The following is a 71,095-nucleotide window of genomic DNA, read 5'->3' on the forward strand; positions in this document are numbered from 1 at the left end:
TTAAGGATAAACACAAGGATTAAAAAATGGGAATCACACTGACCCTCCAACTTGTCACCAGCAGGATTCAGATCTTTCATACAAGAAAACTCCTGTTTCTTCTAGATACAGATTAATGCTAGTACCTCAATGTGGACAGAGGGGAACACCAGAGGGTGAAAAACAAAATGTCTTCCGAGTTACTCATATATTAGCCAGGAGCACAACCGTCCAAGACTCACATCACATATTCTAGGTAAGGGTTTACGGTCTCTAACACAAAGCTGCTACAGCTCCTGGTTCCCAGGCAACAAATATCCCTCTTACACCCACCTCCTTCCTCTCTGTTTCTCACTATTTTTAGATTCTCCTGAACGTCTCAAGGAACACACACCCATCTCTGCAAAAACCAACAAATACATTTTCCTTACTAGTATCATTCTAAGATACAACTAAACTGTATTCACTGAACTTTTTCAAAATACCTCAACAGGAGACTACTGCATATTAGAGGAACTTAAAGTTAAAAACTATCAATCCAAGTCAGAAGCATCTGAAAACATGTCTAAATGAAAGCTGTCAACCAACCTCAGTCTAAGTGAGTAGGCAAGCTCTTAACATGGCTTCCTTTTCTCTCCTCCCCTTGAACTGCTATAAAGGTCACTTGGAAAGACTCTTCTATTAACTTCTACTACTCACCTATGACTCTTAAAATGTTAAACTTGAGTGTAAGGAGGTCAGTGATTTCAGGTGTGTTAGGCCAATTGGAGCATGGCTGCTTTGCACTCACCTCAAAGGTCAGCCTATTTTTAAGTGCCTGACACCAACAAAACCCTTTTCTCTAAACCAGGTAATTTCTGAGAGACTTTTGAACCACATTAATCTTAATCCAAACCTATGTTCAAGTAAGCAGATGCTTTCTACAAAATCCTAGCTTTTGTAGAAGTTTGATCAGCTATGCCTTTGAAGTGCTACTTCCATTAGATAATTAAGTCTTCTAATATTATTCTAACAGATAATGAAATAGTTCTAATCCCATTAAAAAAATTAAGTATTCTAATAATTCCATAAATAGAAGCATGAAACATCAGGCTCTATTTGCCTCTTGGAAGAAAATTAGAATGTTCTCAAAAATACATGAAATTATGTATGCTTCAATCACAAGATTTTATTACAGGAGATGAAAGAAACCTCAAATTCTTAGTATAATCTCCCCACAGACTTTTAAGGAATATCAGTGATGCAGATATTTTTGCAGCATTTTGTTTTACCACATCAGGCTGTGAAGCATTGAAATAAAATATTTCACCCAGGGATCACTGTATCCATCCTACAGATGTAAGCAACTGAAACAAGCAGATGAAAGTTAACAATAGAGTGATGAGCAAAGCTAAAAGATGTTTTCAATTCTAACTTCTTATCCAGTACTGTATTTATCTGGTCATACCAATTCAAAGCTACAGACATGGTTTGCTCCATATTTATGTAATTCCGTTTTTTTTTCCTAAACTGCTCTAGCTTTTAGTCAATGGATTCTTGCATTTGACAGAGAAGCATGCATAAAAAGAAAAAAAAACAAACCTTGGGACTGTCACACAAGATTGTGTACTTCACACAGAGGTCTATATTATAGGTTTTGAATTTCACATGTAACACCAAAATTTCTCTCAAATTAACACTACCGTTAAACTATGGAAGACTAAACTCAAGGTCTTCAACCAGCAAGGGGTATTTTCCAGACACAACTGACTTCCTTCTGTTTTTAAGCAGAGTCTGAGGTCCATGTGTATATCTCATGTCATTAAGCCTGATAGTTTAAAATACTTGATACCATTCACTGTTAACAGCAGCATGCTTTAGGCCATGAAAAAAATATATGGGAAGTTAATTATGCTGTTCAGTACATCAGCATACCACTCTTACCCTTTAAAAGGATAAAAAGTCTCAAGAAGCTGAAGTAAGACAGTCATTATGGTTTATATGAAAATAGTCTTTTAAGGATTAACAATGTATATGGTATAAAAAGCTAGTGAAACATCTCCTGATTTTGTGATTAACATCTGTATTTTCATTACTGTAATATGTACGTGCTTAGATGCACAGAATATTACATTCTGCTGTCTCATGATGTCATTGTAACATCAGCCACTGGCCCAGTATTGTTGTTTCCAGGGAGAAGTGATGAAGGAAATAAGCAACCCCATTTTAATTTAACAGGGCAACTAGCACCAACAGCCTTGCGTGTTTCTTACCTAACCCTAACAACTGCAGAAAACAGCTGTACTCTGAAAAGAGTAAGAATCAAAAAGCTGGAATGAAGACTGCATACCACCAAGCTAATATGTAATGTATACGCTCATAGGAAAGATCTGAACATTAGCTTGTTAACATTTACAAAGAACTCTTCCAAGTAGATTTTATACTTTGACATGTTTATTTTAGTTGGATGAACAGATTCAATGAACAAACTGAAACAGTATTCCTCAGCCTCACATTTGCCTCCCCGTAGACTTCTGTAACCAAATGTTTTAAAATATCAGAAATATGTGGCTATTTGCATGAAGTAGTTCAATAGTTATTTCTTGTTCCATGCTTCTCTTTCAAGTCTTTCACGGATTACTTCTTTTAAGTACGGTTCAAGATAATGCTTATCCTGAAAAAGAAGAGAATATATTTAAACTTATAGGGAGGTCCAGAAACATCTCAAGCCATTCCTACAGATTACTTGTCTCTCATTCTGCCTCAGGTTTGACTAAAACCCAACCTAACAAGAAAAAAAACAACCAACAAACCCCAAACATGACTTACTCTAAAAAGGTAAACTTTGCATCTGCCAAGTCTGCAATGACAAGTTCTTTACTGCAGCAACCACTAATTCCTAATGCCTCGCCAACATTAACAAGCAAAGTGATACTTCCAGCTATACCTTTAGAAAAAAATGTACATTTGGGTATCTGCCAAAAGAACAAGATCCACTTTAATTAGTTCAAAGTCCAACTGTAATACTCTGGAGAATCTCATTTTGAGCTTAACTTCTAAACAGCACTGTAAACTTGGATTTGATGGAACACCTTGACTGTGTTTAACACTTACAAACCAAACTGCTGCTTAAGGAACCATGCAACCAATTATTCAGTGCAGTGATTACCTAATATGACCAATACGACCACAAGAAACAGCCTCTGCCTATATAGAGAAACATAATACCCTTATAATACTATCCTATAGTCAAAAGTTTAGTGGCAAGATTCCTCTCTGCCTGGTAATTTGGCAGAAGCTGAGATGGACAGTAATGCAAAGCCTGTGAATCAATCCGCTACAAAAATAAAATTTAGTTACATCTAAAATGAAGTTGTAGTTTGCTTTTCAGGTTACAAGATTACACTTATTTTAATGCAAGATTTCCCTTTAAATTGTTCTTCCTTGGCATCTTCATGAATAAGAGCTTTGGCTCAAGATTTTCTATAAAATTAAAGAAATTCATCAGAAAAGAAAGAGACCTTTTATAAGAATTTCCAAGCTAGTTACAGTGTATTTCTTTATCTGATAGCTTAGAAGAAATATTTTGTCTGAATACAAACAACATGCTATGGCTCTGAGCTGTGGCTGAATACAAACAACATGCTATGGCTCTGAGCTGTGGTTTAAGCTTTTGTCACTTTGAGAAAAAATTTGTAATTTCCACTGAAAAATAGAAATTTTTAAACAGCAATCAAAAGCCATGTTTCCCACAGGTATCCTACGAGATACACACTCATTTACTCATTTTAAAGAACATGTAAGTATGTATCTCTTCAGAGACTGAAAATCCCAAAGACCAGTCATACAGTGCCATTTAAGAACTCCACCTTGGAAACACTCTGTACATACCTCTTCATACTTCACCCACTGGTCTTTTGGAAGGATCTGATGTTTCAGGCTTAAGTCGAGTGCTCGCTTTATGCGAAATATTCTTTCATTGTAAAGATGTTCTGGAAGTCTCTTCAGTGCTTCTTTTACATCATCATCTTCATATAACGTATCATCTCTCATTAATCCTGTACCAAGAAGATTTTACAATATCACTGAAAGTTAAGTAAGATTTAGGATTGACACAGGTGTTTCTACATAACATGGGCAAAACGCTTCCAATGCAAAATTATGAAGAAAACCCAAACCAATCCAGAAGAGAACCACTAACTGCTCACAGAGAACAAACTCTAAACACTGGCTTTCATATACTCTATTTACTTGTTTTTACTCATTTTCTTAAGGAGGAATACGGAAAATGGGTATTTAATTCAATGTGTTTCGTAAGCATATATATATACACAGAACAATAACTATTCTGGATCTGAGGGGTGGACTTACACTCACCTAGTTTTCTATCTGTATTTAAGATGATTGTCTAGTTAAAGGGTTTAAGAGCTCTGCATCCATTAGAGTCAGTCAACCACAGATGTGACTACTTCAGTACTGAAGAATTATCCTCTAAACTCCACTATACATAATGACTAGATAGATCTCCATTGACTATATTAAGCCATGGAAACCTGAAGCTAGATGCTTGTGTGCAAGTTGCTTCCCTCCCACATTGCCCCAAATCAGAAGTTAAATCAGGGAGAAGTATCTAGTCTTCTCATAGACAAGAACACCCCTACACTATTTGTGGGACAAAAGATTCCTGAAACTCAACCAACCCCACTTTAAGTTTCAGTATTAACAAATAAGAGAAAATGTTACTTCTGTAACATTCCCAGATTAATGAAAATCACAAGAGGATACCAACTGACTTGTGTTAAAGGTTTTGATCTCATGTGACTGAGCTGGCAGTAGTCTCCCAATAAAACAGAAATTTCTTTTGAGCCACATATTCTTGAATTCAGTTTTGTAATTTATTTCAAAGGCACAGGGAGCACGGCTGCTAGTTTAATCACTAGATTAAATTCAGTGTTTCTCCTCAGTTTTAAGTCGCATTCCCAGAAAAGCAGCAAAAAGTATTAACGCCTTCAAGAATTTCAGCAGACAGATATAAAAAGAATGGCTAAGCACTGTACCCCTGGAGGAAAGACCTATGCTTATTCCTCTACAATTGTCTTGCAATTTTTTTCTAACTTATCCAGGGCAGGTATGTTAACTTCCTTTAAATGATTTGCTCATATTGTAGTCAGCAGTAAACTACAGCCTCTGAATATTCAGATTCCCTTGTCATTCAAGAACAGTTCTGCCATCTAAATAGTTAAAACAAATTTGGTAACAACTCTGAACAAATTGAAGACAATACCATCAAGGCACCTCCTCTCCCTAAGGAAACACTATTTTTACACCTACTTCACCATTGTGCAGGCCTGAGACACACCAAGTGAAGTTACAGTGATACAAAGGGCAGAACTAACTACATCCTTTTTTGTACTTTGGATACCTTGCATAAACATCACAGACAGACTGACTGCTATAGTGGGAACCTCTCCAGCTTCAAGGGCAGCCTTTGGGTTAGAAGATACTGGCCACCGAAAGTGACTTGGTGGGAAAAGATAAATAATCAAGCTTTCAAGACTGGATTGTTAAAGTTTTTTCAATTGTTCCAGCTCAACCTTAGCCGTCATAACTTATTTCACTGAAAACAAGAGCAAACACAGAAATAACAGAAAAGTCACTGATTCATTACTAGGTAGCAATCATGAAGACTGAGGCCACTGCTAACTTTTTCCCACCGAAGCAGTAGCTAATTTTGATCAAAAACACTTAGGCCAAACTGCACGTACATACATCCGCTATGAACCATAATTAGCTTGAGGACTGTTACATTTGCAAAGTTTTTAAAACTCAGCGAAACACTTACCGAGTTTGTTGAATCCAGCTGCATTATAATACCACTTGCGAATCCTGTCTAACAGGCGACCTCCTCCTGCAACTGAATGTGACCATTATCAGTTGCAGAGCAAGATAAAATTGAACATTTACACACTACTATGACAGTACACAAATATTTGCTGGCCTCCTTCACATGCAGTAATGCAACACTACATCAAGTTTGAACTTGAACATATGTGACTCGGCCTCTCTGCTTTTCAGTATCCATTAACTGACACTGAACAGGTAGAATGACTGCTTGTTATGTACAATAATTTGACCTCTGTTTCACTAAATTTGAATATTAGACTGCTTTAAGACTTGGAACAATGCTAACAGTTCATTGTCAAAGACAGCAGCAACACTTTTAAGGCTCCATAACTCTTACTTGAACTAAAAACATAATGTTCTACACAAAGCAAACCCATTGTGCTTTTCAAACCATTTGTCTAAGTTCCACAGCTCTCACTATGGGTTAATGCGATTTCAAGGCCTGCATATTATTTTGTTGTTAACCTTCTGCTCTCCTCTCCAGTTACTTAAATACTATTCCAGAGACTCCTTTTTTCCAAGAGCTGCCAAAGTCAACTGGAAAGTCAACACGGAAACCTCAAAAAAAAAAAAAAATCATTGATTTTAAAAAGAAAAAATAAAACACATCACTTGTAGAATGTTCATCTTTCCCTAAATGTGATTTTGGATAGCAAAGGTGTTTTTACATGTACTCAAGCACAATGCAATACCAAATACCATTGAAGCAATTCAACAAGGGGTCTAGAAGCCCAGAAACAGCACGACAGGGGCAAGGCAGCCAGGGCAAGCTATCCTTCATGACTTTAAGTCAGTTGTCTTACTAGGTCACCCCATAAACCCAGCACTACGTGCGATACCAGCATGCCATTAGCACACTACCTCATCAGGCCTTATTCCTTCGGACTTTAGGACTTGAGAACGAGTAACGCCAAACCAGCTAAGCCTGGCGTCAGTATCCGGGCAGGACAGCGATCCCCGACTTCCCTCCGGAGCAGCCCAAGGGCTCCTCCGCTGCTCCCGAGCACCCTCTGCCCCACTGCTCCCAGAAAACCTCAGCATCGGAGCCAGGCTCCCTCCGCTGAGGCCCAGACCGAGGGGCCGCCGCTCGGGAGGGACGGCGAGGAGACCCGCCCGCCGGGGCCGTACCGAGCTGCGGGCGCTGCCCCCGTCAAGGGCACAGGGCTCACACCGCCCACCGGCTCCCCATCTCCCCGTCACGGCCCGCCTCGCCTCCCGGCGCGGGACAGAGCGAGCCCAGCACCACAAGCGCGACGGGCGCGGACGGGCGCGGCCCCGCACGACCACCCCCGGCCGCCCACCGCCGCCTCACCGGACGCCCTCGCCGCCATCTTGACCTCGGCGCGGCGCGCTGCCTTCTGGGTAACCCGCCCGTCCCGGGGGGCGGGCCCGCCAATGCCGCCTCAGCCCTGGCGCATGCGCCCCGGCGGGGCGGGGGAAGAGGCGCCGCGGCCCGGTGCCGGTAGCGCCCGACCTCCTCGTCAGCCGCTTTATCCCGGTGGGGGGCGAGCAGCTGTCCCCAAGGACGGAGACTGCCCCATCGGCCTCCGCCGTGACGGCCTGTCCCCGCTAGGCCGCCTTCTGGCGCGGGAGCTCTGCCGTAGCCGCCGCGGGGCGCCGGGCTGCTCTGAGGCACCTGCCCGCCGGCGACAGAGAGGAGGCCCAGGCGGGCACGGTCAAGGCCGTGACCCCGACGATGGGTTTAAATAACGCTCACGGTGTTGGAGAATCGGTAATTAAGCCAAGATTAATCAGCGCTTGCTGAGAACGAGGAACGTAATGCGGTCTCCTCCCAGCGCGCGTGCACCGCAGCGCCTCTGCAAACCGGCCGCGACTCGAGCCCCAAAATATTTTGCAGCCGTAGTCCGAGCCGTCGCCTCCGCTGGCCGCTGCCCGTGCTCTCACCCGCAGGGCCGGGGCTGCAGCTCAGAGCCTGGAGGGGTGAGGTAAACGAGCACCGGCGTCGGTGCAAGGTAATCCAGCTGCCAGTCGAAGCAGGCGAAATGGTGTAACTGGGTGCTGTGAACTCTTTAGACCAACGACTGCTAACTGAGGGGTAAAGGTGAGTATAAGCTGAAAGTAAGTTTATGTTTGTAAACGCAGTAAGCAAAGCACCGCAGCAGTCACGGAAAGAAGCAGAAGCCTTTCTCTGCTCAGGTATCGCAGCTGCCAGGGGAGTGGGTCTGTTCTCTGAGGCACCGATCACTGCCTCTCCCCAGCAATGCCTTCAGAAATGGACCACTGCATTTTTAAAGAAATAAAGTAAATATGTGGAATTATTCTGGAAATATTGCTACAGCAGGCAATTTCAGTCAGAAAAGCCTCCAGCTGAATGCGATAGGCGAGCAAACAGCACAGCTCACGCAGTGTGTCAACAGACCACAAAGGGTCTTTGCCATATTGTACCCAGCAAGCCTCGATTAACCAATATGCTCAATCAAAGGCTACTAGCCCTTATCAAGAACAGCAGACTACAATAAGTTTGGTAATTCTAGGCCAAACATTTCTTTTCAAGATTTTTTTCCATCTTAAAGCCAAAAAGCATTTGGCACAATCCTCAAAAAGTTCTATCCTCTCTCCTCTTTGCTTTTAGCACTCCCATAAAATCTTTTGCTTCCTTTCTTCATGGTATTTCTGGGAAGCTATTTTGGCATAAGCTCATGCATTTAGCATTTCAAAGAAACTGGTTTAGCTCTGGCAGCAATCATTTTTACATTTAAAAATACTAAAGGAATTAAAAGCTGAGTTTGAGACATTCAAAATATACACATTCTATAATAATTTATATTAGAATGGTTTATCACATGGTAATATAGATCATGATAAGAACAGCGGAGTAAATCTGCAAAAGCAGTCTTTGGCATTATGAACCCACATACTTTCTATTAACAATTTTTACTACAAACATCAATTTTTACTAGCTGGTTTGAAGATTATATTTGTTATTAGCATTTTAATACAGTCAAAATCTAAGTAAGCATACTGAATTAGATATTTTTATTTAAAAGGAGGGAACGGGGAAAGTGTTTAGCCACCACTTTAGATGAAATTTGTTATGCATCTCCACCAAGAAGTCTACTTAATAGAAGATTTCAAGTTATCTTCCCAGGCCAATGGAGTGGGAAACAAGAGAACAAAAGACAAAAGAGAGCATTTCAGATATATATTGCAGTCAATGAATGTGGCTTTTTACTGTGTTTCAAGCAAATATGCCCCAGTAAATCATTTTGCACCCTGCTTGTTCTGACAACACTCCTTTTCTTGAGTGTTGTAATTCAAATTCCAAATTTTTATTTTGGATAAAAGACCCAAGCTGTAATCCAGAGATCACTACTATTCTCATTCTTTATATGTCTCTTTAACCTTACTTTGTTTCCCACCTATTACGGGAATTTAACCTTTTGAATTTTATTCTGCTATCTGCATACAAATTGGTATTTTAAGCTCCAACACTGAGCTTTTAAAACATTGAGGCTTTTTCATTAAATAAGCTTAAATCCAAATGAAAACATCTGGATTTCAGTTTTCTGAACTGTTTTAACAGAAAGAATGGAAACTTCTAAACAATAAACTATCAGACAGTTTGCATTTGGGTTTAGTCAGTTTCTTCTCTTTGCCCAAATACACAATGAAGCATTTGATAATTCTGTATTAATGCAATTTGTCTACTGATAGGATTAAGTACTTTTAATACTCCTGCAATTCCGATCAGTTGTTATAACCGAGCAAGATAACTCGTCAACTAAGTATATACTACAGCCTCTTTTTGTGTGGTTACTTGTATGCTAAAGCCATACAAATCTCATTGGGGTGCGGAAAAACTGTTTCCCCCATCAACAATGGGAAGAGAAAAGTGACTTAAAATAAGCTCCTTCTAGATTTCAGGGATGGGTATTGTTTTATTTTCTTTCTGTAATTTGCCTAGATTCAATTTGCTGATTTTCTTTGATATTTCAAACCAAGTTTCACTGCACAGCTTTTAGGGTATTAACTTCAGCAGGCAGCTTCACAAAGAAACACCTTTGTAACCTGTTGAAAAATGCCTTTTTGTATGAGGAGCTTCACATATGTAATGGTGTACTTGTTTCTACCATACAAGGAAAAGAAGAACACTATTAGCTCTTAAGATAAAAGCAGGTAAACACATCACTTCTTCACTACTGCATTACCTTGTTATTCTAACTTTTGGGAGGGAGGGTGAGGGGAGAAGACAGAGGGCAAGACAGGGAATAAGTCACTAGCCAGTTTTTCCAGCTCCCAAAACTCTGAAATTATTGAAAGAAAAAAGAAGAATCCACTTTGATTTACTTTTCTGTTAGTGTGCTGCATCATTCACTCTGAATTGTTAGCAATTAATTACATGGATTGCATCAGTAGCAATAAACATATATTCACTCAATCCTTCTGAAATATATTTTTAAGTCACCATAATGACTATTACTGTGAGCCTTTAAATCCTACAAATGTTTCATAAGCAACAACTTCTTAAACCAGTAATTAAGAAGTTAAGAGACCATAAAGGGGAGTAGTTTTATAAAATATGTTTATTTCATAACTTTATTCTATTCCTTTTTACATGTGTTACTAATTAAAGTGTTTTTAAGAATTTTTCAAAGTCCTGTATAGAAGCTTTGGCAATCTCTGTACAAAACACCTCATCGGGCAAGGATACTAGCTGGTCCAGAGAGATGTAGCTGGGTTGCGCTGGGTCATACTGGGCTCTTCCCAAGAACGTAAGAAACATATGTCTCTCTTTCATTCGTAATAGCTTTGAGTTGAAAACCTAAGAAAGAAAGGGAAGAATCTTTTAGGTTGTCTAAATTTCAGACTCTGATGAATCTGTAACGAGCATTTTTTTGATGCTAACTGAAGATCTAGGAAGAAAACAAATAATTTGCATCTTTTCTTCTCATTTATGTCAAACACCAGGTAGGTTACATTTATATACAAATTATCTGAATTCTAAATAAATGCTTCAATACAATACGCCAACATACACACACAAGGGAAATCAGGGAGTGATACAACTCTCAAGCATGTTAGTTTTTTGTTTGTATAACTATATTACTTTTGTGTAATCACAGGCAAGAAAGCGGAGAGGAGACATTCAGGAACAGGGAGCAAGAATACTTAAGCATTTTCCCTATACTGTCAGAAGCATTTATTTATACAGCTAGATTCAGATGAGCATTGTTATATGGAAGTAATGACCAAGTGACCATGTGGGTGCAATACAAATGAGTGAATTGCACAGTGGCAACGGAAAAGGTGAGTGGCTGCGCCTCCAGTCATAACACAGCCAAAAGGCACAGTGCAGTGGTTTAAAACAACCACTTGTCTTCTGCTGTAGAGCCATGCCTACCTTTGAAGATTCTTGTCACAAAAACAGTTCTAGACAGTCAAAGGCGAGAACAATGGTAAGAGAAACATGAAATAAATCAGTGGAACATCTAAAAAGAGGGAGAAGTGGGGAAGATAAGAGATGCACACACAGTTAAGTCTTAAAAGCAGAGATCTAACTCTGCATTTCTGAGCAGTACAACTGAAGAGAGATGCTGCTTTAGAGAAGATGACGGTGAAAACATGAATGCTAGAACAATGAAAGCAAGCAGAGTTTTTACTAAAAAGGAGAGACTGCACTACTGAAGGATTTCATGAGGATGGAAACCAATTTGAACTAGGACAGAAAGCAAAACTACTGTTCCTCCTCTGCCTTCCTTGAATTTTAAGAGGGAGTCAGAAAATGGGAAAAAACCTTAACCACCAGTTATGGAGCTAGCTGACAGAAAGGATGGTTAAAACAGCACCTGTAATATAAGAGAGGATTTGACAAAAAAATCCTGTATACCTCTTATTTTCAGCATTACTGTCATTCAGGATAGAAGCAAGAACAGATGGAGACAAGTATGCATTTGTGAATGCACGAGTTAATGTCCAGAATATATACAGACAGAGTTGTATTAGCCACATCCTGGAACTCACAGTTTTGAGGATAGAGGGGAAGAACAGGGAAGAGAGAGGGTAACTGCGCCAAGAACAAGGAATAGAAGAAACTCTCCATTTACCCTTCCAAACAAAGGGAAGGGACATAATAAGGTGAACCACCATGAAGCCAACAATAAGACAACTGAGAAGGAAGTGAGCAAGACTTGTGGTCACTTACAGGTCAAGGAGGGCAAAGTGACACATGGATTGGAGTTATAGCAAGCATCCTTGTTAAATAAAGCTATATTAAATAACAAGATAAGTAATCAAAATCCTGGGGAGTAGTTTTATTTGCCCATATAATTTTGGCTTTTTAGCCAGTTAGGTTAGACAGTTAGATGCCCTACTACACTTGCTTTAGGAAGAAAATTATTGCAGTTAAGAAGCTGTAATTTGTGCTTTCTTTTTAGCTTTTGAGAAGCTAGTGTGACTGCATGTTGGCATTGGATGAAGTGACTAATGCTTTCAACTTTTAATTTGTGAGGAAATAACTTTAGTGAGGAGATAGAAAAAAACAAAAATAATCATCAAGAAAATAATCAATTTTCACTGTGATTTTTTAGCTATTGTTGCAGCAATAGGAAGATCAATGAGAATCCGATTGCCTAATGGGCAGAACTTCTCTTACCTTTAAACTATATTTTCAGATCCTAGAATCCATAAAAGTTATTCTTTAACTAGACAAATCTGAAAGAAATGCTTTTATATATATATGCTACCTAATGAACAGATCTTCTGCATGATCCATCTTCCCTTGTGTCTCACTAGGTAAGATTTCAGGAAAAGGAATCCCTAAGCTGGGAGTAATGTCTCTTGCATGGATCCAGAAGAGATGAGCATGACTACTTCTATTTAAAACTTAAAAACTCACAAGACTGGGGGTGGTGGTGTCACATGTGCCAGAGGGAGAAGAAAGGCACTTTCACACTGGAATTCTCAATGGTTGGTGAATTGCTAATAAAAGTTTTCCCAATTAGAGTAAAAGCCACAGACAAGTTGAAGAATTCACATGTGTCCTGGATATGGTGAGGCTTCACCTTCAGCACCAAACTAGAGAAGTAGTTGTGCAAAGAGCACCTACGCTTTATTCCCAGATTAACAGCTCACCTGAGGAAAGCGAGTAAGCATGTGGTGGGGAATGCCCATTATGTTGTGCAAGTAGTCAAATGTCTGTCTGAGTCTCTTTTTACTTGCAGTTAAAATCTTGGGGATTTTAAACACAATCTCTTGAATTTCATTACGTTGAAAACCAAGTTCAATCTGACAGACCTGAAAAAGAGCACAATTTTAGCTTCAAAAGTCAGCTATAGCAAACTTAGCTTATTTTAACATGCCACTGAAATAAAATAATGCAAAATTTTTCTACCTTTTGTCACACAGCAACAAGAATGCAGCCCACAATAATATCTGCCACTCCAGTTCTTCTCAAGTCAGACAGTGCAAATTTTTTATCATTCTGGATTAAAGTGTAATTTGTTTATAGAGTATCCCTGAACTAAAGATGACTTCTGTGAATGCTATGTATTTTTCAGCTTGTCTGAGATATGAACAAAAAAGCTGTGTTTCAGTATACATGGCAGTTACAAGCATAAAAAGTCTCCCCTAAGAGTCTTTCATCAGTTTCAATACCAGGCTGTCAAAAGAGAATGACTTTCTAGTTGTGGAGCTGTTGAGCTCTGTAAAACACAGCAATCAAATAGCTAGTGACTACTTTTGTTAATGTGTTATTTCTTCTGCTAATGTATCCAAGTTATATTTTTATATTAGGGAGTATAATTTTAGTCCTGTAGTCTTCAACTGAAGTCTGTTGAACCCGAAAGAGATGTGTACAATATGCGGTGTATTCAATTTATTTTACAGTTGGTTAATGTCTAAAGAAAAATGTCTTTTTTCGGAGACTGCCTTGACTTCACTTATGGTTTCCGAAAAGGAAAACAAAACACATTTTTTCAATAAAATCATGAGCACTCCTCCCAAAGTGCAGAATGGCAAGCAGTTCATTGAGTTGTTGAGAAAGGAATTCAGCATACAAGAGTGACTGGTAACTCAGCCATTTCTTCTATCCTCCAGTGACATTTACAAGCAGCTTGTTTTCAGCCATGAAGTGGGTGTGCTTGCCAGTCAACATAACCAGACTTTCAAATCCAACTCAGGTACGTCTTCAGTTGGCAAAAAGATGGTGCTTTTTGTTTTTCCAGTTTGATGTGCCAAGACTGCAGCTCTTTTACAAAACTGCCTGGCAAATACAAAGGGAAGGGCTTAGAATCTGGGTTTTGAAGCTACCTTAGGACTTCCAGACCCTTACAGGGAATTGTTTCTAGAGGTGACTATAATCAGGTCTTTCAACTCCTGGTTCTTCCTTATCTGCTTTATAAGTATTCGCAAGACAGCATTCAAGTATGAAGAGATGTGTTTGCAGTCTTCCACGGATCTGAGTTGGCAGGGGTAACTTACTGCATTAAGATACACAACCAAGAGTAAGACCTGATGTTGAATCAGTGGAGATGTATAGATTGCCCTGCTGTAGAGGTAATTGTGCAAGAATCTTGAGCTGTTCTTTTCTACTCTGTGAAATGGAACAGCTCTCTCTTGACATGAACAGTGAGCTCAAGTGTAAGTTGCTTTGACTGCACTCAGTTTGACAGCAAACATTTAACATTCAGTAACTCTCTAAACCACATATGCTAATATCCTTACTGTGTAAGCCCCAACAATAGTCAACATACTCTGTATGATTCCCACAACAGGTAGTGGTAATGCAAGCTTTCCAGTTTTACCCTGTCAATGAACCTGTAATTGTGCTTGATGAAACCTTCAGAGGATGGAATAAGCCATCCTTCAGCTCATTTAGTCCATGACGGGTGTCTTTTGACAACCAGTATCAGCTGCTGCAGTTGTTTCTGAATAACAGCCCACTCAGATCGCTTCTGAACTGCTGGTACATGGTTTTACTTCCTGAGTACTGCCTGCCCACCGCCAGCTTAGGACATACAGGTCTGAACCCAGATTCTGAATCTGAGACATCCAACCTCCTGAAAGCCTGGAGCTTCTAAGTATTAGTAGATTCCAATAGTGAGGACCTAAAAATCCTTCCTCTCCCTCTAGAACATGTTAAAAATAAGGATGCTACACTATACACTTTTTGGTAGATAGACAAGATAGTCACATAGAACTGAGGATCTTAAAAAATACATTCATTATAATATACTGAATCCCTAGCCTGTGGAAACAATGTTCATTAAAAAGAAAGCACTATTAATTGGAACAGTCTGTTACTTTCCAGTCTCCTCCCTTACCACACACACATTTCAGACTGCAAGATTCCCAGTGTTTAATAGTTTCAGAGCAGTGAGTCTGTCTGAAAATTATATATTTTAATTCATAGTTATGCATTATAGGATAATGGGATTTCTCAAATTGTTACACTACATCATGCTGTTTGGCCTAGATGGCTTTACAGCACAATAATTAAACCAATACATAGTTACATTTTCAAAAAGGAAAGGAGTCCCTGTGGGTTTAAAGTTATTTACCCAACAGTTGTTAATAACGACCATCTGTTATCAGACAATAGGTGTCAAATGCACATTTTGGCAGACTAGCTACCTGCCAAGAGGAAAATAATCAACTGCACATTTCTTGCTCCTAAATCCTCATGAGCAATCCAAGTTAGCAAAAAAACATAATAATTAAGGAAAAAGAAAAAAAAAAGAGGGAGCAAGCCCTATTTTTCACTCCTTGTAAAGAAATGGGTAACAATTTGTGTCAACAGATAGCAACTTTTGGCAGGAAGGGACCCAGATGAAGTTTGTAACCTACATCAGAGCAGAAGACAGAATAAGAAACTGCTCCACGTATGCTGTAAGCTTGCAAGCTATAGAGGAAAAGAAATTGTTTAACAAAATCCTCAGCTATTTTGTATCTCCACTAAAATTATTTCATTAAATTCTTTCTGTGCAGGACTCTCCTCCAGGAATCTTATGTTCTGACAACTCTTAAACTATGTGGATACACAATACGCTTTTAATATCTACTAAAAAACTCACCTGAAGATTTTCTTTTACAGGCTCCAATTTGCCAGTCAGTAGCCTTGGAAGACGAATTACCAGATCCTTTGTCTATGATTAGGCAAAACACACAAAGGAAAGATTATTATTGAAAGCTTTTTGTGAATCCATCTGTGAAAGAAAGAGATCTCGTATAAACTTTTTTTTCCAGTTGGAAGAGGGATGCTCTTTTACTTGCATTGCATTTTATCTCTACCCCAAATATGCGTTTGCATGAAGCAGCAGTATATTAAGATGCAAAAAGTTACTCAAATTGTTCCTCTGGAAAACAAAAAATAACATAGCTGTTGTAAAACAGACAGGAAAAGGGAGTAAAAGCATACCCCGAAAGCAGAAAGCATGGTCAAGTGCCCAATCTCTCTCAGTGCTCATGTTGTTTCTTCCCACCTTTTTAAAAAAAACAAACAAAACACTACCTGATAGAAGCTATAAAAGGATTTTTCAGCTGCAGTGTAATTTGTCTACCTCAGGATCTGGTTAGACCCTAGTATGACGGCAATACAAGAAATTACTCCACATCCCCTAAGACATGTGATTACTTGTAATCCACCGTGAGTACAAGGCAGTGACTAAACCCTTTTCCAGAGAGATCTCTTACCTCAAACGTGGAAAGGCCAGCAACAGGCACTGTGACAGCTCTGACTGTTCAGCTAATAGAAGCCAATACAAGAACACCAGATTCCACTTGGAACTTCACATTTATTGTAATCCCCAGCTACTGCAGGAAACAACTAACACTGCCCACTTAAAGTCCAGCTGCTACCTCTGAAGATCCCAAAGCATGGTGCTAAATACCTGCTAAGCATGTAATGTGGTAAGCACTCACAAGTGAACCCAGGGGTTACTCTCTGTGAGCTCAGCATATGATTTGGCATTTAGTTTGATACGATATTCGCAGATTAAGACTATTTTTCACTGATGAGTTAAGTATGTTACAGTATCTTGACAAGGTGAAGAGAGCCAATTAATTTTCTAGAAGTTAAAAAAGCTGCTTCCTGTTTCAGCAATGGATTCAGTCCTCTGACCCACTTCAGATAATAAAACTGGACACGCACATGCTTGTTTGACAATAACCTGCAGCAGATCATCCTCAAGAACTGTACTTCAGGACCTTTGAACGTTAGGTGTCCATATTACTTCTATAGACAGTTAAAATCATGTTATCCCCCTGTAACCCTCTATGTATTACCATCAGTAATGTCACTAATGTTTGTGGATAACCTCCAAACACTTGAAGTATTCATGTTCCAAGGCCTTGCAGCTGTCACTAGCAAAGTACCTAAAGACTTCAGTGTGTAGTCTTTACCTTTTTTACACTGAGACCAAGTTCATTTTTGAAGAAACCCAGTCTGTTATCCAGTCTTTCCACTGAAAACAACAGCAAATATGGAGCTCTTGAGACCATCTGAGCAATTTCTGCCTTACCAAATTTTTTTGATTTTAGGTAAGCCACTCTAGAAAGAGAACAAAAACAAAATAAAATCCAGTGATGAAAATTTTATTGCCTCCATTTATTCAGTACTTGCTTAAATTCCTCAGTGATATCTTATAAACGGACAGATGTTCTAGCATTAACATGCAACCCTGCCAAAAATAATTAGGGTGAAATCTGCAGTTATCGTAAAAGCAAAATACCATCCCTTCCAATTAATTAGAAGTAAAATAAACCTCAGAGCAGAATGTCAATACTGAAGACAGATTTTAATTCCTTCCAGCTGTACTTAAGCAGATAACTATGTTAACCTACGTTTAACTACCAGCCTGTCTCCTAGATTGCAAACACATTAATAGATCATCATAGGGTATGGACAAGAAGATATATACAGCCTTTTGCTATTTTAATGAATTCCATTTCTACTGCTGAAAGAACAGAGTACTATACCTCATACATCCCTGTTTTGCCAATAGCATTGGAGTAGAAATATCATACAACAATGCTATCTGTAGAGACTGTCCAAAAAGACATTTCTAAATCAGCTGAAGTTACTTTTGTTACAATAGGTCTCTACTTTTAGTCACTGGTCCAAGGATTTAGTTACAAAACATCTGGTTGTCAGAAAGGAGAAGGAGCTGACTAAAGTTTTTATGTTTAACAGAGCTTGCTTTCTTTCTTTCCAACTCAAAACTTTTTCCAAACTTTGTTGAATTCAGTGAAAGTTAAATCCTACTTCAAGTACTACTTGCAGTAGATTATTGCCACAGCTCCCAGAAAAGGGAATGGGGTGGGGGGGAATACAGCACACAAAATAAAGAGAGACATGATTAACCCACATGCCACCATTTACAAAAAAACTAAACTACAATTTGAAGAGGTTTCCTTTGGTTACAGATGAGCATATACAGAAGTATTCACTGTCAGATGAACTTAGAGCATACAAGAACTGACTTTATCTGGCAGTAATTAAGATACTAAATAGATTGCAGAATATTCTGCAGAAGCACATATTCAGCAAAAGATGGGCTGTGTGTTAAATCATGTCTTGTGGAGAGAAAAAAATAAAAATACCTTTCACTCACTACAACCTCCCTCTCTTTCCACAAACCTTCGAAAATTAAGTCATCACAAGCCAAAAACATCTAGACAGAAGATCCAAGAACAAGCTCTAGAGGACCAATTCCTAACTGAGCAGGCACCCCAACACAGAAGGTAGCAGCCCAGGCTCCAGACAACGCTGACGGAACTAGCTGCAGGAGGCTGAGAGACAAGGAGAGGTTAGGAGGAAGAGAAATGCAGAACACAACAATAAACAATTGGCCCTTCAAAAATTATCCCATTATGTTTTGAATGCTGCACCTTGGCTACACTATACTTCTTCCATTCAATTTTTCAAGGGCACAACTGCCAAGCATCCTAGAAACATAGCTAAATGAGGAAATTAAAAATAAAACCTTTTGGTTGTCCTGACTCCCCTCCACTTGTTTTCTGTTAAAAAGTCATTAAGATTCACACCTGAAACATTTCTTCGCATCCTGGAAAGGCAAGAAGCTTAAAAGAGGGATGGCAAGATGGTAATAACCTGACTCCAGAAACTGGTATATTAAAGAAGCAAAATCATCCAACCTGACCAAAGTTTGAGATAAATTTCTGAGTGATGGCACCAAGATTAGCTCTCGTTCTACTACAGGGGTCAGCAGTTCTATGTAGCATGTTAACAGTTTTAAGTCATCATTAACAATACCATAAAACAAAGCATCTGGTGCAGCTGCAGTACAGACACTGATTTGCAACTGTCAGAATTGTTATGAATTATGGAATGTTTTGACTTTTACAGTGTTTATCTGAAGTCAAATGCCAAATCTATTGAAATTTGTGTTTTGTTTCCTGGCAACGTGGAATCCATAGCAATAAAACATTCCAGAGTGATGTAACCAATACCATGTCCATCTGCACCGAAGTGTTTATGCAAAGGTGATACTCAGCTTTCAAAAGACAGCTATCTGAGACACATTCACTTCACGGCCTGCCATACACCCTCTGCAGCACACTTACTTTAAAGCTTGCAGGATAGCATTCAGCAGTGCCAGATAAACTCACTGAAAAATCAAGCTGCAGAAAAGAAGAAATTGGATTGCCTTGTTCAGTCCCTACTTCACTAACCAGGCAGTGCCACAGGACAGTCACTGAAAAGCAAATCTGACTTCACAGGAGAGTTAGAATGTTTATCACAGCAAAAAATACTCTCTTCAGAAGAATATAAGCAACTCCAACATCCAGAGTCAGAACTAATGCTGAAAAACAACACAGGTTCTTTTTGGATACGGGTTCTGAAAGGCCATTTACTGAAGAGGAAGATGGAAGAACAGAGGAGAAAGTAGAAAAGTCAAGTCTATGTTAGACATGAGTCTACTAATGTGCCTGTTTCCAAAAAGCCGTACCTTCAGATTTCTGTCTTGGACAGCTACTACGTGCAAAGGCCAAGCAGACAGACTCTTTTCTGGAGTTTTTAAATACCAAGATGTTTTGAGTTCATTACAAAGTGCGCACGCACGCACGAGTTGTTCTGTAAAAGAACTGTTGCATTAATGCAAGCCTGTCAAGTAATTTTAAGAATAAAAGTCCATTTTATGGACTGAGGAACAGTGTAGGGCCGTACAAGTGCGAACACACACAAAAAGTTCATTGTAGTCTTGTGCTCAGTTTAAGCTGGACAACGGGGCAGGGGGTGTGTGGGGGAGTGGAATCACCAGAACCTTCTGCTGCTATTAGATGTAAACACAGAAGAGATCTGGTCTCCTTCTTTTTCTGCAGAATTCACAAGGTATGAGTAGACATATCTAGAAGAGTGGTTTCAAAGCATGACTGAAGAGGTTAATATTGTTTTACAAATTTAGGTAAAGCCTCAGGGACTAACATTTTGGAATCTAAGCTGACATGGGTAAAGCAATTGGCCTAGGAGGGCAAGCTGCTTCCTCTGTGGCAGAGAGACAGGGATGAGCAGTAAAATTTGTTAATGGTCAGTTTTCAGGTGGATCAGGGTGTTGACTCAACTTATGATACCACCACATTTTAATGCTGACTGATGGGAAGGCACAGGAACACCAAGCCAGGGATCGAGTGAGAAAGGAAGCAGCAGCAACACAGGTCCAGTCAAGGTTAAGCCAACTGGGAAACCAGATCGTCAAGCCAAGGGGCTTGACACCCTGCTGCTATTTAAAAGGCTTACCTGCTTTCTAAAGCTTCCAGATCTTCAGCAAGGATGTATGGATTTTTGGTCAGGAATGGTCCCAGCTGATTGTCTTCTACACCCACATCCTTAAGAAACAGAAGTATTTTTCTTATATCTTTTTCAAAGTCCAAGGTCAGTAAGAGCTGACCTGCCTTTTGACGTTTCTCCACTTGGGATAAGTCAACTCCTACAACAAACAAAATTAGAAATTGCTTTAATTAAACACAGACCCTACTTCCTATAAATGTTTCATGACGACATGTTGAAATTTATAGAACTACTCCTTTTTTTCACTGATTTAGCATACTTTAATTGCTCAACACAGCAAGGTCACAACACCTTGTATGTTGTGGAAAGATTCCAGATAAAACAAGCAGTCATTTTAGACGCTTTCGCTGAGTTTATTTTCTGAAGGAAGACATTTGCACTGAATCCTGCATGTGAGGAATCAAGTACACTAGCACATGCCACGTGTAGAGACCTACTCTTGTTGCACGGAAGTACATGTGCAAGGAATTCCCAACTCCATTATAGAAAGGAAGGGGACAATTTTGCAGTGAAGTGCCTTTGGATACTGGCTCACACATAGCAATTTTTTACTACATGGGGTCAGATCTCCCCCTCTCAAGTATTTATTTCTCCAACCTTCTTCTAGTGTTCCTTGCATTTTTGGGAAACAAGGAGGTGGCCAGCAACCTTGAACTCAGCTATCCCTACACAGTCCAAGTGCTTTCTGGTGAGAAGCAAGGTTTTCTTCCATCCCTTCCTTCTTGCCTCTCCAGTTTACTGTGCCCCACTTCTAAGGTTCTGCACAGCAACTGCTCTCCGTCCTTCCTTCCAAGGATGGAGAGATGCAATTTCTCATGCAGCAAATTAAAGCATCCTTAACCATCCCAAAAGAAGACCAATCAAGTTACACAAAGTGCTCCCCACCTCCGGAAGCTGTGGGAGATGCCTCCTTTTAGCATCCACAGCACTAAGGGACTAAAACTAGCCAGCTCTGTCTTCAAGTAATATGGCATTGCTAGTGAGTCATGCAGTCCCCTCTCTTTTTCTGGATAACATTCTGCTGCTTTTAGCCATTGGTTACTGTTCCTATTTTCAAGTTTGCAAGGCAACCAGTAAGATCAAAATGTAAATTATAGAATCTCCAAAGCTCCAGACATAGGCAAACCACATTAAAACAAACAAACAAAACAAAACAAAAACCCTCAAAACACACATACCTAGGTGGACAAGTTTCGCCAGGGTTTCTGAGTGATCAACATAATCTCGGAGTGTGGAAGACTGAAGAGGAAGAAGCGGTTCTGCAATGATCTGTACAGCTTCTTCCTCAGAAATCTCCTCCAAAGCACATGAAGGTGGGATGTCATCCCAGTCTAAGAAACAAATACAGGAGACCCAAATGCATTTTGTGAAAGACAAAGCTGCTCCCACCAAACACTATACAGCTCTCTAAAAATCCATTTCAAAATGCAAGAATACTGTGCATGAGATGAACAGGCAATCCGTTATTATTTGAAAGCATATGAGAACATAGACTCTGCTCCCAGTTTTTGTCTCTGTTCCAACTCCTTGTCACTGCCCATCAACTCTTGCTCATGTGGCCAAATCTGAGCATAGTACCCAGAGAGCCTGCCTTCAGTCTGCTGCCTTGATCACTGCAGACAACAGATCACATCACCTTCTTGAAAAAGAATCTTCTTTTATGTCTTCGCAAATGCATTCCTGCCTCATCATATCCAGATCAAAGGCTACTGCAAAGATTATTTTTCATAACCTGACAAGCCCACTACTTTGTGCCTCTTCTGAATCTGATGCCTGAACTGCAGTTGTTTTAACTTTCAAGGTATTTCACAGCCAACTGCAACCAAGCTATCAAGTCTTATCTATTACAGAATGGCTGCTGACTGCCATGACCTCTAACAGCTAAAGAAATCAAGGTCCATTTCCTACTCAGTCAGGTTTCCAAGTGAACATCATTATGCTTGTTTCCCCTTAAGTGCTCCAAGTCACAGAGCTCAGTGTCTTTTAAAAAAAATATTTCTCTACACTGATCTATTTTTGCATTGACAGGAGCTCACAGCAGCTAGATCAAGATTACTGTTTGCAGACTGCCTGCTAGCATCCACCTCAATATCAGACTGATTACTGATCAACAGCCCTAATTATAAACTCCTCAGGATGAGGATTTGCTGTGCCCTGTACCTTTTCACAATGACTTCCTAGAGACTAGAGTAACACTCTTCCACGTCAAGAAAACAAAGCCACACCAGAACTACCAAGACAGGTCCCAAAGTAAGTAGGATAATTCTAACGTTCCAGGAAGAGTTGCATAGACTAGCTCAATAGCTGTTGAAGGTCTTGCCACTTCTTTTTCTCAAAGCCTCAGAAACGAAAGCACAGTAAAATGTTTCTAGCAACATTTAAACCTTAAACAGTAATAAGAACTGTCTAGGAATCTATATGGATATAAAGTATTTTCTTTCAACTTGTTGAGGACTGAACCAATATACATTAAGTTCCATTCTGGAAGCATAGATGCCTTCTTTTTGCCACTTCAAGCTCTTTAGACCTCCTATCAGGAAACACACCTCAAGTTACAAAAAAAAAAAAGTTAGCAATTATGTTTATTCCATTATATACACTGCCAACTGGGCAAAATGCTCCACACACACATACACAACAGTAAGTCTGCTGGCAGATAAAAATCTGGCACGTAGATAAACTGCACCGCAGGTGCAGACACATACGAGCTGGCTGACCTGTCAGTTCTGGTGCAGCACTGTTTCCAGAACCAGCTGCACAAACACACAGATCTCAGTTGCAGCTCTGAGCCACCCCAAAAATAAGCTCTGTAGGATCCAAATTGGCTGGTCTCAAAGCAGAATCTGAACATACGAGACTGCTTAGTAATCCAGAGAAAGTTTCCTCAGCATACTAGAATTATTTTCAGAGGGTGGTATTTTTTTTATCCTCACTTAGATATAAAAGTAGAGAAAAGTGAGGCAATTTCCCCAGGGCAATAACACCAAGGCGATCTTGTATCTATGTCCTTTCCTCAGGAGGCAGTTGGACAAGCATTTCTCATCAGGGCAGTGCTTAAGCAGGCTTTCACACTCTGCTGCCTCCTGTTGTTCATCCATGATCATTCGAATGGCTGTGTTGTGCGAGCTGCTTCAGGGGTGGGCTCCCCCACCCTTAATAAAAAAAAACAAACCCAAACAACCAAAACCAACAAACAAACCCCTTTATTTTGTACCAGCACAACTATGAGGGAAAGGCAAATGCTCAGCTGCTGCAGGTAGACTTATGAAAATAAAAGCCCTTCAAACAGCAGCTCCAGACTGACATTTCTACCCAAAGCATTTTACCTTTATCTCGGCTTAAAGGTATTCTTTGTATGCTAGAGTGACCGCAGGAATTCCACGTTAGCTATGGGGCTAAAACCAAGTGAAAGTCAGGAACTTCAGGTAAGTATTTTGGATAAACAGGCCAAAAAAGGAGAACCAAGGGTAATGCTGAAAGCATGATTTAGAGATTTGGGAGAAATTATATCCCTAAGGCCTCTTACCTTCATACGGTATTTTTGCATTCAGATCAGGTAATGTTTCTGCTTTTGCTTGTTCCTGTTTTACTGGTGAAGGCAAGTTACTTTCAGGAGAAGAAAAGGATCCATCCTTGGCACTGCCAGGTGGAGAACAGCTCTCTACACATGCATGCCTGTATGCCTGCAATCTCCACGGAAGAACGTCATTTCTAGAGGGCAGCAGAGCCAGAGGGGCGAACCCCCGACATCCCTGTGCCGTGCTGCTGCAGCCGCTCAGACCGCGATGACCTTCAGCAGCACGGCCCGTTCGCAGCAGGCAACGCCAGCGGAACGCCAGCCGAGCCCACGAAGCCATCTTTCAGCTCAGCGCAGTATCCTGCTGGGAGAGAAAGGGCTGAGGAGTAACTCGGGCGCTGCCTCACCTGGCCCGCAGGGCTGGGAGTGTGAGCCTTAATTCCCTGAGCATTAATGCAGAAATTACTCCCTGCAAAGCATCAAGTAGCTGCTTTGAGGCTTTAAACGCGTGACAAACGGAGGAGGCATCACTGAGGAGAGGAGCCGGCTCTGAACGCCACAGCTCGCTGCCCCGTACGACTGCCGTGCCGTCGGGAGCACGGGGGAGGCCCAGCCGGGACCTAAACCCTCCCCGAGGGAAGGGGCCCTCCGCGCAGAGCCGTCACCTCACACCCCGCCGCAGGGCTGGGGGGGTGGAGGGGGAGCCGGGCCGGGCCTCGCCGCGCTCGCCGCCCTTTGCAGGCCTCCCCAGCCCGGCAGCCTCTGCCTACAGCCTGCGTGAGGGCGTGCCGCTCCGCACACAGCGAGCCCGGCCGGCGGGAGGGAGGGCGAGGGCGAGCGCGGCCGCCCCGCCGCGCCGCACCGCGCCGCGCAGCCCCGGCCCGGCCCTTGGGACCCGCCAACGCCTCACCTGCCCCTCACGCCGCTCCCGCGCGCGGCCCAGCCCACGTGCATGCCCGTCCCAACTCGGGTGAGACCATTCGGCAGCTGGGGGGGGGGGGGGGGAGGGGGAGGGCGGCGGGTCAGGCAGAAAAGGAGCCTTCCCACCGCTTGCTCGAAGGGGGGCGGTGTAGCTCCGCCTCCCCTCCTGCTCCCTCCCTCCCTCACTCGCGTGGGCGCGGCGGGGCGAGCTCCGCCCCTCGGCGAGGCGGGCGTGGCGCGTCTCTTCTCAGCGGCGTCGCCTCAGCGGGAGGCGGCGCGGGCGGCCGGGCTGGTTCGGGCCGCGCCGGTTCGGGCCGCGCCGCCCCGCGCCAAGGAGAACCCGAGCCGCGCTGAGGCGAGGGGAAGGGGGCGAGATGGCGTCGTGCGTGGGGAGCCGGACCCTGAGCAAGGACGACGTGAACTACCGCCTGCACTTCCGCATGATCAACGAGCAGCAGGTGGAGGACATCACGCTGGAGTTCTTCTACCGGCCGCACACCATCACCCTCCTCAGCTTCACCATCCTCAGCCTCATGGCCTTCGCCTTCACCAGGTGCGCGGCCCCCGGCGCCGCCGCGGGGGTCCCCCACCCCACCCCACCCCGCCCTGCCCTGCCCTGCCCCCTGGGTGCCGGCAGCGCCGCGGCCGCTCGTACCCGGCCCCGGGCCGGAGGGGGTTCCCGGGCCGGGAAGGGGGCCGGGGCCGGCGCCCCGGGGGCGAGGACGGGCAGCGCGGCTCCGGCGGGCGGCGGTTCCTCCTGGGGGCGGGTTAGCGGGAGACCTGGTGTCGGGCCGTGACTTGCTGTATGCTCTGCAGGCAGGGGTGTTGCATCGCTAGCTGGCTGGAGAGCACCCTGCTCGGGAGGCCCTCCGTTTGGAGAGCGGTTATCCTCCTCTGCTACGTTTCCTGGGAACTTGTTGATCGTTTTGAGGATGTCTGTTAAAGTCTTTACCAAAATGTATGTTTCAAGCAGTTGCCGAAAATGGCTTTTATTAGATATCAAGAAGCCCAGCAATGACATCACACAAGCAGATAATTTACCAAGCCTTCAGTGGATGGGAGTGACTGTTTTGTGTCACTGTTTTTATACAACACACTTTGTGGCCAGTCACACGTTGGCTTAGGCCCTGGTGCTGATATGCTTAGCCACATCCTTTCCCCACCACGGGAACAGCTCTGCGGACTTCGCCACTTCCAGTCATTCATGGTAATACAGCTAAGAATGGACGCAATTATTTTCAGGAGCCTTATTTGTAAATAAAGGGTATAGCAGTGCAGTCTGAAGGGTATCTTGCAGTAGTTTTTAAGTTGTGCGTACTTTTTTTTGCCTCCTACTGAATAGGACTATGAAGATGATAACATAATCCTCCTTTAGGCTAAATCGTGCAGTCTCTGGGCAAAAAGTGAGTCCTGAGAGGTTTTGGCTGAGTTGTGCATCATTTTTTGGGCTCACCTATACTTTTGTGGCATTGTATGTATGCAATCACAGATTTCAACGGCCTTGTTGATTAAACTCTGCATTTGACAGAACATCATCGTTGTTTGTCCCTAGGCTTGATATACAATTCAGTGTGTAATCTTCTATCTTATTCTACGAATGCCAATGTATAGTTTTTATCAGCTGTGAAAATAATGGTCAAGCCTGGGTTGAGCTGAGAAAGGAGCATAAGGAAACGTAAAATAGCGTAGCTGCAAATGGTTTGAGGTGTGCCTTTTCTTGTTTCAACTTGTGTATGGCCTCAAGGAAGATATTTTTGGTGAACAGATCCCTTGTTCTACTTAGGTAACAAGATCTAAGCTGAGGTAGAATATCCCAGGGATCCCTTCTTAACTCTAAAATTGGAGACATGTTTCTGTGCTTTGATACAATGTTCAATTAGAGACCTTTGCTACAAGTTCTTGTCTTGTCCTGTTTCCTCCCTGACCAGATCGCTTTTCTCACTATAGGGCTAATTTAGGCAAACTTGTGAGTTACTAAGGGATTCTCATCCAGACATTGTTCTGAAGGATTAATGGAATTGATCACTCACCTTTGGGGGAGGACGGGAATTTTGCCATTAATGCTTTCAAGCAGAGGATGAGCCAAATAGCAATTTCAGAACTATGGAGTCTTCTGGGCCCAAAGAATATTGCTTCACTTCTGGGATGTTTGCGTTTTTCCAAGAGGATTGCTAGCTTTTCTTTCCATTTGTCTTGTTAGCTTTTGAACTCCAACTTCTTCAGTTTCATTTTCTTCCCCCTGTCTGTCTCTGCTCTGCCTTACTTCCTGTGTTTAAACATCCACTGACTCCTCTTTAACTCTTCTCTGTTTCTCCTCTTCAGGTTGTGGAAACTACTCTGATTTTTTTTCTCCCCCACCCCTCCTGCTATTTCCAACTATTGCAGGAGTTTCCTAAATGTCCCGGGTGATACCAGAGTGCTGCCTCTGTTGCCTTATTTGGGACACTACCCAAACCATAAGTACTCTGCGAAACTGGGATAGAGGAGATAGTTCCCCATATGGTTACAGTATGTGCTCCCAGGTCTGGTCTTTCTATTCCCATCAGTTTACTGTGTTGAGTCTCCAGTGACTGTGTTTGTGTTTCTACCTCCTGGGCGCAAAGCACTGTAGACTTCCCAGTAAGCTGTGACAAGTGATTCTTTGCTTCCCCTGTGCTGTCAATTCTTCCATAGCTCTCCGGGTCAATTTATTAAGCAGGGGATTTTCTATGATACATTCATACTGTTGTTGTTAAGTAAAATTTATTTTTTCAGCAACTTCAGCATAGGCAGAGGAAATTCTGCTTCCCTTAAAGTCTTTCTTGTCTCTTCTATAATTGTTTTATGTCAGAAATATGTGGGGGTTCAGATAAACCTAGAAAATGCTTTTCCCTTGGATGTACCAAGCCATAATGTGGGTTCTCCCTTGGGATCACTGAAAGCAGCTGATACTGTCTTTAAGCTGACAGATAAGGGTGAAGCTGAACTTCAAATAGCAGTAATCTTCAGGTAGCTATAATAATACTAATAATCCAGAAAAAGAAATGTGAGTGTGTTTAACTTTTCCATGTTAAAGTGAGGAGTAGAGGGTGTTCTGTTTTTTGAAGCACATCCTTATAGTGCTTCTGACAATGGCTGCAGCTGCCTTGGTTATTTCCTGCTGAATGAGCCAGACACTGGCTCCTCCACTTCCAGGCTGCTCCCTGGAGTGGAGGCATGGAGTGGCTCTAGCTTTCCCTGTCCTCTTCCTCCCTGGAGAGAGGGATGTGACCTTCTCTGAGCCCGGAGCCAACCAGCAGGAGGGCAGGTGGGTGCTGGAGGGGATATTTTGGGGGCGCAACAACAGGACTGAGGAAGGTGACAGATTAGTATCTTCTGGTGTGAAGTTTCAGGGCTTTATGGAAGCAAGAGTAAGACCTATGATGGTGTTGTCTTTCGCATCCCTTGATTAATGGAGTTGATTAGACTGGATTATTGTGCATTTAGGTTTGATTTGGGGAGTTTATGGAAGTTTTTTTTTTTCCCCAAACACACTCTAAATTTAGTGTCCTAACTATTTTTTCCCCAGTTGAGTATCTTTTTTTTTTTTTTTATTCATGATATAGTAACTTACAGTGGCACATTACAAAAATGTAAACTAGTAAGATAGTGCTTTAGAGCAAGGAGAAGAGCAGGAGAGAGAGAAAGGTTATGTGGTTGTTATATGCTTTGGGGTTTTTTTTTATTATTTCTTCTCCAACAAGCCACAGAATTGAAAAATGTGCTGGTAAAGTGGGTTTAAATTGAGAGAATTTTCATCTGTCCTCCCACGCAAGCATTAGAAATCTTGTTTTTGCTGCATGAATGCTTATATTTCAAAGTTAGCATCAAAGTTCCTAAGGCTGAGTGAGGAGATGATTTAGCATGTTTTCCTGATTGCAGCTTGTTGTGATTGTGTCTTTCCTCCAACAGTTGTTTTGCTTCCCTGTCTCTTTTGGCGTTCCCCAAAATAGTTTTTCCAGGCAAACACTATAATTCTTATCCTAACTAGTGCACAGTAGCAAGTCTCTCGCTCCCACCTGTTTTTACCTGCTTCTGGCAAGAAGATTAGATACCTATCCCTTTTGAAAGGTATCTGCAAGTCAAAATGAAATGCCTCTACCACTCACTTGGAATGAAATGCAGTTTAACACCGCATACAACATCTTTGTTGATTTTGGGGGGAAGTGGTGTCAATGTGAGTAGGACAGCTCCTGAAGCTGAGTAGTACTCAGAATCCTGATATGCAAAGGTGAGGACCCTTCAGCCCAGCTGGTGTGACAGTTAAGTGATGTGATCACAGTGTCTTTCACTTCTTTTTTGGCTGAATTGTACAGTGTTGTCATTCTAGTAATCTGTTCTCTCTTCAAAAAAAGAAGAAATTTCCCCACTTGGTGGCACCCGTGACAGCATGTGTGTGTGTTATTTGCATATGTTAAAACAGGAATATGGCTTTGCTGTCTGAACCATCAGAGCCTGAGGCACTGGCTGGGAAGTGCACTGGATGGCGTGAGGCTCTTGAGATTGCCGGGGAGCCAGAGTTAAGCTCTGGAACTTGGGGTTCATAGCTGGTATAAAGTGTCAGCCTGTGCAGCATGCCTGCTGGAAAATGACTGGTAATTCTGGACTGAGCTGCTTTAAAAAAAATAAATGCTGTGGGGAGTCCCTGAGGCCTGCATAGAAACCATTGATGTTTAATGTACTTTTTCCTACAGTTAAACTAACACAGTGCTTAAATGCCTCACAATGATGAAAGTCTGCTGTGGAGCTGTTAAGGTTCAATTTTGAGGGAAAGGGAAATGATGTGGCAAAGTGAGAAATATTTTATAACTGCAGCAAATAGCTAATGTGGAGCGCATTTACACTGCCACAGATTCTTTACTGAACCATCCAGAAATGTGACAGACACTCTGCCAGGAAGACCTTTATCCCTCTGAAGTTTGCTGGGAATTTTTTGGTATCATGGGTTAGGAATAAATAAAGGAATATATTTAAATAGATAAACTGATCCTAAGTACATGAAAATTACCCAGATAGTGAAACTTTAATTTGAATTGTAGTAGGTGATACATTATGAAATACTAGCTGTGCATATTATGATGGTCTGAAGTTTGTTTCCATTTGTATTACTGAAGTACCTTAGAAGCTGACTGCTGGTTAGAAGACCTGGGTGGGCTTTTTTTTGTTTGTTAATCTTGCTGCTGTACACTATATTCTACCTACCCGAAAAGAAAAGAAAGAAGAGCTCAGTCAAGTTTGCCTTGGCATTCCAAACTGAATTCTTAGATGTGTCTTCTGGACATAATATGACAGCAGCATAAATAATACCTGGTATTTTATTCAGAGCTTTGGCTTAATAGATCTAAAAGCAAGTTGATATTTTTCCTTGGTTTTTTTTTTTTAAGTTTTGCCATCTCTCTGTTATACGTGGATTCTAAGCTGTGTAATCATGATTTCCAAAGGCTGATTGTAGTCATTATTTCCGCCCTCTCTGCACTCACCTCAGGCATTTGGCATTGGGAACAGGCCAAGGGAAGTGAAGGGGATTGCAACCAGCACCGAAACAGCAGAGGGAAACCAAGGAATTGCATCTAGGCCTCTAGAGTTTTTTGGTCTAGGTCTCTGCTGTGTAAAAGTACTTTTGATGATGTTTCTGTGAACATTAAAGCAGGAACATATTTTTACCTTGTGTTAAACTTATTCATTGCTTCTGCATTGACTTCTAACAATGCTTATGGCTCACATGTATTGATTATATGTTTAACTCTCTTGAGAGAAAGGGATCCCCAGAAGTGCAGAGTGAAAATCTTTCAGTGCAGTTACTATCTTGACTTGTTATATAACCAGCATGCTTATTTTATACTTAATTTCCATGTAGTCTTTATTTAAATAATATGATATCTTCAGAGGCTTTCGACTTCATCCTTATAATGTACGTTAACACTTTGATGTTGTCTGTCTCTTCAGGGATGATTCTGTCCCAGAGGATAACATTTGGAGGGGTATCCTCTCTGTGATTTTCTTCTTTCTAATCATCAGTGTTCTAGCTTTTCCTAATGGTGAGTAAAGTTTATACTTTTATACTTCACTTTGTAACATGTGACTTCCGCTTCATTGCCACTATATTTTGATTTTTATTAAAGTACCATTTTTTACATTTTTTTTTCTTTACTCTTTTGTCATTCCTTTATGTTAAGAAGCAGTCTAAAAATGGGTTGCAATCACACTGAGAGGAGATAATGGTAAAATGCAAGTTATTTATAGCTTGTCTGTATCTAACAAGGAAGTCAGGTTCTCAAAATCAGTGTCTCTATTTGCAGGTGCACAGTTGCAGCTCAGATTGCTAAGTAATGACGCTGCCAGATTTTTAAATAATGTTTAAAAGGAGTCTGCCTCAGTGTGTTTTAAGAGAAGTGTCATTCTACAAATTCTCAGAGACATAACACCTTACGTAAATCACCTTACTGGAAGCTAGTGATAGTTAGAAATGGTCTGAGTTACATTACAATGTAAAAGCACAGTTGCTCAGTAGAAGGTTAAGTTGGACAAAAGTTTTGGTAATTGTGTGAGGAGCAGAAAGTGCAAAAATGTAAAAACCCTTGCATGACACTTAATTCTGTGGAGGAAATGCTGTCTTCCTGTTATGTTTGGGTTTGTTTATTATTTATTTCTTTTTAATTTTTACTTACAGCTGTCAGCAAAAGCATAATTCTTCAAGTCTAAACTGTCTCTGGATTGGCAGTGTTCAGGAAGAAACAGTGATTGTGCTCAGGGCAGCTTTGTATTTCAGAGTTGGGATGTGTTTTTCTCACATTTTAAAAATCATTAATCCATGCTTTTCACAAAGTCCTCCCTGAAAAACTGAATGCCAGAGGAAAATGAGCTTTATGTGTACAGTGGTGAAAGAGCAGTCTGCAGCGTGTGCTGAAAATATTTGTTCAGCCACTTCTTGCTACCTAAATGTATGATTCGTGTTTAGAGGTTTTCCAGTTTCACCAGACTTACCTTCTCTCCTCTTCACATTAACTGAGAGGTTTTTAATCTAATAAAGTCAGTTTAATCACTGGCTCTAAAGTAAATAATATTGACACTAGTAAAGAGCATAGGTATCTTACTTCTTGCCAGATATACGATACTCAGTTTGGAAGTTTTAGGAGGCCTGTTTGCTAACATTTCATGGTAGTCTGAAGGCTAAGCACCATGTTTCTTTGTTGACACACAGAAATTTGTATTTGATGACTTCATTGGGAGCAAGCCATGTGTGAGCTGTGGTCTAGAAACCAGATTGAGATCCTCAGGTGACACCTGAGATATGGTGTCTGCTGATTAAACAGCATACTACTGTTCTGGAAAAAAACTCCATAAAAATAACGAAAAATTTTGTCTGCACCCTACTAATTGGCAGTCTCCTTTTCCTCTCTGAAATCTGTTGTTACCATTTATTTTAATTTTTTTTTTTTTACATAGAGCCTCAACTTTTGGCTATATTTGATGGAGAAATGATCTGTGCTTATGCCAAATCCTCATATGCAATATACTCAAAAATAGATTATGTGGTTCTTATTGACTGTCTTCTAATAAGCTTTTTGTTTACTGTCCACAGGACCCTTTACTCGTCCCCACCCTGCAATATGGAGAATGGTTTTTGGTAAGTTTAAGTTGTGTTTCTGACTTTTTTCAGTGCTTCTGCAGGACTGGCCATTTTAACTTTCAGATGAATGGAATTGTCCTGAAACATAACTGTGGATCAAACTTGCGTGAATGTCACTTCCCTCCCACTTCTGAGCAGTTGCTTATGTAATCTGTTCTTAGTTATGTTTGGGAATGTCATTGTAGTTACTCTGTGTCAGGATGGTGTAAATTAAATCACCAGAAAGAGATCATTCATCCTGATACTCTGTTTTAACCTGTTTTGTGTTTGTGCTTCCTAATCTCCTTCCCCCACACCCTTCCTACTGCCATCTCTTCCCACCCCAAAAGTTTGGGTTTTTTATAGCTACTGCATATACTATCTGACTTCTACCAAAATGCGGTCTAGTAGGGTGCTTCTCTTCATTATTGGCAAAATGTGCTATTACTTTATATGTTTATTAAATTATATCATTCTATAGCTTAACATACGTTTATTAATATTCTTAACATGTATATATTCATGTTCTTAACTTATAATTTCAGCAAGAATACCTGTAAATATTAGTTGCATTCATAGTTTGGAAAATAATTCTATTAACTACAGAACTGAGTGAAATCCTGCTCCTTAAACATCTGAATTACATGGCAAAAACAGAATGAATTTTATTTTGAAAAAATTCAGAGTTCACAGAGCCTATCCTAGACTTTAAGCATATTTGCAGAGAATTAGGCATATTTGATTTAAAAGCTGATCTGTTTCTTTTTGAGGGGACTGAATGTTTCTCTCTCCCGTCACCTTATATAGCTAAAAATAAGTAGCCTCCCAAAGTAGCTGATTACTCATCTGTTGACATTGAGAGGATACTGCTGATTAGATAGTACTCGTTAAAGAATCCTACTTCTTGTGAAGTTCGGGAAACACAGGTCCTACTGCTCATTTCAGTTTTCAGCAAATGTTAAAGTAAAAGGTCATTCGCAATGTTGATACTGTCAGGGCTTGACCCCTTGTACTTCCAGGAAAAGGCTGCATGGAAAATCAAGAGCAACATTTTTCCCCGTGTAATTCTGCTGCTTCTGGCATGGTTTGTTTAGCCACGCTTGAGTTTCTCAGACCTGTTCAGTAGATGAAAGGCAGGAGTAGTGTGTCCTCAGCATTTCAGGATGTACCCTTGCCTGCAGCCTGTACTTCTTGTAGTAGTGTGGCATCTGTTTACTTGATGTGTTTTTAGGATGTACTACAGAGGACAGTATATATACTTTCTGTTCATGTGTGTACTTGAATGGCAGTTGTTCTCTAGCATACATGGGGGATTAATAACATGCGAGTTCTGGTTATAGTTTAAAATATCTTTTTAGAATTTCTATAGTTTATTTTGTATGGTAGATACTAAGTTTATTCACATTAATCTTTCTGCCTTCCATGACATTGCTGCAGGATACAAGTAAGTTTGAGTGCTAGACTATGGAAATGGTGTTAGTGTTTATATACCTCTTCCAAATGTGGTCTTAGATATCTGTAAACTTGTGAATAATGTAGAGATATACTCCCAGCAGCAGCTTCATCTACCCACAGATCTGCTCTTAGGACTCTTAACTTCTTACAAGTTTTTCTTTTTTATAAAGATCCATATTCAGATGTTGGGAGGAGAGAGGTGGTAGTCCCAAATGCAATAATAGTGTTTCATAATTTATAATGGTGTGACAACAAATCATAATCATTTTTATCTTTAAAAGCTTCAAGCAGCAAATTTTCCGGCTCACAAAAGTAACTCAAACATACATTATTTTATATTTATAACTACTCTTTATTGCCAGCATGGCTCAGAATTGCCAGGTGGGTTTATTAAATTGTTCTTTGTGTTGAAATCTGCATAAAGGCTTAGGGACCTGCATTATTGAGACCAAGAATACTTAAAGCAAAGGGACAGAGCTAATCCAATCCTGGGGTCCTAATGTATCTCTTACTAAAGAGCTTCCTGATCACAGCCTTGTACTACTCATGTCTAAACTGATTAGACTGATTTTGTTTTGATTGGGTTCATGCAGTCAAGCCTATATTATATCACTTGAAACAGGAGGTGATATGAAGAGCTGAGTGCTCAGAGATTACCATCTGACTTGGGTCTGTTAAGCTTTTTTGCACGTAGCCACTGTATGTAGAAAACTCAATTTGTGCAAACGGGGCATGTATAGAGTAACAGTTTGGAAGTAGCTTTTTGGACTCTCTGTGTCTCAAGGAGTTTTGTGAGTGAACGTGATTCTAAAGCTAAGTCTTTTTGCAGGTCTCAGTGTGCTCTATTTTCTGTTCCTGGTGTTCGTGCTCTTCCTTAATTTTGAGCAGGTAAAAGCAGTGATGTACTGGCTGGATCCTAATCTTCGATATGCCACAAGGGAAGCAGATATTATGGTATGTCTCCATGGCACTTTATTGGACATTTTGACTGCTTCAGATATGTTTTACGTGGGTGGGAAGGGATAAACCTGAATTTGCTGGCATGAGCAGTGCAAGTTTGTGCCTATACTTGACAGAGTCAATGAGCCTTTTGTGTCAACTGCTGATTCTTTACATTGAAATCAATTGTTGTGAATTGTGGGTATGAGTAGTAGGGCACCAAGCAGAAGGGGGTTACTGCATGGAGAGGCAAGAGTTGCCACTCTTGTCCTCTTCATTGTTGCATCAAATTATTGCCCACCACCTGACCAGTGTGCTTCCTTGCCCTTGGGTTTGTGCATCTGTGCAGCATGGTCACCTGCTGTATAGTGGGTGCTGTTACTGGGCTTATGCCTCAAGAGTAAGGAAATACACTGACTGTCTTTGGTCATAGCAATTATTGTACATGCAAAGTACTGCACCACACCTAATCAGCAGTGGCTGCAAACTCCTGCCCTGTAGCATGTAAGAGGGAATAGAAAACTTTACAGTACAGTAAGCTTACATTAGTTGATTGATAGTGAGGGCTGCATACAGGCTCCTTAGCTGGAAAGCTCTGGATGCTTCAGGTGTTGCTGATCAGCAGTATGTGTTGTGCAACTCCAGCATCTAGAGCAGGGCTATGACTTTCTGTTCTGCAGGAGATGTGTGGTGGTGGCAAGGCATGGGCAGCCTGCTGTTAGGGTGATGGGAGGACATGTTGCTAAATGGAGCATGAGCATGGGGGTTAGTGATGTTGCTGAGCAACAAAAGGGAGCTGAGATGAGGGGTCTGTTGGTAAGTCAGATTCACCTGGCTCTCCTGTCATTTAAATTAGAAATAAATAGATTCAAGTCAGGGGAGGACTAGTATTACTACTGGCACAGAACCATAGTGCAGCAGTTTCCCTGACTCTAGCAGTCAGTGGAAACTTAGTCTATACTTCTTTGCAATCTTGATACTGTCACTTAAAGTTGGAGTAAATTTTGAAAGTGCAACTGTAATGAAGGCTGCAGCTTGGTTTCTTGCACAGGGGTGACTAAGTTGCTTGAGTATAAAAGAAAGTTCAACATATTTCACTGTATGATTGGCAGAGCTGCAGCTGGAAAGATGATATGGGGGGAGGGAAAGCCACAGTAAAAATAACAGCAATAAAGCAAAAGCCCTGAAAAAAAGCTTACTTTTGGAGTAACCTCATTGTGTTCACTCATCATAGAGTTTCAGATATCATGGTGTAGCTAGGAGCCTGCAGCTTCCATTGTGCATTCCATGCTTCTCATGCTGACAAATGAGCCAGTTTCAGATCTCTTTGGGTACCTGCACTAAACCTGTTGCTTTGCCATCCTTAGGACAGGTGGTGCACCTTTGTCTGAATGACCGGCAGCACTGGCTTGTGCTAGAAGGAATACCATGTTTTCACTTCAGGGAGCACCAGCAGTAAGGGTTACTTACAGTTTCGTAGTGGGACTTAACTGCCTGCTGATAGAAGTATTTGTGTGAAATTGTATATTCTTCTCTTTATGGAGACCAGGATTTAAATCTTTCTCTGCGATCCCCTTTTCAACTTGATCATGGTTCATTTGTGCAGGATTAGTAATAGTTCTGGCCTGAAAGAGAATCCTTTCTTAATTCAACAGCACTGAGCAGTGCTGTGTTGTCACCTGCAGGTGGCAATGTATATTTTAGGAGGGTTGGAGAGCAGAGATTTTTTTAAATGTGTGTTTCCAGTTGGGAATAGTTCAGTTTGTGCCCAGTGACAAGACAGAACCCCACAGATGCAGCCTCCTGATGGCATACAGATTTTTTTTTTTTGTTGGGCAGTGATTTCTAGCACTTGCTGTACAACATGATGAGAGAACACATTTCCTTTGTTATCGATGACTAGAATATTAATTAATGTTTGTAAGGAATCTGCCACTCATCTGTGACAAAACAGTTGCAATTTCCCTTTGATTTTTTTTAAATTCAGCCCTGTGACTGAACTTTCTCAATATGAATGTGGTCTGGGAAATTGCTTTTGTGAGGAAAATAAGACACAAGACACTCAAATGAACATTGAGATGAGTAACATAACATCACAAACTGGTGAGGATTAGCCACTGATGAGCACATTTGAACACTAGACAGCATGAAAATGGGGAAAGGTGGTTATTTCAAATCAAGAACCCAAAGAAAAGCAAATAACTATTTTCTGGAGTATTGTTTGCTGATTTTATTATTATTGATTTTATTGCTCTTGCTGTTCCTCTGTCACATAAGAAGTACGTGCTCTTTCAGGCACCAAGGTCTATTCTATCTCCCTTTAAATTAGAGCTGTACTGTGATGACACTGAGTCTTAATACTGATTGTTTTCCTGCAGAGTTTAGAAGGACAAGAAAACGACATAATGCTTATTTTAATATCCTCATAATTTCAGGCTTATTGCACTGGATAGAAAGAAGTTTCTTCATTCTAGTGTTTCTGAAGTTGCTTGTTGATTGAGGTTTTTTGTTGTTTTTGTTTGTGGTTTTTTTCATTAACAGGAGTATGCTGTGAACTGTCATGTTATCACGTGGGAGAGAATCCTTAGCCACTTTGATATATTTGCTTTTGGGCATTTCTGGGGCTGGGCTATGAAGGCTTTGCTGATCCGGAGCTATGGGCTATGCTGGACTATTAGCATCACCTGGGAGCTCACTGAAGTAGGCCACCCATTTATCTTAATTATAAGCAAATGTATGAGGCTTGAATTGTTCTTGAGGGGCTGGAGGGGGGGTAGTGTGAATGTTATGTGAATGATGACTCGCTAGTTCTCAGTATAGATTTACATTTTAAGCCTTATAACTCAGATGCTGAGCAATTGATGCATTTGCATTAGTGGACAACAGCAAACTGGGATTTTAGGTAAGTGACTTCCTACTACTTGAGCAGGAGGAAAGTCTAGGCCAGCCTATTGATACCATCCATAATTTGTTTTTCTGCTGTTCTGGGAGTCAACACTCATGCTGCTTCAGATGTTGACTAATATTCTGTGATTCAGAGCAATTGTTCTCCTTTTTCACCTTGCAATATCTGTGATCTACTGTCATGATCCCCTCAACCCAAATACAACAGTATTACACATTGTGTATAGTTGTGCATACTGTACAGTGAAATGGAGTTGAGGGATCCCTGAGGAAGGTGTGAGGACCCATGAGAAGAAGTCTATATGTGATGGCAAGACACCATTTGGTGTGTTGTTTTCTGTCATAATGCCTGAGTGCATAGACCTTCTTCTGTTAAATTGTACCCCACAAGCCTAATTTATTCATGTTCAGTGACATTAAAATGTGATTTTTATTAGGCCTGCACCATGGTTTGGAGGACCACTGACTTATTTTTGTTACCTAGTTTTACCACAGTTCTCCCAAGCACATGCTTAAGTCATTTGACTCTTGGCACTTTCAAATCATATTTTGGATTAAAAAAAAAATACAGATACTTGACTTGATTCAGTCAATTGACTGTTACTTGGACTGCTGGTTCTTATCGTTCAATCTGTTTTAAGAATTCAAGCTGATTAATTGCTACTCTAAATATTTTCATTTGCATGTAATCTAGAGCTTGATTAGTAGAATATGTGTCACCTAAAATCCAAGGATGCGTTTCTATAAAAATAAGTTTAATTCCATTGTATTCTTTGATTGGACAATTTAGAGGAAAAAAATATCCAATTTTTATCACCTTTTGGGACAGTATAGTCTAATGTGTCACACTTCAAATAGTGTGGATGTAAACACCTGAATTTAGTCTTTAAAATCATAGTTTTCTCTAGAGCTTGCTGTCTTGAGAATGCTTGAGTCATCTGACAAGGCATTTATAATTCAGAAACATAGGTAAGGATTTAGTTGTCTGAAATTAAACTTCTGGGTTTGAAAATACTGGTGCCATGAGTTCCTTTTCAAAACATGTTTTTGTTCTGTGGCATTGAAGGATATGCTGTTTGAAATTGCTTAAGATTAGGATTTCACAAGTACCCATTCACAAAAAGCAACTCTGCTAGTTATTGTTTTCAGTTTTTTCCTCCAGAAAACAATAAATTTGCATTTGTTTCACATGCATTCTTATCGTTCGGTTGATCATTACACAGCCATCATCGTCAATTTGACACCACATAGGGTGTCTAGTATTCCCTGTTGTTGAAAGGCAGATTATTGGAACAGACAATGTGTTGGGTAAGGTTCAATATATAGAGAGGTTATCACCACTCAAAGGGATTTTTAATGAATTAGTTAATTTAGGAGAGTCATTAGAAACCTATAGAAGTTATCAAGGCAGTTACACAAGGATTTAGCTGTGCATCTTCTATTAACACTAATGGATTTCAGCTGGTTCCCTGTTTTGAAATGGGACACTTGGCTTATGCTCCTTACTATTGGATTAAAGTTGGGATGCAAGCAGACCTCATTCTCTCATTCTGAGAAGACAGCTAGCACCTTAGAGATGGTCTGCCTAACACCTGTGCTCTGGTTTTTGCTGCCTTATTATCTGTAACTTCTGGTGTCTTTGGCTGGATTACTGCAGATTGAGATTCATAGCCCAGTGCCCTTTTCAGGTTAAAATAATTTAAAATGTGAAAAGGAAACTGTAGCAGGATAATGAGCAACATTGTATAGCTTGGGTCCTGAAGAGAAATTCAAATTTTCTTTTCTACAGGTTGAAATTCCCATAGCCTTGTCAAAGAAAAACTAGTTGCTTTGATATACTTTTGCAAGAGTTTTCAAAGGAACTGTCGTTATCAATATCACTGTAACTTATTATAAATGGACCAGCATTCATTCTTGCTGTATACAGAGAACATTCTTCTTGTTCCTTTTCCCACATCTGATTTTTTTCCCAATATTTTATTTATACATCTGTTAACAAAAGATACTTAATTACAAAATCAAACCATTAATCTTCCACAGACACAGTGTATGTACATTAACTGACAAAAATTGTACTGTTTTTGTAGAGCTAAGAATTTTCTTTACTTTGCTGTGTGTTCTGTTGAGCATCTCCTTGAGTATTCCAAAGGGACTGCTTAACACATAGCTGTCTTGATTTCCAGTCCACAGCTAACTTTTTCAGTTTATTTTTTGGGTTGCTGGGATTTTTTTCTTGTAGAATAGAGAATACAATTATTTTCTCTTAAGGGAGAACTAGAGGCGCTGAATCCATTTCTAGCTCTCAGTAAATTGTATCTTGCCTTAACTCTGGCCAGTTGCTCTCCTTCACTCTATCAAAAGTGTAGAGTCACCAAATGTATCTGTAAATACATTTAATTGCCTTGCTAATGTCTCATAGTGGTCTTCAGTTAATTTCAGTATTCAGAAAGGAACAGCTTGCTTCAGAGGTAAATGATTTGTGTACTTTCCAGGGGAAGTCTTTAAGGGACTGAATATGTTTTTGTGTATCCAGATGGTGTCAGCTTTTCAGTCTGATGTTGGTTTCTTTCTGGCCTATTTTCCAGTATCTTCATCATAAAAGTACCTTCATCATTAGTGCTTAGCAGAGACCAAGCAGGAAGGGCGAGTTGGAATATCCTCTTAACTTCTTGAACCATTCTGGATCAAGTATAGCAGCAAAGCTTGTAGTGTCTGAAATATTGGTGAACTCTTAATCTTTTTTACAGTTATTAAATTTCTTAAAAATAGTAAATGAAAGAAAGTTTTGAAACAGAACAAGTCTTAAGTTCTGAACTCCAGCATGCTTTAGTACTGACAGATGTTACAAATGCATCCATTCTACTTACTGCATCTTGTTGCTGGTTTAGAAAACATACTTCTTAAAACTATTTAGCAAAAAGAAAACAAAGATTCTCCTCAATTTATTTTTTTTAAAGCACAAAACACTTTCTTTCCTCCAAGAAATGCAGTAGTTCTTCTTGTTTCATGCCTTTCTATGAATGTTCTGTATATCATCTTTGAGAGGCCAAGGACTGGCATGATATCCTTATATACAGCATAGCCCCAACAGGGAATGGTAAGAAGGAAACCTCTGATGTCTTGTGTCGTTCTATCCAAGGCCTTCTGAAGTCAATGGAAGGATGCCCATCAAATTTCAGTGGCTGTGGCTCGTGTTCTTGGAAGTATGACAATACTGAAAAGCTGATTTTTTGAATGTGTACTTAAAAAGTGAATTTAGATTAATTCTGTGCTGTTCCTCACCCAGAATCTTTTTGCTGTATTCTGTAGCTCTTCTTCATGCACCTTCTGCCTAATTTTGCTGAATGCTGGTGGGATCAAGTCATTTTGGACATCCTGCTTTGTAACGGGGGTGGCATCTGGTTGGGCATGGTAGTTTGTCGTTTCTTGGAGATGAGGACCTATCACTGGGCAAGCTTCAAGTAGGTCTAAATTAAAGCTTGATAAACATTATGTTTGATGTTATAATATTAAATTCATTTCCTTGGGAAATAGACCTTTGCATACGTAAAACACATGTGGTATAGAAATAGCATGCAATCTGCATGTGCTAACAATGCCGTAAATTTATTTTAAATGTTAAAAAGCCTTCTCATAATAATGCTACTGTACAGCATATATTTGTAAGTATGATTATGTGTATATAATTTTCCTTTGCAATCTAAGTTAGAAGCCTTGATGCAAAATGAAAATATAAAGTAGTAAAGCTATTTGCATTTTTAGTTTATTTTGTACAGCTAAAACTTTGAGGAAGGCAGTGACCAAAAATTCTAATTGTTTTCTCATTATACAATGTTTTTTAACAAGATTTGGGCTCACCTTGATGAGGCATTAGTGTGGCAATCTGTCAGCACTAGTTGTAATTGCAGAAGAGGAATCAGGCTGATTGTACCTGTGCTGTGAATTGCCTTAGCCCATTTCTGACCCTCTAAAATAAATGGAGTAATTGCAAAATAAAGTAGCATATGTTGTGTAAAAGGGCAACAGCTTATGGCCTAGTAAATGTCAGTTCCTAGCTGTCCAGGTGTGGTTCCTTTCATAGTTTTTTGCACCTCTCCTGCCTTTTTCCCTGCCAGTTGGTGGCAAGCATGGTTATCAGCATGTTACCAATGGTATAGATGAAATGATCAAGTACAATGAATTGCCAAAGGATACTGCCTTGAGAGTTGGAAAAGGAGCTCAAATCTTGCCTTCCGAATTTGTACCCTACATGAACTTCTGTACCACTTTCTTTTCTTACTCACAAATTTGTTAATTGCTCTAAGAACCATCTAGCCTTTAGTCCAAATTCAATTTTCCTGCATTTCAGTTCAGGAGGAATAATGAGCATTATAGAATTGATGGCCCCTATGTTTTTAGAGAGTTCACTGAAAGTTAAAACAGCAGAATACCTATGGCAGGACTAGTCTTCACTGTCTTTGTGGAATAATTTTTTTCCTCACGTTCTTTTAAATGCATGAGTAGATTTTTTTGGGACCTATACTGCGAAGATGAGCTGCATAGAATGAGAAGCCTTTGCCTGTGCCCTCTTGTGTTCTTTTTCTTTCTTCATTGAATAAATGCAGATCTTAAAGATTAGAAGTTTCCCCCTAACCTAGATCCCACTAGCCTAAAAGAACACAAGTATCAGAAATGTCAGATGTGAATCTCCTTTTTTTCCAGAAGGGCTAGGGAAATAACAGGGTGAAAACTGACTTCTAGCCTCACTAGTCTTCCTTCAGAAAAGGAAACTCTGAGTTTTTCTTAGATACCCTGTCCTTTGGATGCTGTTGCTCATCTGAATTAATGTTATCAAAAGCAAGAACCAGTAACACATCTGTCAGATGAACCTCTATTTGCATCCTCTTTCAAAAGGGAATTTAATAGCCTTCTAGCTTTTAACAGTGCTATTGCATTTCTCCAGAAGATTTGCATGCATCTAATATCAGAACAGCAGGGGTTGTGTGTGCTGGAAGTGCAGTATTTTGAAGCCTGTGGAGCCAGCCCCTTATACAATTAATGAATGATGAATCTGACAGATTCTTGAAGGATTGATGTCAGTGAGCTCTAGAACAAGGAGTCTTTGGGATAAGAGCAGTGGCAGCATAGAGTAGGAAGAAATATCCTCTAGATTTTCCAAGGGTGTTGCAGGATCGCAATCCTTGTTTCTTTCCTTCATGGAGAGAATGATAGGTATGTTTTGTAGTTACTGACTGAGTGTAGAGGAGGGTGGACTTCCATAGCAGAATGCACCCTGACTGAAATGCTTAATAGATTATGTTTCTTAATTCACCCTTGCCTGGTACACAGTTGTGTCTGTGAAGATCTCTGCTGTCCAGTGAAAAAGTGTGATTGTTCTGAAACATCAGTAACATGGCTATTGCTTTTTTTTTCTTGCATATTCCTTGTATTTACTTCAGCCATTCTCTTTTTCTAGGGACATTCACACAACCACAGGGAAAATCAAAAGAGCTGTATTACAGTTCACCCCAGCCAGCTGGACCTACGTCCGCTGGTTTGACCCTAAGTCTTCATTTCAAAGAGTGGCTGGAATCTACCTTTTCATGATCATTTGGCAGGTAAGAAATAAATTCTGTGAAATCAAAGCTGCTGTCAGCTCAGTTACTTATTGGCTGTGTTTGGCTAGAAGATATTCTAATGCAATGTATGTCCATCATTGAAATACGCAGTTAAATGAATTGCTAATACAGAATTGGTCAGGGCGTTGTTCACAGGAGTTACGTTATAGTTCAAGAGTGTAATTACAGAATCTGTCAAAAACCCCAAATATTACAGACTGCTGTATTGGCCATCATATTGCTCTTTGCAATTGATACAGTTTTATAAACTGCTAGACAGTGGGGTTTTGGAGTGGGTTTTCATTTGTTTTGGGGTTTTTTGTGTGGGGTATTTTTGGTTTTGGTTTTTTTCTTTCCCATTGACTATTGGATGGATCACTAATACTCAGAATTCTGGCCTTGATCCGGCAAGACTCCATAACACGTCCTAATTGCTTTGGTACTTCGTCGTGCAAATGCTAGCAGACTTCACTAAAACTCCCCCCCCCTTTTTTTGTTTTTTTAATTTGCTGGATTTAGCTTTTAAAAGGAGAACTAGAAGTGTTTGCGGTACATTTTCTTTCTTCATCTCTACCAAATTTGTCTCGGTCATTCTTACCTGATTTAGGATATGAAAGTTATCAGAAGACCTCTTCAGTGTGAATTACTGTCTGGTCCCTTAATGGGTTCCTGAAAGACAGCAAATACTTTCATAGAGGTGTCTAGAGGACAATTCTTTGTTTTACTAGTATATTCCTTGCCTGTCCTGGAGCAGGAATCTCAGACTCTTTAAATCCTCAATCTAACTAGCAGGGCTGTGTTAGAGCATAGATAGTTTTCCTTCAGTGTTGCGGTTTCCACATTAATCTTTGCACATCTTCTGTAGTAACTCATTAAAAGTTATGCAAGTTGAACGCTATTAACTAACTTTTTTTTTTCCTAGCTGACTGAGTTGAACACATTCTTTTTGAAACACATCTTTGTGTTCCAAGCAAGCCACCCTTTAAGCTGGGGGAGAATTCTCTTCATAGGAATCATTACAGCACCCACTGTAAGGTAATTTTGTTGCCATGGTGTTTTTTCTTTGGTTTAAAGTAGCTTGACTTCTAGGCACCCAAGAACTGCATAGAGTTTGTGAGTAAGTCCAGCACCTTTCAAGAAATTTATGCTTTTGCCACCATGAAAAGCAAAACAATAATCACTTGTCAGAAAATACACTTTATTGAAAAGTAAACTAATAAGGTAAGATGTATATAAACATCTGTGTTTCCATAGGGATGCAGAACCAGTCTGTTCCGTCTTCTGTTTTTATAGCATCTCCCTGTTGTGTGAGTTAGCTGCATATGTTATCCTTGAGGACTGCATGTGAAAGTATCCAAGTTGATGAGTCAGCTGCTCACAAAAGTGTAGATGAGGAAAAATAGAGCTGTTGTTTCTCCTGAGCTCCTTATTCTGTGTGTCTACAGAAAATATTAGCATGTTATAAGAAAAGATAGAGCATTACCATATTCAGAGTAACAGAACAGTACATGTGCAATGTTAACAGCTGTGTAGAAACATTAACCTGCTTTTAGTCATGTGCACTATTTCATGTTGTTAGCAGAGTCCCCTTAATTTTTTTTTTCCTTTGACAATAGATGGAGGTACACAGAATGCACACAGTTCCGAAGTTAGAGGAAGGGAATTTCCCATTCATGAGTAAAGTGACGTTACCTTGGACAGTTAAATGGCAGCCATGCGTTGGTTTATTCCTAAAATACAGCTGTTAGTGTCTCAAGTTATGTGCAGTGATTTCACACTGTTAATTAAATCACCTTAAACATCCTTATAAGCTCCTGTGTAGGTGAACTTTTAAGTATTTTTATGGCACTTGCCAACCTGTAGAAGTCTTTATTCTTAACCAATCCTTGTATTGTTGGATTAATAACACTTGTCTTCCCCATCTGTAAGTGGAAATCAGAGACTGAGAAAAGGAACTTTGATTCCACTTCTTTGGAATTCCCCTCTCTAAAGTCTTAAAATTTAGGAGCATAAAAAACAAAGCAGAAAGATCTCCACACTGTTTTTAAAATAGTGAGAAATTCTACTCTGTTCTTGAGGGGAAAACATGCCACTGGTTAGAACACTCTCCTAGGATATGGAATAGCTATGTTCAGTTTCTTTCAAGATTCAAACCCACATCTCTCAAGAAAATGCAGTTGTTAATAAATTGAAGACAAACTGTGGAAAAAGTGTAGGATTCTCTAATTCTTTCAAAGCTGCTGTTGCACTTTGCCTAAAAGAACTGGAGATTCAGTAGAGAGGCAAGAAGCAAATACATAGCTTTGTTAGCCTACTGGTTTGGGTACTTTCCCAGTCCTTGCTCTCAGGTTTGTTTTCTGTGTTGTTTCAAGCTATTTGATCTATGTGATAATCTGTCCTACTAGAATTGAAGCCATCTGTTAGACATCCAGTGTTAATGCATATGATTTTAACTATCAGCACTTCATTTTTGTTATAGATGTATTTGTAACATAAACTTGTTTTCTAAATGTAAATACTCCGGGGAATTTCAACTTCACTGAAGAGTTTTCTTGTTTTACTTCTCAGACAATACTATGCATACCTCACGGATACACAGTGCAAGAGGGTGGGAACTCAGTGCTGGGTGTTTGGGTAAGTGTTCTTGCTGCATTCTTGAAGCACTTGTCCAAGTGTTAAGTATGAGTCCAGCACAGGAACAGGCTTTGCATGAAGCTAGTCCTTGTTTGGTATTGGTTTTAGTATAAAGAACAGTATGGAGAGGTTTTCTTTTTTTCACAAGTTCAGAGGAAAGGAAAATTCTGGATTTGGAGGTAGAACATGGGAAGTGATGGAATGAGTAAGGAGAAGAACAGAAGGAAGAACTAGAAACTGCTGGATAAAGCTAGGCTTCTTCAAAGTAGCATTGGCCTTGCTGCCCATATTCTCAGTCAGGTGAGAAGGATAAAACTTTAGCCTCTACCGCTTGCCTGTCATAGGAGCAATGTTTACCTGGCCATCAAGGTGGGCATTGCTGCTGTTAGTGGAATCACAACAGAAGACAGTGAAACAAACCATGTTTATCAATGATTTCTATTCTGTTCTCAAAGAGGGAAAGGAATAACACTATGAATGATGGTTACCTTGGCTACAATCTCTTTCAACATGTCTCATGGAGGAGATGTTTAAATGAAGAGTTTGCATGTTTGCTTCTGGTGAGAACTTCCTTCTCGAGATGGCTTGACTAAAATGTACTGTTCTGCAAACCTGAAGCATATGCTATTGTAGCATTGTAAAAGCTTTGTGTAATTAGGCAGTGTAGTAGTGTCCCTTTTGATTTATGACTTGGAAGCTTACAAATGGGAAAACATAAAAGATCCTAAATAATGTCTTAAAGAAAAAACATATATGTATTTTAAGAAACTATTCAAGAAGCTAATTTCTGATAGCAATGATTTTAAATTAAAACAGCCATTTCATTCTCTTTGTCAAGATTAATGTATTTCTTAGTTCCAGAATTGTCTGAACCATTTTTGTGTTTAATAGAAGAACCTATTACTGTTTTAAATTGGAATAGCATTTCAATGAGCCATAAATACGCCGATCTAATTTAGAGGCAGTGCTCTGGCAAACTTACCTCACCTTTGCTATTAGTCTTAGGGATGTTACAGAGTTTTAGGAACAGTGCTGGGCTGGAACATGTGTTTCCAAGGGCGCTACACCACCGTAAGGAATGCCTCTTCCTCAACATTTAATTGAGATGAGAGCAGAGCATGCTGCAATGTAATTGAAGGGATTTCTACTCTTGTTTTAAATGTACCCTGGAGAACATGACACATGTCTCCTTGGGTTTGGCTGGGCTTAAATGTTCACCTCTTTCACTGACTTATCACCTTCCTGGATGGATCTATTACTGTCTTCAACTCATGACTGTAACATCCAATGGACATACAAATGTTCTTAGTGGGGCTGAGTACAAGTCGATGATATTTTCTGGAAGCCTAAACCTCCTTACTTAGGGAGGATCCCCCTCCTTGAAACATGCGTTACGATTCCTAAAGAGAGTCTGTAACGTACACAGTCCTTAAAAAGGATTTTTTTAAATGATCATGGCAGAGTAACTTGTCTTTCTGGGTTTGGTATGGATGGTGCTTTAGTACTGAAGATAACTAATTAATCACACAGTTAATGTGACTACTTAATTTACAATTAGAATCAAATAACCTTGCTCTGTGCATAAACACCTTGGTAGTTACAGATCAACTATATTAATATTTTGGAGATACACATTTGAATACAGACAAGTTACTGAAATCTGTATTTAAATGATTTAGGAATTTATATGTTTATATGAAAAAGGAAATTTTCTCAACTATAGATGGTAATTTTAGACTCTTATTAGACTCAATTCTATAATCTGGGGGTAAGAATTTTCAAGTTCTGCATTATGAAGAAAGAAAGATGAACTCCTCTTTCATCCAAGAGAAAGAATATATTCTTTTGCAAACCAAAGGGAAATATGATGCTGAATGTTTGCCTTGGCTCTGAAAAATTGTTAAGGATTACAGAAACCATCATCCTTGGTTCAAAGCTCTCACTGAACACATTAATATGTCAACATGTCGATATGTCAACACATATATGTCAATAAATAGATGCCCAAATATCTCTTTACGATCGTATAGCAAGAACTGCGATAGAATATTCATCTACAGTGTGATCTAATTATGGGAAACGTGCATGGACTAAGTATTTTCCTTGATACTGCTTAGTTCTATAATTTGCTAGAAAAAACAGAACACCACTAGGACTTCCTGTCGTTTGTTAGAAAAGCAGCACTCTTCCAGTAATTTAACTATCCAGAATATAATTTCTGAAGCAATTAAAAGCAAATATATAGAATATTCATATCTATGGTGATCAAGACACACTTCTAAAGGCACAAATTGAATTTGTAACAGCCTAACCACGGGAATAATTAAAATTAGTGCCTTGCATTAGTATGAAACTCTGTTCTCTGTGACTTGACATATACTGTAGCATCACTTTCAATAGATGGACAGGAAATGATGTAAGGCATGAACAAGGCCAGTGCAACAGCTCTCCTGGAAATTACGCTATTTTCATTAAGGTGAAGCCTTTCAAAAAGCAATATCTGTTAAGATGTTACAAGACCATTTTGATTGAACAAAAACTTAGTGTCTTTAATTCTATTGAGTATTCTCATCACCCTTCAGTAGGACACTAATGCTTTTCACTGTCAGCATTCTTCTATCTTTTGATTTACCACTTCTTTAACTGTAATAGCTGTCCTATTTTATAATGTGCTTAACCCAAGTATTCTTGACAAAAATAATGGAAAGAATGTATAAATCTAGCACAAACAGCTGTATCATTTTTTTGAGTCCTTGTTGAAAATAGCCTATTGTTTTGTTTATACCTTCAAGTGTATCATACCCTCATATGTTTGTTTCCTGATGGTGGTCTTTCTGTTCTCACTGCTGTAGTTCAGTTTAGCTATTTTTTAATCTGCAGCTGGATCAGTGAGAATCATATAAAACTAAGAAAGATAAATAGTTGGTGTCCCAATAGAGTAACACTGCTCTCAAGTTTTTACTAATATGCACCTTGTTAATTTGCAGTATTGGTCAATTAGGTGTTACTTCCACAATTCTAAGTTTTGACCCTACTTATGCTGCAAGTCACATTAGATGGTACAGAGAAAGCTGTAATTTATTATTTGCACCAGGACCATCTCTTCAATACCAGTGGTTAAGTCATGCAGACATCTTCCTCCCCCTTTCACGGAGGGAGCTGGGTCCTGTTTGCCAGCTTTATGCCTGAAAAGATGTAAACATCTGGTAATGGGGAGAGAGCTGGAGATGATACTTGTTTTGATTGTTATAATGCCAGAGAAGAAAGTAAATACTGCAATTTTTCCTCTGACATTTCTCCTGAAATCCTCTGATACTGTAGTGTGGACCTGAGTTTATACATAAACCAGGGCAAATGCATGGATTCTCAGAATTTGAAATGCTGTTTCATGTTAATTTTCTCATTAAAATTCATCTGAAGCAAGCAAAGTAGCCTATTTAGAATTGTAGTAAATTTACATCCAGTAGAGAAATACCCAAAGCACAGTTCTAGTTCACCCAACAGGGAGTCTGTTGGTTGTTCGGCATGGAAAAGAAATTTATATCTGGTGAGGGCTGAAGCACAATGGTAGGTATAAACCAAAATTCTCTGCCATTGACACACACTCCTGCTTGTTCCCTGGACAAGCAGAGGCTTGCGGAATTGTGAACTGCTAGTTGTTCACTGTTTGTGCTGTTTATGCTGAAGAAAAGTATAGAAAGAAAAATAAATTTCCCAAAGAATTTCAGTTAATGTTGGTGTTGGGGAGGTGTGTGCTCACTAGAGAGTAATGCTTGTTTAGAGCTGGGGTCTGGGTTGTGAACAAGTGAGTTAAATCTTTAGTGTTTGTAACCACCACCACCCCCCCCCCCTTTTTTTCATTTACCCACAGGGTTATTGCTTTCCTTGAAGCTATTGTGTGCATAAAGTTTGGACAGGATCTTTTTTCCAAAACACAAATACTGTATGTTGTGTTTTGGCTTCTCTGTGTGGTAAGTGAGATTTCTCATGTGAAACATAAAGCAGGGCAAAACCATTGAAAGCATCTAAACAGCTTCCTCTCTGGAACATTGGCAGCAGGGGATCGTTGTGGGGGAATGCTGGTAAGGAGCTTTGTGCACATTCTAGGAAAAGCAAATGCTAGATCATTTAGAACACACTTTGAAGGAACTAGAATAACTTTTTTCCTCATTTCATGACAGAGCAGAATATAGCCACTTTACCAGTGCTTAACAATGAAACAAACGCTAGTTATAAGGCGCTTTATCTTTGAGAGAAAATGTCAGTTTGGTTGAGGCTAACTTTAGTGGTGCTTGCTATAGTGCCCACTGAAAAGGAACAGGAGTTAATGAATAGCATTAATAAGTAATGCATGTTGTTTCACACTGAAGTCTTATAACTATGTAAACAACCCTGCTTTATCAGGCAAATCATTCTCACTTAGCCCGCAACTTTCTGTACTTCAGTGTGATTCCTGAAAATGCAGCATGAAATGCCTGTTTTATAACAGTAGATGGATGTTTGTCTTGCCAGACTTGTAACTCCAATGTCAAACACATTTTTAATGGTCAGTGAAAAATAAGGCATTTATAATGGGCTGACAGATAAATACTTCTCCCTTCTAGTTGGGGACACAGTTTGAACAGGTGATAGGCAGTCAGAATTTATTGTTCTCTTATTTAGCATGATGATTTTATTCCTGAAACTTCAGAGGAGAGAAGTATTTAATTGCTTCCCAGATCAGAGCACCACAAAACCAAACATGTAACTGAGACTGAAGCATGGGGCAGGGAGAAGGAGAAATTTTTTTCTCCCAGGCTGGTTGTTCCTGATAATATACCTACAAGTGCCTACCAGCTGCCTTTGTATGATGACTGTACAGGGTGAGGACAAAAATCATACTGACAGTGTATCCAACATGTATGTGGGTGATCTCTATGTATTCTCATGCTCCCATTAAGAACTGGTCTGCATACCGCATGGTGGCAGAATACGTGTGTACCTTAAAATTGAAGCATGAGTTTTACTCATCCTGAAAAAAGATGCAGAGAGAAGCAGAGCATGAAAGTCTCTGAATGCGGAATCTCCAGTGACTCTTTTGAACCAGTAAGGAATTTGGAAAAAGTTTTACAGATTACTTTTTCTTTTTCTTCTCCTTCCTTGTTTAGGCCTTTACAACTTTCCTGTGTTTATATGGTATGGTTTGGTATGCAGAATACTATGGCCACCGAGAAAAGGTACTTTATTAAGAAGCCTGGTTTTATTTTATACCAGAGTTAAAACTGCAAAACTCCTAGATATTAGAATTCTTTACCAGAGCTAGTATAAATGGGGATGAGGGGGGATGGTCCAGAGTCTAACTGAAGTCAATAGAAAGAACTCTGGATTCAACGAGCCTTGGACAGATCCCAAATTACACTGTGGTTTCTAAAGAATGCTGTCCTCTTAGTTACTCAAAATGAGGCTGTAATTTTAGCAAAGCATTCAGGGATGAATGGTTAGCTAATGTTCCCATTGTACAGGTGGAATGCTAGCGGAATATTAAGAATACTTGGTTACACAACAGACCACATGGCAAGTGGTGAGTTCTTATTGTATCATCTATGTTGTACCTTCTAACTAAGAAGGGAAGAGTCTTAAGTACTGGCTGAATGTTTTATGAGGACTTCTGCCACAGTTTAAATTTAAAGTCTAATTGCAAACAGGTGAAGTGCTGATCAAAAGAACCACCAGCATCCCAATGACATGTGTCCTTCTTGCTTTTACAGACCTTATCAGAAAGTGAAGACAGCCCATACAGTCCCGATGCTTCCTGGCTTCATTCTAAATTCAGCAGAGGTATTGGCACTTTTGCAACTATATTCTCCAAGTATTAGCATTAAGGCTCAGCACTGGGAAACGAGACCTGAGAAACTTACCTTGGAGGCAACTGGACTTAAATGTTCCTGCAGGAACTATACAGATAAATCATCTGCAAAGCTATTTTGCTTTACTGCCTTTTTTCTTCTAACTCTTGGGAATGTATTTATTTTTTAATAAAGCAACTGAATTTTTCTGCCATTATTCCCAGCCATTTGTGTACGTTTAGGGCATTATGCATTGCATAACTGTTGTGGACAGGTTTTCTCTCTGAACATTGCATGTTTGATTTGAAACATATGAATGTGAATTGTGCTTTTATTCTTGCTTGCTAAGAAACAGTCAAGAATGTGCCCTGGAGCTTGTGTTCTTACTGACACTTGCCTAGTCAATGCAGTGCTGATGGTCATAAACAGCTTTCTCTGTCCTAAGCAAAGGCAGCCTCCTTCTCTGACTTTTTCCCTACACTAGAGGTTAGTTAAGTTACCTGCCTCCTCCATTAACTCTTTAGTGTGGTCTTGCTTATTGAACAAATGTCAAGATTCATACCTGGAAGTTATCTCTGTCAGAGTTTATGCTCCAGGTATTTGTACCATTAAAAATATTTGTTATTTATCATATGCTTGAAAAGCACCTACAGCAGAGCTGCTTTATATTTCAAACATGATTTTTCTGGATGCTGATATTAATTTATTCTCAGTTTAGTAAATTTGTAGATTTTTATATTTTCTTGAGAAAAATTGCTTGCACTCAAAATGTTTTTCCCATTTATATATGCTGGAGAAATCTGGCCAAGCAAATATTTATCTGACTTTGTTACTTCATTAATTACAAACTTCAGTCTCTTTCATGTTTTGCTCTTGAATCGTTGTTTCATTCCCCATTGTCTCCCTCTGCTTTCTCAAGAGTCAAACATGGTCTGTCATGTAAAAGACTGAAAACAAGAAATATACTCTTACAAGGATCTGTGACCTCACTTCCATAGTTCTTAATTGCTGATAGTAGTACCTGCCAGTAATAAAAATGTGGAGGTTTAATTATTGGTGTCATTTAAAATGGAGGATGTTTCACCACTATATTCTGCTATAGTAAACTTCTGAATTTTTTGGAGGAGGAGGAATTTTACAGAAGTCTTAAGAATTGCTTTTTTAGAAAAAAAAAAAGGCCACTAGATGGAGTAGAAGTATCAGCCAGTTTATATTAGCCTGAAATAATCCAAACTGCAAACACTGTAGCTCTAGAAAGCCTTACTGTCTTTTAGACAAGAGCTTGACAATGTCAAATATATATAGTCAAAAGATATTTATTTCTCAGCAGGTGCTGACAATAGTCCACCAAAACATTCAGTCAATAGTGAAAGCCATTCATCTAGAAGGAGGAATCGGCACTCCAAATCAAAAGTAACGAATGGAATCGGCAAGAAATAAGAATGGTCTCTGAAGATATCCTACAGTGTGACCAGAGGTGACAAAGAAAATCAGACCTGGCTCTGAATTTCCAAATGGAAGATTGATTTTTAAATTTAAAAGTTAAAAAAAGGAGGTGTTGAGGAAAAGGATGATCAAGATGGAGCCATCAGTGTAGTGCAAATCATTGCCTGCTGACACTTGCCATTCACTGATTTAAATCTAGTTTCTTCAGCATGTGGCACCAAAAGCTAATGAAGAGTATGCTGGAAAGAAAAGTAATTTTGTCATAGCAGATACACCCTGTTTTGTGTTCAGGTGTTGCAAGTGCATTTTTAATATCTTAGTTGAGGACTTGAACACAAAGGTTAGTAAACTGATAATCAGTTGGCATAGTTAGTTGGAATTTTTTGTTTTGTTTTACTGTGTTTTTGTTGTTTTCTAGAAGGGTATGCAATCCTTTGACTAAAAGCAACTCTGTCCTTAGTCTCACAACTAAACTTTTCTATACAACAGTTAGTAAATATTTAAAATTTCCATACTTGTATCCAGCTGCTTCCTTTTATGTAAAGGCTCTTTAGACCTGGTGACAGGGTTTTACCAGTGAAGAAATGAATCCAGGTGTCTTGTAAAGGATTTGAAATTGACCTTCAAACATGGTTCTTTTGTTCTGCATTGTCCTTCAGCTTGATTGTTATGCACTTGATTTCTTTTAAGTTTTTTAAATACTTATTTAAAAACCTGTTGCAAAGTAGGGGGCCATACCTCCTGCCCTTAGAGACAGATGTCATGTCATTTAGTTGTTTTTCCTCCTTTACTGCAGTGTGTTTTGCATCTTCAAGTGCAAATATGTCATGTTTTCAGCTGTGTCTCATTGTGTACAATGTTTCTTCCCACTCCCCTCTAATTTGCCTCTGCCTCAGCTGGAACCAGAAATCCCAATCTCTTCAGACTGATATTGGAAACTGCTTTGAAGGCTCTGATGTCCTACTAAGCCTGGTGATAAGGCAGGTTTTTGCTGAAGCTGAGTTGCTTACTACTTCCATAAACATAATTATTTGTGAAGGCTTGCTGTAGTCTTTGGTGTCTGAGAGGCAGCATGATATTACTGTGATATACCCCATTGCTTTGGTATTTCCTGTCATGCAGTCAGATACCCAACAGTGAAGTCACTCTTTCTTGCAGGTTTGGGGTTTTTTTTTGTGTGTGTGTGGTTTCTGGTAGGATTTGTTTATTTGTTTTTAAAATGTATTAATTCTGACATCTAGCAAAGTGGATAATTCTCCAGCAGTGAACGTAATGATTAAGTCAAGAGGTAAACAATCAAGAGCAATCAGTTCCTGTATTAAGTTATCAAAATGTTTTTGTGCCAATTAGATTTTTGGGATTCATGAGGTTCAGAGGGGTAGATAGATTAAGCAGGGATAAGTAATACCCATTAGTCACTTAGTCTTCATAAGAAAATGGGATTTCCTTTTTCTATGAATAATGGTACTGTGATTTGCCACAGGCTAAGTACTAAAAAAAAAAATGCAGCAGAGACTTTATACAAGTGTATGATACTGTAAATAGAAAAAAGTATCCTGCGTAAGCCATTAATTCCTATGTGCCACAGATTATCAATGTTTTCAATGCACTTAAGTATTGCTGCTGAGCTCCTCAGAGGCCCTTCATTTCCCACCCCCCTTTTCAATCAAAGTGTACAACTTGGGAAGTAACATAGTAGAAGCTGCTATATCATCATTGCTACAGTGACATTAAGTGTTACATGAGCAAAAATATTAGGAAGGCTTTTAGGCTTTCCTATAGCTGCTTGGTTTTCATTCGTAGTATAGCAATTCCATGTATTGCCTCCTTATTCGTAATGTACTACATATTGATGAATGTATTTGTGGATTTCTTTGGATACTGAGACTTTTTTATTTTCTTGGTTAATAACTCAGTCTGTGTAAGACTGAAGAATGGCATTGTAAATTTTCTATCAATTCAATACCAAAGGAAGAGATTGGAAGTCTAATGGTTTAGATATATTAAGTACTGTGGTTTTCAAAGGCAAGAGCCTGTTTTGTACTTGCAAGGTGTACACACAACAGCTATGTATACAAAGCTTACATGTGTAAGCAGATGCTGAAGTACAATATCTACGTGCCTGTGGGGACAAGGACACTTTTGTAAATGCAGACCTGGTGCTCACACTGCTGAACTGCACCCTAAAAATATTGGAAGAGCAAATATGAAGTATCATCTTGTTGGAAGCTGACTTCTGTACACTATTACAGCAGTTTGGCCTTGAAGAAATGTTGTCTGACAACACCTTTTAAAAATATTTCTCATGAAGTCTTTTTACTTTTTTGTGTTTCGTTGGTTTGCTTTGTTTTGGTGGGGTTTTGTTTGGGGTTTTTTTGTTGTTTGGTTTTTTTTGTGGTGTGGTTTTTTGTTTTGTTTTGTTTTTTACTACTTTAAAAGATGGATGGCTAGGGAGAGAGGAAACTTAAGTAAACTATTCAAGTGCTGCTTGGAAAATGGCACTTTGTGTCCTCTGTCAGCAGTTCTGGCAATGTGTTCTCACAAGTCCTCCATTGACTGACAACTGTATTTTCAGCCCATCGTTTTGGTCGTGAGCTTTGCACTGGCAAGCATTGGAAAGGTGCTTTTGATCACTGCTGTAAAATTAGTGATCTCAATTTTGTCATTTACTGCGTTACTGCTGAATTCTGTATGTGTGTAACACCTACAATAACAAATCACTGAGCTGTTTAGCAACAAGCATCCATGTATGAGTTCTGCTGCTTGAACAGTATTTTGTAACAGTTATGGAATGCACTGTCCTGTTTTTTAACTACTTGTTCTGTCACAGCCTCTCATTACTACTTTCCTGCTTCTGATGTTCTTTCCTTTCTCTGTCCTCTAGTGATCTCCCCTGCTGCTAGGAGAGATCTGAACTGGCCCTCCAGAGGCTGTCCATCAGGGATGTCAGTCATTGAAGGGAGGCTAATTCAGGACAGCATGGTGTAAGCAAGTGTAAGCAGAGGGTAGTGGCAAGAACTTGAAGTAGTGGATTAAATAAAAATGGAAAGTTCTAAAATGCAGGTATACAGTGAACCAGAGCTAGCCTTGAGTACTGGATTCCAGTATTAAAGTTGCTGCATAGATCATACACCATGTCTAATTAAATATTTGGAGTGTGATTTCAACCAGTGCTTTTGTTACTCTTCTGTGAAGATCATTATTTGATGTTCCAGCTGTTAAAACTTTAATATTTTTTACTTTGTTATCACAAGAGGACACAGATGTAACCATGTATTTAATAGTTTTTGAATAGAGTTGCTCTGTATTGATTGCAAAGTATTGTATTTTGCAATAACTCAGTAAATAAACCCATGTCACCAGTTATGTGTGTTTGTCTGTACCTGCAAGGCATACGAAATGATTACATACTGCCTTTAGAAGCTATTACATTTTATTCTATGTAATTGCATGCTGACAAGTGCAGTGGTTCCTGAGCAGCCTACAGCGCACACTAAGGTTTTGCTGTAATTTATTATTTTGGAGCAGCAGATCTGATAATATGAACAGTTACATTATGTCTTCTGAAGTTTCTCTAGTATACAGGGTAAGTCTTGTCTTAATTATTCTTTCTGGACTTGTTTTCCTATTGGGTGGGAGAGCTGAGTTGCAAGATGGCCTCATGACAGACCTTCAAAGAAGGAATGAGACTTCCTGCAGAAGAATGGCAAGACAGGCTATTGGCAAGTAAACCTCTGCCTGTATAAAGGTGTCACTGAGTATCAGAAATGCTTTGCTTTTGCATCCACTGCTGCCATAGTTTCCACAACAGCAATTTCCAGTTGTTTTTATGCTAAAAACCTATTGTGAGCTGTTGATTGCTCCTCTCCTGTTGGCACTAGCCTGATGTCTAGTGTGTAAAGAAGCCCGGCTTTCCCTTTCTTCCTCAGTTCCTTCTCTCTACAGACATTGAATACCGGGACTATCTGCCTTGCTGGGAAGGGCTATTCTTCAGTGTGACTTACCTTTAGGAATACTGATTTATAGAGAGCCCATAAATTCTGAGGTTGTAGTAAAATTTGGAATAGCCAGGACTTAAGCTTGTTCATCCTCTGGGAAGAACAGCTGAGGGGCAAGTGTTTAGTATAAAATCTCTTCTGAAGGGTTGGGAAGATACGTGATTAAACAGTTTATAAGAGACACCTCTCTCACAGCACACTGCTTACTATATTGGAGAAGGCTTTTTTTTGTTGTCTCTCTGATCAATTAAAGCATTAAAAACACTGGAAAAAAACCTGAAGCATTGGAATAAACTTCCTTTAAGAAGCAACACTTGAAAAATGTGTTCCTTTGTAAGCATGGGCCTCTGCTACTTTTGAAGGATTGCTCTTTATTTTGTCTTGGTAGTTGCTGTTGTGGGTAGAACTGTAATCAGCAGTGTCAGGGTAGGGTCAAGTGATCTGGACGGCTACATTTCTGCTCTGTTGTCCTGTGGCAGAACTTACATGCTATTTTGATAATGTCATTTGGCACAGACTGGAAGCTAGGGCCAAAAGCTGGCATGGCACTGATTGAAATAGGTATTGGCATTCATGCCTACTTAGATAGCTGCAGTTCATTCAATTTTTGTCACTGGTGTGGAAATTTACCCTGGAAGCACTAAACCAGTTCTCCCCTGTATGGTGTGCTTGAGGAACTGCTGCTTCAGCTTACTTTTTGCCTTGGAAAAGAGGGGAGCGCAGTGTGCTGCTTCTCAGATGCCCGAGTGCTCACATTCAACTACATCCTGATAACATGCCCACAGGCCTAGGCACTACTGGCCCACAGCACTGTTTTCCCACTGGCATTTCTCCATCTGACCATGCTGGAGCACTAAGGACTACACAGTTATGGGCTGGGGTTTAACCAGAGGTTTCTGAGCTGATCTTAATCCTCATATGCTCAAAATACTTCCTGCAATATTCTGTCTCCCTCTTCTCCAGGTCTGCTTTGCCTTCTTATCTACCTCTTGCCACCACATAGTTTTGTTCTCTAGAGCCCTGGCAGGGACTGGTCTGACTTTAACAAATTAAGGTAGTTCATTAAAGGTGCAGTTTCACAATTGGATGGAAATGTTTTTGGACAGGCACCCCACATTATTCACTTTGCTTTTTGTGTGGCTGGTCACGAATTGAGAACATACGTTGTTATTCAAAGAAAGTGGGACTAGAAAGCCACACGCTCTTCATACACTGGGCTGAAAGCACAAGGACAACCGGACGGCTAGGTTATGCCCGACAAGCTGCATGGTCTGTTACCTGTATGCCTGCTCACTCATCTATCAGTGCTGTAGCTGCAGGTGTGCTTTGCAAAGGAGCAGTCCTGCTGCCCTCACCAGTCTAAATTATACTATGGTGAGATCAAGTGAGTTTTAACTTAAATTCAGGAAAAAAAGGAAAGTCTGGGAAAGAATGTCAACTGTAAACATCGCATTCCTATGATCAGCAACAACCTAAGTGCCAGACTATACTAAACATACACATGGGTTTAATTTTCATAGTTTTCAGGGATCTCAGTTTGCAAATGATCATGAAATAACTGGATGGCTTATTTAATGGTTTTTAGAGTAGGGGAATTTACAGCAGTAGCATTCCTGTGGCCGTGATCCAAAGTACATTCTACAGCTGCTCTCCCCTCCAGTTCAGTGTTGTGGTGGTTCTTGCTTAAAAAATGCATATAATACTTGTGTGTATGTATATATACATATAAATCTAGCAGATGAACTTTCTCATCAAGATGCTCAGGGTCTGGTTGAGTCTAGTCTCTGCGACAATGACTGCTCTGCGCCCGGACATTTGGAAGCATCCAAGTCTGCACGTACCGCTATAACGTCCAGGACAATAGGCATTAATTTCAGTTGCAGCCCCTAGGTGATGCTATAACACAAACATACAGAGAATGTGACCTGGATTTTCAAATGTTGCTTCTAATTTTGGGCTACTGGCTTCAGCCACCCTGGCTCAGTTTTAAAGACTTCATAACTCCCATTGACTTTAATTACATGTGCTGTACACACAGGCCTGCAAAGTGCCCGTGTTGTCAAACTTGCTGCAGAACAACCAAAGCAAAGTAAAATCAAATTAGTAGCTTTGAGGAGGCTTTTAATTAAAATCTTAAATCATAGCTCTAGTCTGTGGAGAGCAAGAGCAGAAGAATTCTATTTTGGTTTCTACCAAATGCACAGACTACCAATTTGTTGTCTAAGTACCTTCCCCGTTTGAAGGGAGCACTACTCTTTTCAGAGGATCTTTGGAAAGAAGCTCTGGGCAGGGTTCTTCTGGCTTTCCTCCTGCACCCACTGCCCTTTGTGTAGGGCATCAGGGTGGGACAGGGTGACCGCTCTTTGAAAAGGTTGTTTGGTTTTTGCTCCCAGGAACTCAGCTGGAGCAGGCCACAGTCTCCAGTGCTGCACGCTCCCCTGGCTTTCTGGCTGTAGTAAAAAAGCTGTGAGTTCACCTGCTTGCTCAGACGAGCCTGTCCCTCATCCCTGCCGTCCTGTCTGGAAAGGGAAGCCGCTGTGTGCGGATTATTATTCCTTCATGTCTTTATGTGGCTCAGGGTTTAGGATAATTCAGTATGTATCAGTAAGTGTTAAGAACTTCATACCACCTACGAAGAATTCCCGTTTTTCCAATAAGAGCCACTGAGCATTTTTTTTTAAGATTTGGAAAATCCTGTTAGTTACAAACCTCAACAGGGCACCTGACCTGTACCAGTTACTATGATTTCTATCTCTTAGCACTGAGGTCTTCCTATTGGTTTAGGAAAAAAACCTCCAGATCATTTAACTTGTATGTCACCAGCTAAGAGAAGAAATTGCAGCCCTCATTCCTTGCAGGAGGAAACACAGTGTCCTTGTTCTTCTCAATCCAGTTCTGTACAGGGTCACCACCAGTAGAAACCTGTATTGGTTTTGTTGTAGCCTGACTTCAGTACTTGCTCTCATAAAACTACTCCTGGAGAGAAAAAACAAACAAACAAACAAAAAACCAGAAACAGTGAAAAATACCACTAAAGGAAACCTATTTCCATTAATCAAATAAATAATCTGGAAGAAAACCAAGACCTTTTATTACATTAGCTGAGACATTTAGGTTTGGGTTTTTTCCCCTATGTATGTGCTGTAAGAGCAATAGGTGACACATAATGATACTTACAACTTTTAAAATATTCTTATTTCTGCCCATTTGCTGACTTTGCCATATTTGGATCCCAAATCTGGATCTGCGCATTCCATTTGCCCATATTTAAAATGCATTTGGAATAACAGGATGGAGATTGGGGCGGAGAAACCAGATAGAGCTGAATTGCAATTTCCTGGTGACATGTTCTCTAAACATCCCAAAATATCTCAGGGTGAAGTGTTCCACTTGTTGACTTCAGGTTTCGGCAGCATATGCCGTTCATTCAGTCCCGCTGCTTCTTGCAGGTATGGTAACGTGATTACCAGTAATGATCTTTCATGCTGTAGAGTTTTCTTCTTGTACTGCTTCCATGCTGAAGGAATTTCTTTGAAACAATGCATAGGACATTGCAAACTTTGATGGGGCATGGCCAGTAAGTTCATGTTAAAGATTAGAAATGGGGACAAAGGGTGTCTTGTCTACACTTCCTCAGCAAGCTGAAGACAAAGAGAACAGTAAGATACCAGACTTTTGGTTCCTATGCTGTTACCAGAAAATTATAATGGGACTTGCTAAAAAAGGGCTTCTGTAGTAAATCCAAGAACGTTATCCGCATCTCTTAATCCCTAAAAATGAAAACATACTGTGTTATACAAAGAGGGAACAGGAGTGAGGTGACACCCTCCCTCCATTCACATATTCTGGTCTTCATTGTATTTTTCTGGCTTACTTCAATTTACCTACCTTTTCCAATGAGCTTTCGCGACCAATACCTCAGCTGTTGATTTAAAATTACTAACAGTAGTTCAAGACGTGTAGGGCAAAATAGAAGATCTTTGCATCTCCAAGGTATGCTGAGGCACGGTGGCTCTGAACCAACCTAGCAGCTCTCTGCTCTTCTCGTTAGTGCTTGTAGTCCAATACGTTTGACTTCCCAAGGGATGAAACAGGCAGGCCGTTTTGCTTTCTTCACAGTTCACCAAGTCTAGCGATCCTGGTTGAAACAGGGTTGCAGAAGAGAGAGCAGCCAGGAGTTGGGAGTGGGGTTCTCGTCCTGTGTTTGAATCAGAACTGATTTCAAGGGGAAATCTTAGTCCTTTGGAAGACTGTTCCCCCACATATGTGAAAAAATAGCAGCTGGAACTCTTCTAAAATGAATAACATGGCAAACAGTGTTTTGATCTCATGGGCTCCTTGCTGCTTTTTTGGGCACATGGAGGTGCTGTACCCATTCTCCCTGCAGAGCCACACTCTCTGTTGAGATGCTCCACATCTGTGTTGGGGTGTGAGGTCATTTCAGACCTTTTGCTTCTCTTGGGTGCGTCCATTTCTCATGAGCCTGAATCAGTTTTGTCTCTCAGTTTACTGCAAGATTGTCCTTACTGCAGGCCTCCACAATGACCATCATTTGCTTCTTGCTTATGTGACCCCTAGCAAGTTTCCAAAGGACCTTTCTGAGAGAAGCTGCTGTGATTAGCTGATACCACAGTCCTCCTGTGTCTCTCTCAACAGCGAATCTTTCAAATTTAGCTCTTACTGGCTTTGTTATGGAGATGGCTATGAATACTCCTTATGTGCCACTGGCTGTTAGAACTGGCACAGGCCATGACTCCATGCCAAATAACCACGGTATTTCCAAGCAACTGTTGACTCAAATGTACACTGCTATAAATCACTTGGAGCACCAAGCACTGAAACATCAATTGCCTCTCTGAAGACCTTGATGTCTGCAGAGCCCAAAGCTGGGATAAGGTAGGAGTCTGGCCACCACATACATTTAAATTTTCTTTTTTTTTTTTTTTTTTTTTTGATGAACAACTCCCCATTGTTGCAGAGAAACCTGTTTGCTGTGGGTTTGTGTGCCCAGACATGCATTGTCTTCTTGCACCTGCATGAGGAAACTGTAGAAGTGGGTGATTTGGCACAGTTCTGCCACTAATACCAAGCCCTTAAGGCCCTCATGGTTTTGGTTTTGCATTTATCAAAATTATTGGCTGAGCTGATCTCCTTTGCATCATGCTGTTTTCCCTGTTTTGTTATAGCAAGAGTAAAGGAGATGATGACCCCAGTGACTTTGTACCAGGCTAAAAAGTTTCAATTTCTGCTATTTAAATACTGCTCTTGAACCTGTCCAGGCCCTGGTGTTTGCTTTCCTCAGCCATGCTCTTCTGCCTTGACAGGTCAGAGATCTTTCATCAAGGACTAATTACTTTTTAAACTTGATAGCAGGATGCCAACCATTTTAAAGTGAAAAGAAAAAGGAACCAAAATACACCTTTTGTTTCTGAGCTGGGTTCCTGGCTCATCTCTGTCTTTCCATCTAATGTGATCCCACAAGGCTTCAGCTTTCAGCGGGTGACAGAGGTTCAGTGTGGTTCAGCCTCTCTTCTGCTCCACTCACAATTATTTTTAACTCCTCTCCCTCGGCAGCCCTACCACTTTCCCTTGTGCAGCGGCCAGCCTCTCCCCTTCCAGCAGCAAGACGGGATACCTGGATTTGCCTCTACTTGAGACAATTGACAGAAGAGCCTAAATTAGGTGCAGAGTCCCTGTAGGCTTCCTTGCCAGTCAATAATATTCGGTAGGAACCTTCAAAGAGCAAGGGAGGTTGTAGATGGTTTATCACCCTCTGGAGTTGAAGGTGACCGCTGAAGGAGCCTCCGCTGCCAGCAGCAGGCCTGTACCTACACCAGCCTTCTCATTGCAGCACCTCCTGGAAGTGCCTAAATTAGAAGGGATGACTTCAGGCCCTTGTCCCATGTTGCTCCATTGATTTGAGCCATCCATCTCTTTTCCCTGTTGGTCCTCACAGTGTGATGCTGTTTTCCAAATGCAGAAATACTGTACTCAGGCGATGGATAATTCCCATCTGATGGGATGGGATTTACTTGTCACCGCTCTTCCCAATGGTGTGCTTTTAGGATGCTGCTGATATTCTGAGCCCATTACAGCATCAAAAAGGGAATGAAGGGATCCATGCTGGAATGAACGTGTTGTTCACCTGCTTTCTTACAGGACCTGCTACATTTGAGGCTGTTTTCCTACTAGTATGATAAGCGATATTCAGCATGGGAAAAGATAAGAGACAAACCTTCCTTTCTTTCTTCTCTCAACTCTCCCAAACTGTAATTCCTCTTCCCCAGCTTCTTTCTTTAGGAGCTAGCTGCAGCTGTTAGAAGAGGGTTAAACAATCTCACAAGGAAGCAGAGAACTTTATCATAGCTAAGGAGGATTAACGTACGCGTAATCCCTTTACAAAGCCACTTGCCTTCCAACTCCAGTGCATAAAAATAAAAAAAGGATTGGATCAATGTTATTTTTCTCATATCTAATTCGAGAACAATAGAGCACATTAAGTAATTAAAATGTTCACCTGTAAGATGCTTAAAAGCAAGGCTGCTGGCAGATATATAATTAGCTCCAGTTAGCTGCTTGCTTGTTTACTTCAGTTAATTTACCTAGTGTGGGGTCTTTGGGCTTGGAGCTTTATTTAGAAAACATTTTGTTGTTGCATAAGGTAATGCAGTGGATAGGCAGGGACCAAAGTCAGAAAAACAGAAAAAAGATAATTTACTGAGCCAACATACATGCTAATATAGGGCATTTCAGGTCCTCTTTGTTATGCCATCTGCAGATGCTGGTAATTTATCTTTTGTCAGAACCATAGTTCTTAATAGATTGGTTAAAATCACTCCGAACATTACTATTTTTCTTGTGTTGTTTTTCTTCCAAGACCAATCTGCTCTGCCTGTCTCTGCACATAACATACAAAGTTGTGAGTTTTCAACTTTCTTTAATGGAAAGATGACTTAGAAAGATGCAGAGCTGTGCATGCCCAGACCTCGTGGGCATTTTGAAAACATATCAGGGCTACTACCTGCACCACCAGATAAAAAACAGCCTTAAATTATGAGAGTCCACTTAACTATTCATGTTTGTTCCCATTTTGTTTGCACGCATGCACGGGGATGCGTGTGAATGGGTGAAGAGCAGGGTGTTTGCCTGGTTTCACATGCCACCTCTGCCAGCCCTCTGGCTGCCCGAAAGCCAGAGGGTGCAGGTCGACAAACTGTGGCAGGACAGACAGACAGAGACCTGAGCAGACGGAAGGGGAGCGGAGAGAACGGCAGATACAGGCTGCAGTTAACAGCTCCCTCCGCATGAGCTATAGGCATCGCTGCCCATGGGTCAGGACCATTCATTTCACTTGGTTTTTATAAAGTGTTTTAAAAACATCTGACAGCACCGGGAAAACAAACCTTGGGAATGATTTGCAGTTACTTATTGTTCAGATGTTACATGTGAATGGGTGACTCTGCAGAAAAGCCCACGAACAGTTAGCATTTATGATCTGGAAAAGCCATATGGGAGGCTGGAGGATAATGACTGACACCGGGGAGGAGGGGGAAATATTATTATACTGATGTTGTGTGAGCACTGTAGAGGAAGTGAGCCTTTAAAGTGTGAAGCCTCCAGCACTTGAAATGATAAGCAGTGCCTACAGAAATCAGCTTGTGGGATCTGTTTTTCTTGCTAAGCTGCCTTTGAAGGTTGGGGGGCTGTTTTGCTTTCAGTTCCCCCGGGAAGGTTTTCCTGCCTTTCTAGTCTTGCCCACTGATCGGAGCTACACCCCTGGTTCTGTAAGCATCTGTATTCCCGTGGCAGGCTATGATAAAGCCCAGTGGTTTTTTGCACAGTATAAATGATTGTACTTCCCTGTAGGTCTCGAGTTCAACAGCCACAGGAGACTGAGCCTGTCAGCAAATGAGTCCTTCACAGCTTCTGCTTTTTTAGTGAAGTGTTGGTTTCATGGCTCCTGACAAGTGCATCTCAATAAAAAAATCATGTGTGCAAGTTGACTTTTTTCCCCCTTTCTTTTTTCCTGTGGAAAACTTTTCTTTGCCTTCCCGTGTTTACTCTCTTGCTTAGGGACTGAGGACTAAACACCCGCCTGCCAGCTCCCCTGCCGAGCCCAGGGCTCCCCCTTCCCTCCAGGAACCGTATGTACTTTCAGCAACCCATTGATGTTCAAGGGGCCTTGGACAGACAGAAGATCCTGAGAAGCTCTTCCATCACGGCCTGTTTCAGCCTTTCTTGCTGTCACTGAGCTGGAATGAGATGCGGACGGCTGCTGATCTAGGATAAGATCTCCAAAACTGGGAGAGTTTTACCAGAGATGGATCCATCCACCCATTTAAGTGAATCTAAGGCCAAGTTACTCAGGTTACCTATTTATGCCCGTGATTTACTAGGTTGGATTCAAACAATGAACTACAACATTGCCTTATACTGCGGACAGTCTGGGTACCCAACTCTTTTGAACTCCAATTTCTCACTGGGAGAGAGTTGCTTAAAGCAAGGCTGGCACCTGGTCCCCGTGACGCTCGACCAATATCACAGCTCAGTATCTCCAGCAACGTCAAACCTACCAGCTCAACAGGAATGACCGTATCAGCTGCCCCGGCCTACAGCCACAGAAACGCCTCTTCCTTGCAGAGCTGCCACTGCCTTCCTGGGCCGGGACCTCAGGAGCCATTCCTACCAGGAAAGCAGGGGTCCTGCTCTTCCCGCGCCGCCATGGAGCTTGCACACCACCGGCACGGCACTGCGGGATGTCACAGCCCAGCTGCTGCTCCTGCTCTCAGCTGGCAGCCAGGCACACGTACGGAGCCTTGAAACTCAACTCAGGCAAGACGCACGGGGTGGGAGGAGGACGAATCCCAGACATATGTCATTGCCCCTCTTTTCTATCCCCTAATCTTTCCTCTGGCAGCCTGTGTTTGACCGCTAGCGAGTCCACATGAGGTAATCAGCTCTCACAGCGTGCCCTGAGTATCTCCAGCTGGTCCTCGCCACATGGTGAAGGAAGTTGCGGAGCGTGGACCTCATCAGAGAGACCCCTGGGCTCCCTCACAAGGGGACGGAGGCAGCGAGCGGCATGGTCAGCCACTGTCGCAGGCAGACAGGCTGTCCCCAGCCCAACACACACAGCACCACGTCAGCGATGGGAAGTCCTGCCAGGGAGTCCCAAACCAGGCTTCAGTTATTCTCCAAGCCTGCCAGAGGCTGCGGGAAAGAAACAGGGTCTTGTGTCCACCAAGCACAGAGCCAGCTGCCTCCAGGGGTGGGCAGTGATGCTGTGAGTGCTGGATAAGTTCAGCTAAGAGCAGCCAAAGAGGACATCAGCTCCATCAGAAACGCCTGTATCCCCTAAACTCAGGATAGGGCAGGAACTTGAAGCCACATCTCCAGAGGAGAAACAACAGACCTTGAGAGACTGACTCGGAAATGGGACAAAAGGTAACAATTGTGTTTGTTTATCATTGTAAAGATCTGCCTCACCCTCTGACTTCACCCTTCCTGTTTCAGATGGGTCACCCTGACCTAATTTTCAGACAATATTTTTGGATTTCACAGAGCCAGGATGAAGTCTGGATAAATAAGAGCACAGAGGGCTTTGCTGGTAGGTTTGCAAATGCAGGCGGGCTTGGATTCAGGTCTGGAGAACAATGTGGTGGAAAAAGTCCTCAACTGTATTTCTTTCCCCTGGTCCTGAAGTACGGCGTTTTTGCTTACAAACCTCTCTGTTACGGAGGTGGCTGGTGGCAGGTTGCAGTGGTGTGACCAAAAGGGCCAGTACGGGGGTGCATGGGGCTATGGCTGGAGAAATCTGACCTGGGGTTTCCCATTTAAGTTAAATCTCCTCCTCCCCAGCAGGGATAAAGGTTAACTCAGCTGTGCAAACTAATTTGTATTCAGCCACACGTGGCTGTAAATTGTACTTTTTGTTCCTGACAAATATGAATATGGTATTTGCTCTGAAAATTCACCTTTTCTCATGCAAAATCTTTCCCCTTGCCATTTGTCTCCAAGATGTTGAATTTTGCTTGGCAGATGGACAGTGCAGGAGGGTGGCCAGTCTGTGTGGGAAAGAGTGATTGCCCGGGATGCGGGGTATCCTCTTTTCCTTTGAACTCTTATATAAGTTTTACTCATTTAATATGGTGAAATGTAAATGGAAAAAAAAGTGTTCTTCCAAATTGTTGAGTGCAAAGGGAAGACATCATCCAGTGAGAGGATGGACAGGGCAGTGGTGGACACAGCCCATGACAGAAGAGTTGTTTGAAGTCCTTTTCCAGCTTGGAGACTGTATTTAAATAAGGGAGCTGTCAGGACTCAGAGCTGTTATTCAAAGGTGTAGTGTATTTTTTCAGCTGCCCTCCCTGTATTGCCGTGTCTTTGCTCTGGTTGTAAAGGCCTGGCATACAGACTTTCCTAACCAGAAGGAAGCACCTAGCTTCCCTCGACTGATGATTGTTACCAAAGAGCATCCATCATGACCAGCATGTCACAGGACTCATCATACAAATTTTGGTAGCCTTAAGGGAGGTGTATCAGACACATCACTTAGTTACTCAGCCAGGTTTGCCATTGCCTCAGTCTGGAAGCCACTCCATGAAGACTTTTTCGAGGATTTGAAAATTTAATTTTTAAATGCTTCCCACTCTCTCCCAAAATCGACAGGCGCTGGCACCCTCTTTTTCTGGAATTACTATCTCTATCATGTAAAAACTATGAAATGACCTACATAACGTCAGTCAGACAAACTGTTCTAAGAAATTTCTGCTTGAGCTTGGGAAAGAACAGAAAAACTCTCAACGTGAATAATTTATGTTGCAATGTCAGAAAATGCATATATATGTGTGTGTGTATACATATATATATATATATATATGAACATTTGCAAATCATTTCCTTTGCTCTGTGAGCTGGGAAAATAATGAAGAAAAATTATTAGATAATATTATGCTGTTGGCCACAGAGCTGTTTCAAGGTTATTATCCAGCTTGTTACCCTCAGCACAGAAGAGCTGACTTTACATTCTGCCTGTTCCCAAACCCGTCACGTTAAACACAGGACTAAACCACAGGCGCAGAACTGAGGAGCACGGGAGAAATGGAAAAGCTATTCAAGAAGCTGGCAGTTGACAACGGGATCTTGAAAAATGATTTCCTTGGATTCAACAGAATTTCTTCTTCCTCTGCTCCAGACAGGGGTCTGCTAGGAGACAGCTTGGGCCGCTGTGGTTGAACCAGCTGTTGAAATCCCAGCCAGCTCCTGAGCGAGCAAAAAACTAATCAGAAGCTGCCTTCAGCAATCTCTGCTTTCCTGAGCACCACTGTCTCCTTGCTCAGGCAATGTGCTGGCCATCACTAAATCAACTGGCAACTTATTCCTGCTCAGGCCTCGAGCAGGTGCCTCTGGCTCCTGGCCCCATGCTATGCCCTGATTGCAAGACCCCTCGGTACTCATTTAGCAGCACACATGTGCCTCCAAATGTCATTGTTGCTTAGCATGGGGATCTTACTATGCTGGCAGAATCACACCTACTACTTTGATGAGATGATCAAGGGATGTTGGGGTGTTGGTGGGGGGTGTTGTATCAGCATTTTAAGACTCCAGCAGGTCAACCCTTGAGGCTCAGTTGCAGCAGAGCATCTTTAGGATGCATGTTAGGGCTAGGGCACCATTTTCAAAAGCACCACAGGCATGAGGAGCTCAGCTGAAAAGCTGGGGAAGAAGTCTAATCTGAGAGTGTCTCTCCAGGGGTACCTTTATTCAGCCAGGGAAGCTCTCCTGATATTGGTACAGCTCTATAGGAAAAGCTCGTTGGTCTACTAGGCTAGTAACATGAACATGAGCCAAATCAGCTACACCAGGGAAAAGTTTCTGATGTTTCTTGATTTACCCACTAGCTTTCTGCCAGCACAACACTACTGACCTCGGACCAGGGCTCTTTGCAGACCTGGCCAACAGTCATGGCTGACTGACATCTTTGACCAAGAGACCAAGGGGCCAGGAGGCAGAGCCACTTGCTCCAGGCTTTGATTTGAAGACGGGCAGTGTATTGCCTGGGTGAGGAGGCGGCAGTGCTCAGGAAAGCAGAGCTTGATGAAGGCATTTTCTGATTAGTTTTTAGCTCATTTAAGAGCTGGCTGGGATTTCAACAGTAGGTTACAAAAGCTATTGGGAAGACCTCCGTTCTGCCTGCTCCAGCGCCTCAGTGTTAAGTACAGCTCCGCACCCCAAACACGAGTGCCAGACCCAAGGCAGCCCTGGGTTCAAAGGCTGAGGCAGAATTCAGGTTCTTGAAGGACAGGCCTTGACGCCCGATAGCAGTTTCTGGCAATCCTATCCCCACACCCTCACCTTTAATCAAATAGAGGACACTTCAAAGCAGAGGGACGACAATGCGTGTCCCCTCTCTGTGCCATTGCTTGCAAGATCAATCTGGATTAAAAAGGACCAGTGTTTTCCTGGTCGGCTGCCCGCCCTGGCTCTCTGCACGGGTGTCCCTGCCGTGGCAGAGCAGGGCACTGCGAAGCCACTCTGTCTTTTCCAGCTGCACAAAGAGCCGAGCTCAAGCTTGCCCTGCCATATGGCTCTGCTGCTAATCCCGTGGAAAAGGCACGGATGCGGAGGCTGGACGCAAGGTTGTAGCAGTTTAAACATAAGCCCAGCTAGGGCTTACGCTGAAGTCCTGGCCCTGACACAGCAGTCGACACAAGGACACCTGCGGCTGGCACACTTGGAGTCCCTGTGCCGCAGAGGCAGCCCCAGCTGCAGCCCTCCAGCGGTCCTTCTTGCTCACATGTGCTGCAAACTCTTCTCCAATGATAAGATAAGAGGAATTGCCCATTTACTTTCATTTCAGTTGTGCGTGACTGGATCAAAGGATGTACGCTCTCTTTGCTTCAATTACGCATTTTGGTCTAATGTAGTCCAGATGGCTATTTCATCTCAGCCTTTATATTTATTCATGGCCTTTCTATTTAACTTTCCTAAAACAAATACTCACTCGTAGGCGTATATTAATTCAGGGACAAGAACTGCCTCAATCAATATGTTGAGGTTAAGTTTCTATACCACAATAGGTCCTATGTACATAATTTCTATTTTTATTACCCCACTGCTAGCCTCAAATATATGAGCAATTTCTTTAAAGAGTTTACTTTGGCTTTTTCCTAAATTTAAACAAATTACAGCTCTCCTGATTATTAGATGTACAATATGCAGATATTCTTTCATTGACCTTTCAGTTAAACCCTTCTGCAAACTTCAGCTGAATATTAGTAAATTTGCAAAAATACCAAGGAGCCCCAATGTTTGACAACATGGTATTGCACCACCTCTGACCGTGGCTTGGGTGTCCAGCAGAGGATAAAATTTGTTGTCAAATTTAAGTGCGATCCTGCAACCAACGTGTGAATGCAAAGAGTGGAAAAGCTCCAGAGACCGACGAGACAAGATACCGAGACTTTTCGGTTTACATCTACATTGCCTTTCAGACTGGAGCTGAAAGCTGGGTGCTGTGAACTGACTTAGGTGCTGCTGGTGGAGACCTGAAGGCAGCACCCGGCAGGAGGTGTCTGAGGAGGGGCAGCGCCCGGCTCAGCGG

The 71,095-nt window shown here is 40.9% G+C and overlaps 3 protein-coding genes and 1 long non-coding RNA gene across 6 annotated transcripts; 2 read left to right on the top strand and 2 right to left on the bottom strand.

Moving 5' to 3' along the window:
* Positions 1–2,390: 2,390 nt before the first annotated feature.
* Positions 2,391–7,265, bottom strand: UQCRB (ubiquinol-cytochrome c reductase binding protein). The gene is made up of 4 exons (XM_075023653.1): positions 7,175–7,265; positions 5,801–5,872; positions 3,850–4,016; positions 2,391–2,632 (listed from the first exon to the last, which is right to left on the bottom strand). The coding sequence occupies exons 1-4, from the start codon at positions 7,191–7,193 to the stop codon at positions 2,555–2,557; spliced, it is 336 nt and encodes a 111-aa protein (XP_074879754.1). The 5' UTR covers positions 7,194–7,265; the 3' UTR covers positions 2,391–2,554.
* A 3,120-nt stretch (positions 7,266–10,385) lies between these two features.
* MTERF3 (mitochondrial transcription termination factor 3) lies at positions 10,386–25,144 on the bottom strand. Of its 2 annotated transcripts, none has more exons than XM_075023652.1 (8): positions 25,057–25,144; positions 24,156–24,510; positions 21,808–21,960; positions 20,579–20,768; positions 17,221–17,368; positions 15,894–15,965; positions 12,955–13,116; positions 10,386–10,645 (listed from the first exon to the last, which is right to left on the bottom strand). In XM_075023652.1, exons 2-8 carry the CDS (start codon positions 24,484–24,486, stop codon positions 10,451–10,453), a joined length of 1,251 nt encoding a protein of 416 aa, XP_074879753.1. In that variant the 5' UTR covers positions 24,487–24,510; positions 25,057–25,144; the 3' UTR covers positions 10,386–10,450. The 2 variants fall into 2 exon arrangements, with proteins under 2 accessions (XP_074879753.1, XP_074879752.1); XM_075023651.1 differs by having other exon boundaries at positions 24,156–24,507; positions 25,057–25,136.
* On the top strand, positions 10,627–15,887 carry LOC142029195 (uncharacterized). The gene is made up of 3 exons (XR_012649864.1): positions 10,627–11,130; positions 12,616–12,789; positions 13,918–15,887. It is a non-coding gene; the product is annotated as an uncharacterized LOC142029195 (long non-coding RNA).
* A 143-nt stretch (positions 25,145–25,287) lies between the features above and the next one.
* Positions 25,288–56,856, top strand: PTDSS1 (phosphatidylserine synthase 1). Of its 2 annotated transcripts, none has more exons than XM_075023654.1 (13): positions 25,288–25,620; positions 31,032–31,123; positions 32,668–32,712; positions 34,979–35,103; positions 37,630–37,788; positions 41,302–41,453; positions 43,448–43,589; positions 44,512–44,624; positions 46,158–46,223; positions 50,095–50,194; positions 51,371–51,439; positions 51,971–52,040; positions 53,376–56,856. In XM_075023654.1, exons 1-13 carry the CDS (start codon positions 25,442–25,444, stop codon positions 53,486–53,488), a joined length of 1,425 nt encoding a protein of 474 aa, XP_074879755.1. In that variant the 5' UTR covers positions 25,288–25,441; the 3' UTR covers positions 53,489–56,856. The 2 variants fall into 2 exon arrangements, with proteins under 2 accessions (XP_074879755.1, XP_074879756.1); XM_075023655.1 differs by having other exon boundaries at positions 53,379–56,856.
* The last annotated feature ends 14,239 nt before the right edge of the window (positions 56,857–71,095 follow it).

The sequence above is a fragment of the Buteo buteo genome, chromosome 3, assembly GCF_964188355.1.
Source record: "Buteo buteo chromosome 3, bButBut1.hap1.1, whole genome shotgun sequence".
NCBI lineage: Eukaryota > Metazoa > Chordata > Aves > Accipitriformes > Accipitridae > Buteo > Buteo buteo.

Coding starts and splice junctions, on each gene's coding strand:
- UQCRB (XM_075023653.1), bottom strand. Junction 4,017..5,800: donor AGCTGGATTCAACAAACTCG/GTAAGTGTTTCG, acceptor TTCTTGGTACAG/GATTAATGAGAGATGATACG. Junction 2,633..3,849: donor AGTGGGTGAAGTATGAAGAG/GTATGTACAGAG, acceptor CTTCTTTTTCAG/GATAAGCATTATCTTGAACC.
- PTDSS1 (XM_075023654.1), top strand. CDS start 25,442: ATGGCGTCGTGCGTGGGGAGCCGGACCCTGAGCAAGGACGACGTGAAC. Junction 31,124..32,667: donor TGTTCTAGCTTTTCCTAATG/GTGAGTAAAGTT, acceptor TACTGTCCACAG/GACCCTTTACTCGTCCCCAC. Junction 44,625..46,157: donor ATTACAGCACCCACTGTAAG/GTAATTTTGTTG, acceptor TTTACTTCTCAG/ACAATACTATGCATACCTCA.
- MTERF3 (XM_075023652.1), bottom strand. CDS start 24,486: ATGGCTTCGTGGGCTCGGCTGGCGTTCCGCTGGCGTTGCCTGCTGCGA. Junction 13,117..15,893: donor CTGTAAAAGAAAATCTTCAG/GTGAGTTTTTTA, acceptor GCTCTTTTTCAG/GTCTGTCAGATTGAACTTGG. Junction 10,646..12,954: donor TGCTTACTCGCTTTCCTCAG/GTGAGCTGTTAA, acceptor TTTCTTTCTTAG/GTTTTCAACTCAAAGCTATT.